The following is a 72089-nucleotide window of genomic DNA, read 5'->3' as shown; positions in this document are numbered from 1 at the left end:
TTTTTCTATTGTGAACTTTCCACTGATGTGGTTAAACTGTTGACTTACAGGAGTTGCAGAAACCATGCATAAGATGTGTGGCAAATGCATGAATGATGATTTATAAATAAGTAGAATGGGTCTGCAGCAAGAAAGAATGCATGCAAGGCCTACATAGGGGATTCCTAAACTCTGTTTGCACAGTGGTAGTAGTGTTGTCCCAAAAAGCAGGGTTCTTTTACCCGGTGTGCAAAAAAAGTCAAATAGCACACAGAGTCGAGATATTTGTTTATTTCATGTCTGCGCAGGTGCTAGGTGGTAACTCCACAAAGCTAGCACACCCTGGTTAACATGCAGTGACATTTTATACATTCTGAGTAGCTGTTATCAGTATTTTCACAATTCCACTTTTTCATCCTTGCTTCTATTGGTTCTCACAAGCCTTGTCTCCACTTGAAGGTACAGTGTGTTTTAAATTTACAGAGCATGCTCAGTGGGTAGGGGTCTTTGCTTGGGCCGGGGGCTTCATTGCTGGAGGTGTGGTTTTTACTATGTTAATTAGGATAGTTCACTCATGGTTCAAGTGATTCTTACTTCGGCTTTATCAGCGGCCTTGTTTTCTCATGCTTATCTTGGTATTTCCTTGCTAGACTGTTTTGTGGTGTCCTCCTGTTTCTTCTCTCAGGCCAGGTCTTGTTAACTGTTTACAGAGGTTAATTAATGTCCTCTGCCTTAACATCCTTTGTCTTATTTCTGTCATATCTCATCTCTCATATCATAACAGTAGCTGGGCATGAAGTGTGTTCCTGTCTTCCTTCCCCCACTCTTCTACATACATCTTCTCTTCCACAACCCAGACTCTTATTCTACATCCTCATCCTCTTACCTGATACTGATGTCGGTAAAGATTAACCTTGCTCATTTTACCCTAACAATACTATGGCATCATGAAACAGGATATCTGTCTCAGAACAAAGAACCCCAAAGTGAATGATAGTTTGCTTCGCTAACGGTCCGTAAAGGACTGCTTAGTGTTGCCAAAGTTAAGTGAACTTAGGGGAAAGGTAATTCCGGCAGGGGGAGATCACGACCACCGACTCAAGGACCACCCACTCAAGAAACCCACCGACCCAAAAGATTAAGGAAGTAAAGGTCTCGAGAATCATAGTGAGCATGCGTAGTAATTTACATGGCAGGCGAAGAATTTTAACCAATCATTTAACAGAGTAACAATGAATATGTATTAGATGGTTGTATAAATAACTGTTAGTTTACATCAACGGTGTGCTGGTTTGTACCATGCACCCATATTTGCGCATTTACGTAATAAAGGAAAATACCTCGACTTTGTGTGTGAATTGGGTGACGCACACTGGGTAACAGACCCAAGTTTTTGGGACAATAATACTACACACAAACTGGGATCCCAGTCTGTTCTGTACCTTCTTACAACATATCTTTAGCTCTACAAAAAAAGAACCCTAACTGCATCCTGTCAGAGTTCTGTTTCATTCTGCTTTGGCCTTGATCCTGCACTCTCAGCCAGCACTCAGAGTCTCTGCACTGACTGAACTCATGGAACAGACCAGGAATTGGGGAGCTGGTGGTCCAGATGCAGAGTCCTGAAAGCTATAGCTGATCATCTGACATGTGGTAGCTGCCTGTGTGAAGGCTCTCTTCAGCCATGTGATAAGCAAACTAATTACTTGCATGGAGGCACTTTATCCTGCAGTTCAGGTGGGGAGGAGGGAGCATTTGAACAGAACCAACTGCAAGCAAAACTGAGAGTCACTGCTATGACAGAATCATAGAACAGCCCAGGTTGGAAGGGACCTCAAAAGATCATCTGGACCAACCCTTAATGCTATGTCTCATTTTGAAGTAGTTCAATGTTGGGAAATTTTTGGTACCCCTTGAGGCAAATGAAACACATGTTTGTGCTTAAATATAAAAGAAAAAATTAATGAACAATGCATTGGGCAGAGTCCTACCACAATAAGCGGTTCTACAAGGAGTCTGCAAAGACAGTCACAAGCAGATTCCTTATATACACTTGCACCAGCACCAATCCTGTGAGTGGTTGCATGGGGCACCTCAGCCCAGCCCTGGGTCCATCCCCCAGCCATCTCTGCGGTCCAAAGGTGGCCCCTGAGCCCTTGCATTTCAGGATGGTCTACAAGACAGTGCTGAGGCTGTTTCTTATCATCAAGGGAAACTTCATTCCCTTGCAGGGAGTCTGTCTCTGGCATTCCTGCTTCCAGCCAGTTTAACCCCTTCTTGCATTTGGGCCTTCTTGCCCTCCGTGCCAGATCATTCTTTGGTCACAAATTACCACTGCTGAGCAGTTACAATTTGAATTTCCCCTTTATCACATAGTGCTAATAGTACACATCACTTTTTTACCAGCCGCTCTGTATGAGTTTGCACTGCTTATGAACTTTGAGAGCAGAGAATCTATAAAGAAATCATTAAATACTACTGAAGGACAAAATCCGTGACAGTGCTTAGCACCTTTCCATTTCTGGCCTTCTCAAATAAGCTGGATCTACTGGAATCAGCAATATTTTTCAAGAAACTTCTCAATGTAAAGGACAAGAAACTGAAAAAATGTCATAAGAAATAGACAAAAATATCTGATTCTGGATTAACTGTACTTGAAATTGTGAAGCCCTGCTAAAATTAGTTCCTGTTGTGTGCATTTTTCATCTGTTGAGAAGTTTGTCATTAAAAGATCAAGGATGTCATAGAAATTTTTGTAAATACTCCCTAGTGCAAAGTACTACATTAGTTGCAAAAAAGAAACATTACAGAATGATATCAGAGATTAGTGTTACGTGGTGTCTCACCCAGGTGAACATGGTGTTTGGTGAGCTCTGCAGTGTAGCTCCTTGTTGGACCCTTCTTGTGTTATTCCTGGCACATGAGCAGAAGAAAAGGAGCTCCGGCCTGGAAAGAATAGAATTTTCCTTCCTTATCCAGCTCTTCAGTGAATAAACGGGATTTGCATGAGAAAGTAACCATCTATTTTCTGAAACCCATTAATGATACACAGACAAAAATACACACTCTTTAGCTGTGTGACTGCCTGGGAAAACTGACTTGACAAAATAAGCCAAGAAGGTTTCATTGCAACATACATAAAATTTCTACTATATAAATTGGGTTAAACTGTAAAGCACTGAGGGTTTTTTTAACTTGACCTTTCCCCCTTCATGTTTCAGAATATAAAAATACTTGTAATACAGCATATATGGTAACTAAAAAGTTAAAATCCAAGACTATGAGAAGAGACTCTAAAATTATTAATAGCTGCAGTTATACTAAATAATGCTAATTATCAGAGAAACACCATGAAAGGATGCAGAGGCAGAATGGTGATAGATTCACAGCAACTGAGAATTTAACTTGAGCCTTCATTTTCTCTGTTCCAGATGTTTTCAAATTTGGCCCTACTTGTGACAGGTACTTTCCTGAGAGCACATAAAGTACAGAAAGATGTCAATTGCATTTCATTAAAACACATTTTTGTCTTAACTTTGTCAGGGAGTGCTTGACATCAAAACTGACCATGAAAATCTGTTTTTTAGATTTTTATTTATTTATTTATTTTTAAGCAAACATCTTTTCAAAGCAAAAGCAGCCTGACCACCTCTGGTATGACTTGGGCAATAGCTACCAAATGTAGGTCTGATCTTTCACTTTTTAATTCAATGCTAAGGAAGAGACTGAAGAGCTGTTGATAAGAAATCACACAACATTAACAGACACGAAATTGCTCTGATCTGAAACCTTTTCTTCAGAGGCTTAAGGAGGAGATTTTGAAGGGTAAAGGCCCTTTGCTACCCACTTCCCAGAGAAATCTCATGGTAACTGAGCTAGGTGATACCTGAAGAGGCACAGACATCAGCTGTGAGTCCTCTGTGCCCCTGTGAGCTAGAGCAAAAGGGCAAACAGTGAGAGCAGGACCTTGCCTGGAGCTGGGATGCTTTTTAGGAAACATGGGTTTCTATTTTGCTTCTTTATATCAATGACATTTATCATGCTTCTTTATCAATGACTATTTTGCTTCTTTATCAATGACATAGACAGTGGGATAGAGTGCACCCTCAGCAAGTTTGTGGATGACACCAAGCTGAGTGGTGCAGTTGACATACCTGAAGGATGGGATGCCATCCAGGGGGACCTGGACAAGCTTGAGAAGTGGGCCCATATGAACCTCATGAGGTTCAACAAGTCCAAGTGTAAGGTCCTGCACCTGGGTCGAGGCAATCCCAGACATGAGTACAGACTGGGAGAAGAACTCATTGAGAGCAGCCAATGGGAGTCCTGGTGGACAAAAAGCTGGACATGAGCCAGCAATGTGCTCTCGCAGCCCAGAAAGCCAACCGTATCCTGGGCTGCATCAGAAGAGGTGTGGCCAGCAGGTCGAGGGAGGTGATTCTGCCCATCTACTCTGCCCTCCATGGTGGTGACTATCCTTTGCTTATCTTTCTGAATGCTTGCTTAGTTTCTTCCTAATATTTCCTGCCTTTCCTATCGCTCCATTCTTCTGCTTTTATCCAATAAAAACGGCCTGATAGGCGGCATTTGACCTCGTTTGTGTCTTAATCTCACTCTTGGGATCATTACAAACCTTCCCCGAGCCCAAAATCGGACCGGGACTTTACATTTTTTGGCGTCATGGACAGGATCCCTTGAAGTGAGAGTGCTGCACTTTTTGTCCATTTTACCTCTGGTTTGTTTTATGTGTGTACCTCTCAGGGACGTTAGGGGTGGAACTTCGTGCAGAATTAATACTTACGTGTTGCCTCCCTGAGACGACCACCCTGCTTGTTGAGTAATTTGTGTGAAAGTTTACATTTACGTGTGTACCTCTCAGGGATGTTAGGGGTGGAACTTTGTGTAGAATACTTACGTGTTGCCTTCCTGAGTGAGACCCCACCTGGAGTACTGCATCCAGCTCTGGAGCCCTCAGCACAAAAAAGATGTGGACCTTTTAGAACGGATCCAGAGGAGGGCCACTAAGATGATCAGAGGGATGGAGCACCTCTGCTATGAAGACAGGCTGAGAGAGATGGGGTTGTTCAGCCTGGAGAAGAGAAGGCTCTGGGGAGACCTTATAGTGGCCTTCCAATACTTAAAGGGGGCTTATATAAAAGAGGGGGAGAGACTCTTTATAAGGGCAGATAGCGATAGGAAAAGGGGGAACGGTTTCAAACTGAAAGAGGGAAGAAGATATAGATTAGATGTTAGGAAAAAATTCTTTACTCAGAGGGTGGTGAGGCACTGGAACAGGTTGCCCAGAGAGGTTGTGGATGCCCCATCCCTGGCAGTGTTCAAGGTCAGGTTGGATGGGGCCCTGAGCAACCTGGTCTAGTGGGTGGCGTCCCTGCCCATGGCAGGGGGGTTGGAGTTAGATCATCTTTAAGGTCCCTTCCAGCCCAAGCCATTCTATGATTCTATGATTCTCTGCACTAAAAGCAGATGAAACTTGAAGAGCTGGTGGGGGTTTAACATGTGAGAGGGCAGGAAAGGAGGGTGTTAAGTTTGAGTGTGAAAGCATGGGGTGTCCAAAGAGAGAGACACACACCCCTCTCTCCCTCCCACGGGGTTTGCACAACTCCTGGTGAGGTATTTACCTGTTCTTGCACATTTGTTTGCTTCCCAGGTGGAGGCAGGGAAGGATGTGTTGAGGAGAAAGGGAAGTCAGGGGTGTTTTGCTAAAGCTCTCTGTTCCTCTTGCTTTTCCACTTTCTCCTCCTCCTCCTGGTATCAGCAGCTGGGGGGGGAGATGCTGAGGGGGAAGCTGGGCCAGTGGATAATCCCCTGCCCAACCATTTACACTAGGGTATATGGGGGAGGAAACTGAAGTGACTTCTTCCTTGAGGAAGTTGTTTCCTCCCTTGCTTCCTGCCCAATCTCCCCTTCCCCCAGTGCAGGCTCCCTCTGTTCTCCTCTCCCTGGGTGACAGGATGCTGCTGACACAGCAGCTATTAAGATGGCCACCTCCATACTCCCAGGCTTGTGCTGGCTCCAGCCAGCCCTGGTGCCCTCCCTGACAGGCTGAGGCTCAGCAGGGAGGCATGGGGGAAGGCAGGGCACACCCACTGCTGAGGGGCATGGGGGAGGGAGGCTGAGGGAGCACAACCTCGTGAGGGGAGGAAAAAGGCTGCCAGAGCTCCTCTCCCCATGCTCCCGTTAGCCCTGCCATGCTGCTCCATCCTCTCTCTCACCCCAGTCTCTACCAATTTCCCCTCATCCACAGCTTCTAGCAACTTTCCAACCTGCCTAATTTACCAAGATGGCCAGCTACTAGGTCATCTCCACATCCACCTTCCCTCAAGCCAGGAGTTGGTCACTGCAAACTCAGCCATCACAGCTACATGCACATCACCTGCAATTTAGCCCATTAAATAATCTAATCAAACTACCACTGGTAATCAGTTGTGGCCCTCAGTGAGGCAGGAGGTGGGGAGGGATTGTGCTGCAGCTCTGCGAGTCCTCCCAGCCTATACTTCATGGGGCTGTGTCTGTGTGTGTCAGGGCTGTTGACCACCATGGTGAACCCTGTGGTGTCTGTGGAGGGTTTAGTAAAGGCCCAGTGTTCCTGTCTGGCCTGTGTGGAGTGTTTTCTGCTGTTACACCACTTTTGATTCCCACTGTACTCCTGCTGCTGAACCCATGTGGGCAAAACCCAGGAGCACCAACATTGGCAAAAGCTGCACAGAGCAAAAAAAGCCTAATTCAAAAGCTACTTAGTCTGAGCCCCCCCCTGTGTGAGTGAGCTTTGCAGCAAAAGGGGAAGGGAAGAGCCTATGACATGGCAGGGACCACGAGGAGCAGCCTGGGGGCACTGCGTTTGGGACAGAGCATGGGGGGGGGGGGGAGTGCAGGGCAGTGAAGATGAGTAATTTGGTGGAATATGAAAGTTAATATCTAAATAAGAGCTTTGTGTTCAAAGAAGAATTGCTTAAGATTTGAGCCAACAGAGCACTATTACAGTCAAGTCACAAAAAATAAAGACTTTTGGCTTTTTTGCATGTAAGATTGTTTTGTACTGCAGGTGCTTTGCATCAGCTTTAGATGTTCACTGGAAAGACTGTGCTCTGGAAGGAGTGATTTATTATAGTGCATACACCCAAGCAGAAAACCAGGAGCTTAACATTTCATATGCAAGGCATGCACATGATCATGACATTCAGGAGTACACTGGGCTTTCCTTCATGACAGAAATACATCCTTCACAAAGCATAATCGAGGTAAGGAGACTCTGCCATCATCTTTTGACTTCTTTCTTGAATTTGCAAATTCTACCTTTCTCTAGTATAAAAAAATCTAAATACTGGAAACAGGTTTCTGCACTCCTTGTTCAGACAAATATAAATATAGTAATAATATTCAACACTTATAAGATTATAAGGATGGAATTATGACAATTTAAAAGAGCCACAGCACTGAGCTGGGGAGCTTTCAGGGAATCCTGTGTGTCAGCTCTCCACAAATAATATCTGGAAAGCCCAGTTGTTCCTGTATGCATGCCAGTGCACGTAGAGAGAGAATTCTGTTAATTTGCTCATGACCACATCAAACTTCTGTCAGAAATACTAAATCCACTTTCAAATGGCAACCTAATGGAAATGCAACAGCACATTTTTCAGGAAGTCTAACTAGCCCTGTCTGCAGACACAAAGATAACATAGACTACCCCTACAAGAAACATTAGTTCTCATAGCATGCTGTAGCAATTGCAGGCAGAAGTTCCTGCCAGTGTTCAGGAATATCAGGTTTTTACTGAAAATCAGGTACTTTCCAAAGTGATGCCATAACAGGATCGCAGCTGCCTGTCCTGGAAGGTGGCTGGGTGGCACTTTTCCCCAGAACTGATTCCAGGGCGTGGTGCAGCAGCACTAAGCAGGCTTGTTAACTCTTTGCCTTGCCCTCTGATGAGGTTCAAATACTTGAAATGTTATCCCCCAGGAGCGGCATGAAACCAGGTAGACTGTAACTCTCTGAGTACAAGTATGTACAAAGATATTATCAATAGAGAAATATTTGTCTTCTGCTGCTCCTAGTCTGCCACTGGGAGGCAAAAGGCCTATGAGAGTGAGAAGGAGGCAGGAAGAGAAGCTTCAGTGAAAAACTGTGCTAACATTGACTTTCTCTTGCTGAGCACTCCTCATATTTGCATGTATTGTATATTACAGATGGAGCAACACTATTCTGACTTAGGAAGGAGATTGTCAAACTTGCTTTAATGATATTAATGCACCTGTCCAAAGGTGATCTCCCATGTACTTTTTTTTTTTATACATGGTTTAAGGATTACCTGCCCCAGCCAATCATTTCTGTCTTTTTCTTCTCCCACCCTCATTCACCACTAGTTCTGTTATGCTCTCTCGCCTGTTTTGGGATCATGTAATAGACTAAGATCAGTGAAATGAAACGGGTTAAAAACAACATGGAAAGAAAAAAAATATTTTTTCTTTGTATCATTTCACTGCTTCAGTTTACACCACCTCCAACAATGGTACCAACACAGCTGTGGAGGTAACAAGACCCTGACTATGATATTCTTTGTGAGCATTGAATTGGAAAGCCAGAGGTGTTCAGATGGGAGTGCCCAACCTCTCAAACCATTTCAGAGCACAGAACAACATCAGTAGAAGTAGGCTACCTTAAAAAGATGGATTGGCACTTACAGCAGAGAAAGACAGTAAGGCCCTTTTTTTTCCCCCTTTTATCTTTCCTCTATTTTTGACAAATTTAATTCTTAAGCAGCCACTTTTCCCAAAGTTATGTGGAAACAGAAAGCTGAATAAATGCTCTGATACAAAAAAATACCTAAGGCTGCAGTCATAAATGCTGCACACGGCAATACTAGCAAACCATTGTTATGCTAGGATTTAGAAGCAGGTTTTGGTTTACTCAGAGTTTGAAATAGCATGCTTATATGTGAGAAGGCATTATCATTATCGATATACTTGTCTTGTTTGATTATAATTTTGTTGCTGCTGCTTCTGTTGTTTTTGTGAAAAATAAAAAAAGGCAAAATAGCTATAAGCTGTTTTCAGGCTTGCGGGTCCTGTTCCTTAAAATATTAATTCCTTCAGATTCTTTCTTTGGCTAAAAATAGCTAATTCCCCCAAATCACTCACAAACATCCTCCACAGGACTATGTGGAAAAAACAGAGAGGATCTGGGAAGCTTTTGCACCTGCAAGTGTAAAATGAAGCATATGGTAGACATTGCAGATGGGCAACTTTCACAGCAATTTCACAACATAAACTGTTATTTTCATTGTGTTTGTTGCAATGTATATTCTTAGCAGCATTCTATCTGTTAGGGATATATTTATTTCTGTGTATTGGATGAAAGAGAAGACAACAGGAACTGTCTAGCATTCAGAGTTGCAAAGAAGAGCTCATTCTTTGATCATTGCATGATTTGCCTAGTGCAAACCCTTGTGAGCGGTGTTTACCAGTGCAAAATGACTATATTGCTACAGTTAGCACCGCAAAACAGTTGTGGAGACCGCCAGCTAGAATAGCAACAGTCACAAAATCTAATCTGCCTTAATATTAATGATAAATGCTTCATCACTGGTGATGATTGTTTATTTTCACAAATAAATATGATTTTATAAATCAAATACAGTGTATAGCAGAATAGCATAAAGAATTCTGCTCAGAACTGAATTTCTCCCACTAAGAAAAAAACATTGTTATGTAACAAAAAATAGTTATCATTGGCAAGTGGCAAATATAAAGCATGTGGCAGTGTTTTTAACTCAAGCTCCATCCAACACGCTAATAAGCTTCTGGACTAGCTAATATAGAAGTTTTTTTAAAATTAAGCTGGAAATATCAAGCACCCCCAATACTTTGACATCCAAAAAAAGTTTCAAAAAATACTAAGTTGTGCAGAAGAAAAAGTGATAAACAATGAGGAAGACTCAAAGAATCTTTTATGAAGCTCAAAGACACACAATTTTTCTTCTGCAATCTCATCCCCTTGCAGAGCTCCAGCAACTTCACTGAGCTGTATTTAGTAGAGGGTTCCACCTTCGTGGTTTGGATTTACCTTTGATACAAAAATTCACGGATGCTTCTCCTCACAGTCCGAATCTCCCCAAGGGAGAAACGGAGTATTCAGAGAGTCCCTGAAATGAAACTCAATAGCAACGAAGTTACTATTAAGCAGGTATTCTTTATTGCAGCCCTGGGCAGCACTGGGGATTCTCCACCATAAGTGCGCCACCGATTTTGGTGGACTTTCAGAGATTATATACTATAAAATCCTACATATTCACAGGATTTCCGAGAAATCATTTACATAAACATGAGATTTCCTGGAACTCATTAACATCTGCAAATGTCCGATCCGCATGCGCAGTCGTCTCCCGTGGTGGTCTTCAGGTGGTCTTTGGGGGTCTTCAGATGAAGGCTCATAGTCTTCTTCACTGTGTTCGCTGACTGACCTTTGCTTCTGCGCAAACTCAGTCCTAGGATGACGTAAACGGTGTCCTTCAGGGCTGTTGTCGTCATTCTTTTGTGACTTCCTATCTTCCATGCATTTGTTCTCCCAAGGCCCAGTTGTCTGAGATGGGATTATCCCGGAGCCCCCTTATCTTACAACCATTCTTAACTACTCCCTAAATCACAAAGGCCTTTCTTTTGTTTAGTTAAGTGACTAAGATATCCTCCTTGCCCCTAGGCTTTAATTCTTTCAGGAGGCATTTTGATGCAGTGGCTTTGTCTATCTTGGCTTTAACCCTTTCAGTAAAGGTCTCGAGAATCATAGTGAGCATGCATAGTAATTTACATGGCAGGTGAAGAATTTCAACCAATCATTTAACAATGAATATGTATTAGATGATTGTATAAATAACTGTTAGTTTACATCAACAGTGTGCTGGTTTGTACCATGCACCCGTATTTGACATTTGCGTAATAAAGGAAAATACCTCGACTCTGTGTGTGAATTGGGTGATGCACACCAGGTAATGGTGTAAAGTTTTTTGGGACAACAAGGTTACTGTGCACCTTATGTGCTGCTTCCAGTTCAGATCAGAAGCTGAAAAGCCAAAATATTTTGCACTGAGTTTCTCAATAGAATGCAAACAGAAAGTTCAGAAAATAACTCAAGTACTTCTTGCATGAGACTACTCTGTCCAACAGGCACTTTGCACTTTAGGAGGGAAGGGTGGAGTGTACTTAATCTACCTTCAGAATCTTTTCAAGTTCCCATTTCATGAATTACAACCTATTGTACGTGCTAATGGAATAGGTAAATGCTGTTGCTTCTAGAAAGGGAAATGCAGAAACTGTGGGGATTACTCTATGAGCAGGGCCACAAATAAAAGATTCTCTCTTTTTCCCAGTTCCCCATCTGTCTATCTGGCCAGTCAGGTTGTGCATTAGAATCCACAATATGGCTTCTAGTACAACGTAAGCTCATTAAAGCAGGAATTGGGGATGTACATTAAAGAGAAGCAGAAAGATTTCTTACTCTCTTCTGATTCTTAGAGTTTTACCTTTATCACTTACTCACTGTAAGTAAATGAGAGGCTTGTCGTGGATGGAGTGAGAGTGCACTTGTAAGAGCAATATATTTATTGATAACAAAGTTTGATAATAAATGCGACAGTGGTTTAACAAGATTTGATGGCAAGATACCTGTGTCGCCTAGGTTTTGATGTAACCATTCTCCCAATCGATACCACTCAGGATTTAAGGTGATTTTCTTAATTTTAGTTAGCTCATCTACCTTTTGATTCCACTTTGTGGTTGGTTGATTATCCTTAGCATGAGCTTTTACCCATCCCATCTTGAAGGGTGTTTTCCTGGCTACAGCTAGTAATAATTGCCAATCTTTGTTTCTCCAAGCTGAGGATCTATTTACTTCCCAATTCAAGGTTTCCCATTGACAGAGCCACTGTGTGGCACCAGCCCACACAGCATAAGAATCTACATATATGATTTTTGCTCCATTCTGTGCTGCCAAAACAACCGCTCTTATTTCTTCTACTTGTGCACTGCCTTCACCTTCCTCTATTACTTGTTTGCCAGTGGTAATATCTAATGCAACAGTCTTATACTGCCATTTACCATTTACCCTTTTTGCCGAAGCATCCATAAACCAAATGTTTTCGGTTGGTGTACCCTCAGTGAGGGGCAGAGCATCCAGAATGAGTGAAGGTTTAAAAGGTTGTTGTAACACTAAAGGGTCTGTGTTTATGGGCATCTGCAATTTGGAAACCTTAGTGTGTCCCTCAGTTAATTGCATATTTTCTGCAACTCCTGCTGTTAGGTAAACATACCATTTTCTGATAGTGGGTTTTTGTGCAACTCCTTCTGGGGGAGCAGTCCCTTTTAGGATTGCTTCTAGTAAATTAAATGGTCCTCTAGTTTGCACAGGTTGTCCCTGATGTATTTTCTTAACTTGTTTAATTGCTCGGACTAAAGATAAGTCCCTTTTCCCATTCAGAGTATCGTTTTTCTGTTTCTTTAAATGGCGTTGAGCTAAATAATAGAGGTCTTACTGGCCCATCAGGGCCAGTTTGGAACAGGTTACAGTAAGTAGCATGTTCAGCGAAACCCCATTCGGCTATAATAGGGTCGCGGGGGTGTACTGGTCCCAGTGACTGATATGTTTTTAATTCTTCAGTTAGAGTTTTGACCGCCTCTTTATGTTCTAACTTCCACTCCCAGGATTTGCCTTTCCGTAAGAGTGAGTATAATGGACGGGAAATGATAGAAAATCCAGGTACGTGCTTCCTCCAATATCCTAAAGTTCCCAGTAGTTGTTGTAACTCCTTCCTTGATTGGGGCATTTGCAGCTCTTCGATTTTTCTTAAGGTATCTGGAGGAATCACTGCACTGCCTGCTATCCACCAAGTACCTAAAAATTTTACTTCTTTACTTGGCCCCTGACATTTTCTGGGTGGAATCTCAATTTCTGCTTTATTTAGTGCTTGCCATACTGCTGCTGCCGCTTCCCCCACCTTCTCAGGGGAAGTTCCTCCAATCAGGATATCACCTATATATTGGTACAGTTTCATTTCTTGGGGGAGTGAGATCGTCTGTAAAAGTTCAGCAAGTGCGGCATGAGCAATTGTGGGTGAATGTTTATACCCCGTGGGAGCCTGTTAAAGGTGTATTGTATTCCCTCCCAAGTGAAAGCAAACTTCTCTTTATCCTCCTCCTTCAAGGGAACCATAAAGAACATATCTTTTACATCTAATGCCGCCATCCATGGGTGTGCAGCTGCTTGCAAAGTAGCTGTTAAGTTTGCAATGTTTGGTACAGCAGCTGTTAGTGGGGCTGTATTGGCATTCAGGCGCCGATAATCGACTGTTAAACGCCACCTCCGGTCTGGTTTCCGAACCGGCCAGACAGGTGAGTTATATGGGGAGTGGGTTCTGGAGATAATTTGTCGTTTCTCCAAATCGGCTATGACTTCAGAAATTCCATTTCGTGCCGCAGCAGAAATCGGATACTGGGGCACGTTCGTGATTTTTGATTCAGGGAGTGCAGGGGCAGCGCGAAGTGCCCGCACTGGAGCCTCCCGAATTCTGCCGGGGTTGGGATTAATATTTGAGCCGAAAGACCACACGCTGCCACTCGGTAGACACCAGGTTCGTCCGTTTAAAACATCGAAACCTAAAATATTTTCATGATGATCTTTAACTGCAAAGCGAGTAGTCGCCATGCGTTTTTCGCCCGGGAGCCATAAATTGACCTTGGCAGTTTGACACTCAACACTCCCTCCGTTCATACCGGTAATCTGAACTCTTTGCCGTCCGGATCGCCCGCCCAGCTTCTCGGCAACTTCTTGTGTTAGTATTGAAATTTGTGCTCCCGTATCTATTATAAACTTCACCAATTGTCGTCGAGGACCAACTGGAATTAAAATGTATGGGCCATCATCACTTATCCACTGATAAGCCTCCACTTTCGGTACAGGCAGGCCCAATTGCCTTCCGGACACTACTCGTTTTTTGACTTCATGTCCTGCAATTCCTCCCTAAGGGAGAGGAAGGGGTTGTCTCCCTTCCCGGGGACTGGTGCCGGAGGAGTTGAAATACACTCCTTCCTTTCACCGTTATCTTGTTTCTGGAATGCTTCAATCAGACTCAAGATAATGCCAGTAGGCTGACCTTGAATCGCGGCTCTGGGAATGCCTAGGGCTAATGCATTCCTCCATAATTCATTCCTTCGTTCTCGAGATTCTGTTTATGAGTTTTTAAATTTGTTTCCCTTAAATCTGGTTTCTGTTCCCTGTTTAACGGGTCTTACTTTGTGGTCTCCTCCCCGGGGCTTCAGGTTTTGTTTTTCAGCTGGTGCATCGTCCCAGCCCATTTCACGGCTGTAGTTAACAATGCCGTGCATTAATTCCGCCCATGTAGGGAGCTGCTTAGGAGCATTATTGCCCTATTATATTCAGTATCTCTTTTAATCTCATCCCGTTTTGCAACTAGATAGGGTTTAAGAATTGCAGGGGCTCCTCTAATCAGTGGTTTTAACATTGCGAAATCTACTGTAGCAGATAGTGGGACATGATGGAGTCCTCGTTCGTGCATGGCTTGTATGCAAGTGGCTTTTGTGACGGCTGTAGAAAGCTCACTTAGAGATTTAATGGGGATTATGGAGGGTTCACCTCGCTCCATGGTGTCTATTCCTCCAGCCCAATAAGCTACTCGGCTGGTGATAGAATGGGGTGTATTTTTCGGGTCGGGTCCTAAATTTAAGAAAACTCCCGGACCCCAATAGCCCTTTGCTTCATCCTCGCTCAACATTATTCGGTCGCCGCCACTTAAGCATACTCGCCACAAGTATTCAGTCTCTGTTTCACCTGGTTTTCTGCTATATCTCTCTTGCAAATTTGTCAATTGCAATGGATCCCAGGGGATGGTTCGCGTAGTATGTTGCAGACGACCACCCCGAGGTCCCACAGTTGTTTCTGTTTTAACAATGGGTCTGGCTTCATATTCAGGAGGATCTGAGGGGAACAAAGGGTCTTCTGTTTTGCTGTCAGTGGGATTGCCCCAGATATCTCCGTCCCAATCTTCAGGAGATACTATTAGTTTCCTGATCTGTACGATGTCAGGGGAGCAGGAGGACTGTATAAGCATCATGTCGACTTTTTCTTCCAACTTATGTCCTTTCTCCTTTTCTTCCTGCAATTGTTTCTGCAGTTGTTCAATTTATAAGGACAGTAACAGCTCAGTTGCCTTTTTACCTTCTGTTTCTTTCTCTAGGTCCTGCACCTTTCTCTCTCCGTTCTCTCTCTCAATATGCAGCTTCTAAACAGGTACCTAGCATATTGCAGATAACTCCTTTCTTTTTCCCATCCTTTGCGTGGCCCCTAGTTACTTTTAGGTGCTCTTCAACGGCTTCCCAATTATGCCAATTGTCACGAGCCCATTCTTCTGAGAATCTGGGATTCGGATTCACTCCATGCCTCCGTAAATAATCAGTGAAACTGTCACCGAAATCGGGAATAAACCTCAACACCACTGTAGCATTAAGAAGCAGGCATTCTCTTTATTGCAGCGCTGGATGTACGGTGGTAGTTCCACCTAATGTGTGCATGCTGTATGTTGCATCAGTCAAACCTTATATCCCCCTGTTACATACATATGCATTGGATTTCCCAGAATTATTATACATATTCATTCTATTTCCTGGAACTAATTATCATATTTGCATAGTCTTTACACATGCGGCCTGAGTCTCCAAAGGCTTCCATGGGGGGTCTTCGATGGTCCCTGGTGGTTCCTAGTGGTTATTGAAGAGGTGTCTCTTAGTGTTCTTTTCATGAACTCTGAGTCTTTTCTTCCAGATGTGGTCTTGTCTTCTCAGGTTCTTTGTTTTGGTTTCAATGGGTTTATCTGCACTCCCCCAGGATATGACAGTCACAATTGGAAAGTCATGTCCTTGGGTGCATTCTTGTCTGAGGCCCCTGATAACAATACTATTTGCCATCCTGCCGACTATGCCAATTTGTCGTAGATGGAGTGAGAGTGCACTTGTAAGAGCAATATGTTTATTGATAACAAAGTTTGATAATAAATGTGACAGTGGTTTAACGAGATTCGATGGCAAGATACACTTGATTATTTACTGCATAGGGGACAGGGTCAGACAAGACAGTCAGGAAGACCATCCCGTTGAGTCATGAGGTTCAGAGAAGACCCCCTTGCTTTCTAAACTCCTTCTCAGAGAGGAGTCTAGGTGCGGCTGGATCCAATCCTAGTCCCAGACTTGGTCAACGGTTTATGTCTAAAGGACTATATATGCACAATCGATCCTTTATATCACTTAGTTAAGATTTCAAAGTTTAGCATGCTATTAGTTGCTTACCGAGGATCTGTTGCGGCAAGGAATCTCTCAACCTCGAGGAGTAACCTTGAGAGGCGTCCCTACTCAAGGGGAGATCCAGGCGTGCAGCCCGCTGCCGTGCAGGAGAGCTCAAAGGACTCTTGGGCTGCTCACTATTTATAGGGGCAAGATGATTAACTCATAGTCATATTTACATACCGACTGCGTAAGTTAGTTTCTTCCAAATCTAGCTTGAGTTGGACATTGACCAGCACTGTGGTTAGGTAGACACATTGCCATAAATTAGCCCTTGGCTGTTGTGTTGTTATCTATCATCTCCCCTGAATCCACTCCGAGCTGAATGCATCCATCACAACTGCCACTGGTGATTATTGCTTGAGCAGGGTTATGGGAAAAGGTCAAGGGGGGGGGGGGGGCAGGAGGGTACAGGGGGAGCACACCGCCACAGGCTACATTGCTGATTGTAAACCCTTCCACATCCCCAGGAGCTATGCTTTTTACTCTTGAAGAGCTTATAAACCTGCATGACTAGGGCAAGGTTTGTTCACAGTGTTGTCCCAAAAACTTGGGTCCGTTACCCAGTGTGCGTCACCCAATTCACACACAGAGTCGAGGTATTTTCCTTTTTACGTAAATGCGCAAATACGGGTGCATGGTACAAACCAGCACACCGTTGATGTAAACTAACAGTTATTTATACAACCATCTAATACATATTTATTGTCCTTTATTAAATGATTGGTTAAAATTCTTCGCCTGCCATGTAAATTACTACGCATGCTCACTATGATTCTCGAGACCTTTACTTCCTTAATCTTTTGGGTCGGTGGGTTTCTTGAGTGGGTGGTCCTTGAGTCGGTGGTCGTGATCTCCCCCTGCCGGAATTACCTTTCCCCTAAGTTCACTTAACTTTGGCAACACTAAGCAGTCCTTTACGGACCGTTAGCGAAGCAAACTATCATTCACTTTGGGGTTCTTTGTTCTGAGACAGATATCCTGTTTCATGATGCCATAGTATTGTTAGGGTAAAATGAGCAAGGTTAATCTTTACCGACATTTACAGTACTGGGAAAAAATTTATTGAAAGAAATCCATTGACAGTCCTAACGTGGCAGTAGTGAATGGTTCAGTGCGTTTGAAAGCATGTATGAATGTAATTGATCTTGCTATTGCAAAGATGTAGAAAACTTCTCAGAAACCATATATCATAACAAGAAAAGTTTCTTCAAAGCCATATTTCGAACTTCCAAAAGGTCTACATGCTGAATGTTTCTTGTCCAGAACGTTCACATTACTGTAGTTTGACACAGTATGTTTTCTTAACTCTCAAATTGAAGAGGTAGCAGAAGAATCAATTTATTACTATAACTTTCAAAAGCAACGAGCTGCTGAGTTGACCAAGCAGCTGATCAGATTGTCATTTACAAGTTCTGAAGACTTCAGACACTGAGGGAGTTATAGTATCTCTGATGGTTTAGATTTTGTTACAGAAGTTAAAAAAAAAAAAAGCATGCATTAGTACAGAGTCAAAAGAGATCAGAGACAGAAGTCTTTGTTATTCTCTCTGGCACTGCAATTAGCTTAACTTTCTGTTTAAGTGGGTAAAAATCAGTGCTTTGTGAGATATGAGAGAAATCTGGAATGATTAGTGATACATATACATATCTCTGCAGTTTAATTGTGTGTGTGTGTGAGTGTATGTGCGTCAACCAGCAGTAGATAGCTCAAACCTGATAATCTCCATAGGAAATGTGTACTTCCTCCCTTCCCTACATGAGCAAGAGAGATAACTTGGTGCTCTGGGGATAAGTTTCATATATGTCTATCTTGTTTTGGCTGCATTTATTGTAAGTAACTTTGTAGTATAATACAAAAACTTTGGAAAGATTGAATTTCTTGGTGATACTGAAAGACTGGGAAAGTTAACTTTAAGTTGCAGAAGTCACAGGTAAAACTATTTCAACATAACAGGCAATTCATGTAATGTGATACAATCAAACAGAAAGCAATAGGAGCAGAACCCCAGTTCAGAAGGTCTTGTTAATGAAGTAAAAAAAAAAAAAAAAAGAACACCCGCTGAACTGTACCAAGTGAAGACACAGTTAATTCTTCTACCTCCTTCTAAAATTTTTTCAGACCCTTATTTATTGTTGTCGTGGTTTAACCCCAGCCAGCAACTAAGCACCACGCAGCCGCTCACTCACACACACACACCCCCCCCGGTGGGATGGGGGAGAGAATCGGAAGAGTAAAAGTGAGAAAACTCATGGGTTGAGATAAAGACAGTTTAATGGGTAAAGCAAAAGCCGCGCGCACAAGCAAAGCAAAGCAAGGAATTCATTCACTACTTCCCATCGGCAGGCAGGTGTTCAGCCATCCTCAGGAAAGCAGGGCTCCATCACGCGTAATGGTTACTTGGGAAGACAAACGCCATCACGCCCAATGTCCCCCCCTTCCTTCTTCTTCCCCCAGCTTATATACTGAGCATGACGTCATATGGTATGGAATAGCCCTTTGGCCAGTCTGGGTCAGCTGTCCTAGCTATGCTCCCTCCCAGCTTCTTATGCACCTGGCAGAGCACGAGAAGCTGAAAAGTCCTTGACTAGTGTAAACTCTGCTCAGCAAGAACCAAAACATCAGTGCGTTATCAACATTATTCTCATCCTAAATCCAAAACACAGCGCTCTACCAGCTACTAAGAAGAAAATTAACTCTATCCCAGCTGAAACCAGGACAATTGTGCTTTGTAGTGATACTCCTTTGTTTCCAAACAAATGATTCAGAGCCCTTCCTAGTTAGAACATCCCTGTTTTATACCATTAATCGTACATTTTAACTTCCGCACTGTACTGGGTCTGGCTGAGATGGAGTTAATTTTCCCCGTAGCAGCCCTCACAGTGCTGTTCTTTGTAGTGTTGATAACACATCCATGTTTTGGCTACTGCTGAGTAGTGCTCCCACAGCATCAAGGCTGTCTCTCTAACGTTCCCCCCCTCACCAGTAGGCTGGGGGTGGGCAAGATCTTGGGAGGGGACATAGCCAGGACAGCTGACCCAAACTGACCAAAGGGATATTCCATACCATATGAGGTCTGCTCAGCAATAAAAGCTAAGAGAAAGGAGGAGAAAGTGGGAGCACTCGTTATTTACGACATTTGTCTTCTGGAGCAACCACTATGAAAAGGGGCTTTTAGAGCGTAACTACGCTTATCTAACTATTGTGCAAGATGATTAAAGTGAGGAGCCTTGTAATCTCACAACAAAGGACAGTCCCTGATAAGAACAGAAACTTATCTCAAGAACCAACTGAAACCGACCCTGCGATTTGGACAAGAGCCAAGGAGCAACTGAGTCTGCACAAGAACAAGAGGTTACTAGCGGTGACAAAGAAGAGTCATCAGCCTTCATCCCCAAGACCCCCGCGGCCACTACCAGGAGGCACTGCGCAAGCGCAGTTGGGAGGAGTTTATGGAAACGACCTCTTGGTGCTAATTTTAATACGAAGCGCGGACAGGTCATGAATATGTATAGGCGTATTGGGAAACCTTATGTATATGTAACACTTTGTCGTATAAATCCAGGACAAGCTACCACGTGGGCGCGCACGACTTTGGCGGGATGACCCCCCCCGTGCTGCCCAGCGCTGAATAAACATACCTACTTTACAACCTTACGGGTTGTGGAGTCTGTTTCCGCACGTCAGCTATGGGTACTGAAGCCCTGCTTCCCGGGAAGTGGCTGGACATCACCTGCTGATGGAAAATAGAGAATAAAATATTTCTTTTCCTTTTGCTTCCGTGCATGGCCTTTGCTTTTGCTTTTGCTTTTATTAAACTGCCTTTATCTTGACCGACAAAATTTTTTTTCTCATCTCATTTCGACCCCCCCCCCCCATCCTGCTGAGGAGGGGAATGATGGAGTGACTTGGTGTCATCTGGCATCCAGCCAAGATCAACCCACCACACCCACACAAAACAGATCCCACTTAAAACAAGTTGTGAATCAAATATGCCAGTGATACCTGCAAATATAGATAGAAGCTCCTAAATACTCCCCTTTACCAAACAAAAAGCAAATCTTTGAGAATAGTTAAGACACTTGTAAGATAAGAAGCTCCTGAATACTCCCCTTTAGACTGCTAGGCCTTGGGAGAGCAGATATGCAGAACCATGAGGATAAGAAAGTTGCAAGATGACCATTAGACCAGAACAAACCGACCTTGAAGGACATAGTATGCGTGATCCCAGAACTGAGTTTGTGCAGAAGTAAAGGTCAGTCAGCAAACACAGTGAAGAAGACTACGAGCCTTCATCTGAAGACCCCCAAAGACCACTTGAAGACCACCATGGAAGATGATTGTGCATGCGGATCGGACATTTACATATGTTAATAAGTTCCAGGAAATCTCATGTTTATGTGGACGAATTCTCGGTAATCCTATGAATATGTATATTTTCATAGTATATAATTACTGAAAGTCTATCAAGCCTTCGGAGCACTTATGGTGGAATTATCCCCAGTGCTGCCCGGCGCCGCAATAAAGAATGCCTGCTTTCTAAAACTCCAAAATTAAGTTTGAGAGAGTGAATTATTTTGCCGCTTTCCGGTAACAGATTTTGGCGACCCAGATGGGACACTGCTCTCGAACATCGACGGATCCGAGGGATCGTAGGATCTCAGGCCGGCACCGAGGGATTCTCGGGGAGAACCTCCGATCCCCGGACCGAAGAGTTCTGAGCAAGGACCATCAATAAGGTAAAAGCATTCTTTCAGTATTATTTTCTGTTGCCTGCGCTTCAGTCATGGCGAAAGCTGCGCAGGGTTGGGCTGTATCCCTGGGGCAAAGGGAAAGTACCCTTTGATCAAAATTGAAGGATAGGTCTCCTTCCTGAAACCGAGGCTCGGGAGTTTGTCTGATCTGCGAATCTGAATGCTGAATAGGTCGCGACTGTAATTGGGTGCTTTTGTGTGTTTGTTGCCCTAAGCGTTCGTAATTGTGTGGACTGTAATTGGGTGCTTTTGTGTGTTTGTTGCCCTAAGTGTTCGTAATTGTGTGGTGGTGTTGCTGTTGTTGTAAAAGCTTGGTTTAAATTGTTTTGTGCCTTGTTTTTAAAATGGGAACTGGAACTTCTAAGGGGGAAGACGATCTTAAAGAAATCTCCTCTGGGGTGCATTTTACACAATTGGAAGCAAATAGCAGGACCCCCGGGAGGAGTTGCAAAGAAAGCTGATCTAATCAAATATTGTAATCAGTGGTGGCCATTGTATAAGCTGGAGGATGGAGAAAAGTGGCCGGTTAATGGAACTTTCGATACAAAAATTCACGGATGCTTCTCCTCACAGTCCGAATCCCCCCAAGGGAGAAACGGAGTATTCAGAGAGTCCCTGAAATGAAACTCAATAGCAACGAAGTTACTATTAAGCAGGTATCCTTTATTGCAGCCCTGGGCAGCACTGGGGATTCTCCACCATAAGTGCTCCAACGAGTTAATGAACTTTTAGAGAATATATACTATACAATCATACATATTCATAGGATTTCCGGGAATTTGTTTACATAAACATGAGATTTCCAGGGCCTTATTAACATATGTAAATATCCGATCCGCATGTGCAGTCATCTCTCGTGGTGGTCTTCAAGTGGTCTTTGGGGGTCTTCAGATGAAGGCTCGTAGTCGTCTTCACTGTGTTCGCTGACTGACCTTTGCTTCTGCGCAAACTCAGTGCTAGGATGACGTAAACGGTGTCCTTCAAGGCTGTTGCTGTCATTCTTTTGTGACTTCCTGTCTTCATGGTTCCGTGCATCTGTTCTCCCAAGGCCGAGTTGTCTGTAATGAGTTTATCCCGGAGCCCCCCTTATCTTATAGCTGTTCTTCTAGCTACTCCCTAAATCACATCAGACCGTCCTCTTGTCTAATAAGGTATTCACAACATCCTTAAATCACAACAGGATGCCTTCTTATCTAATTGAGTAACTAAGGTATTTACAACATCTTTCTTACTCTTGTGGGTTTTAACCCTTTCACTTTGAATTATGATACTTTGTTGCAATTGATGTTATTTTTAAGACGGGAAGGAAATTGGGATGAAGTATTGTATGCGGATATGTTTTTCACTTTACGTTCACACCCTGAATGGCAGAAGAAGTGCGGGATAAATTTGGCTCCCTCAGATCCTTTGGTGCTAGCATTGGAAAAAGATAGTAAGAGCAATGGAAAAAGGAAAGGTTTGAAAAGATGTTGTTCTGCTTGTAGTATTGGACAGAGGTGTTTAAAATTAGTTCAGGATGAGCCAGAGGATGACTCAGAAATGTTGGTTGCTCCCGGGTTGAGACAGAGATTGCAGAATGATAAACCTGAGCCCCTTGAAGCAGGCAACTCCGAGAACAGAAAGACAGAAGCGACTCCGGTAGCTGAGAGAACTTGTAGTCGGCAGGGAGCAGTGCTGCAAGCTCCATTGAGACAGGCTGTTGGAAATGAAGGACCGGTGATTGTGAGGGTGCTGTTTTCAATTGCTGATTTAAATAATTGGAAGCAGGTGGCAGGCAATTATAGAGATAATCCTGATAAGGTGGCTAAAGCCTTTGATACAATGATCAGAACTACAGACCCTGATTGGAAGGATATTGATGCTATTATGTCAGTATTGTTTGACAGCACAGAAAGAGAAATGATCTTTAGAACAGCAAGAACTCAAATAGAGGGACAAATTGCTACAGGACAATTGCAGGGTCGGTGGGATCAACATTTACCTCCTACAGATCCAGATTGGGATCCTAATGACAGAACGGAAAGGGAATTAATAAAACGATACCAGAAACTGATTTTGTTTGGAGTTAGGAATGCTATTCCCAAAGCGGTAAATTGGTCGAAGTTGTATCAGATTAAGCAGAATAAGGAGGAGTCGCTGACTGAATTTTTAGATAGACTAAAAGAAACTGCACAAAAATACACCACTATGGACCTGGAATCAGAAGAAGGGAAAAATCAGTTAGTGTCCCTCTTTAAAGGACAGTCAATAGACAATATTCGGAGGAAATTGCAGAAGTTGCAGGGCACAGATGCCAGAGACTTAGGGAAATTGTTGGAAGTTGCATGGATAGCTTTCTTTAGAAGGATTGCAAGTAAGTAGAGGAGCATTTTGAGGAGGTAGAAATGGAGTCCGAGGAAGAGGATGAGTTAGAGGACTTCCTAATCCTACAGTGGGGAGAAATCAATGTGCTTATTGTAGACAGGAGGGACACTGGAAAGCAAACTGCCCTTCCCGACAGGGAATAGAAGGAGCCGGTTCCATTTTGAGAACAATAAATGCAGTTAACAATGAGGAATGAAGGGGACCGGAGGTATCTTCCCCAGCAGAACCTCTGGTTAAAATACAGCTGGGGGAAGATCAAACTGAAATAGAATTCCTGGTAGACACTGGAGCAGCTTATGCGGTTTTGAATGAAAAAAGGTTTTTAATTTAGTAATTAGAGAATCAAAGTTGTTGGTGCGACTGGTAATGCTGAAACTAGGCCATTCTTCAAGCCTTTAACATTTAAAATTGGAAAACAATGGGTAACATGTCAATTCCTGTATTTACCGGGGACTCTGAAACCTTTACTAGGGTGAGATTTGTTAGAAAAATTGGAAGCGGAAATACGATTTAAAGATGGGGAAGTCGATGTGTTAATTCCTGAATCTAAACTTGTACAAGCGACTGTGTTCCTATTGCAGGAAGATAAAACTTTAGGAACCGGCATCCCAGCAGAAGTGGAAAATGCAGTGATACCCCTCGTATGGGCCGGAGATGTCCCTGGTAAAGCTAAGAACGCTGAACTGGTAAAAACTGAACTCAAAGCAGGAGCAAAGCCGGTAGGGCAAAAACAATACCCTTTGAAACTAGAAGCTAGAATCGGGTTAAAGCCCATTATTGAGAAATTTATAAAATATGGTCTGCTGAGGGAATGTGAATCAGAATACAACACCCCCATCTTGCCAGTAAAAAAGGCAGATGGGAAAAGTTATCGATTGGTCCAAGATTTAAGAGCTATTAACCAAATTGCTCAGGATATTCATCCAGTAGTTGCAAACCCATACACTTTACTGACAACGATAAATGAAAACCAAGAATGGTTCACAGTTATAGATTTGAAAGATGCCTTTTTCTGCATACCTCTCGATCAAGAAAGTCAAAATATATTTGCCTTTGAGTGGGAAAATCCGGAAACTGGTCGCAAATCACAGTACACTTGGACAGTGTTGCCACAGGGATTAAAAAATAGTCCTACAATATTTGAAAATCAATTAGCCAAAGAATTGGAAACCTGGAAAAGAGGATACAAGACAGGGACTGTGTTGCAGTATGTCGATGATATTCTAATTGCAGCTGTAACCCGAGAAGAATGCTTACAATTAACAATTGATCTTTTGAATTTTCTGGGAATGAATGGTTACCGAGTTTCAAAAGAAAAGGCTCAAGTCGTTCGAGAATCTGTCAGGTATCTGGGATTTGAACTTTTGAAAGGACAAAGAAGACTGAGCACAGAAAGAAAGGAAGCTATCTGTCAACTTGCGGAGCCCCAGAATGCACGTGAGCTGCGGACCTTCCTGGGAATGGTGGGGTGGTGCAGGCTGTGGATTGCAGGCTATGGACTCATTGTGAAACCTTTATATGAGCTACTGAAAACTTCACCGCCTGGATGTTTGGAATGGGACGACAGCACCAGAAATGCTTTCAAACGAATAAAAAGAACTCTGATGAAAGCACCAGCTTTAGGACTTACTGATCCAACTAAAACTTTTGAATTGTTCGTTCACGAGCGACAAGCTATGGCTCTGGGAGTGCTCTCTCAGATGCTAGGAGGCAACAGATGCGCTGTGGCCTATTTCTCCAAGCAATTGGACCATACCAGCAAAGGATGGCCAGGTTGTCTGAGAGCTGTAGCCGCTGCTGTGCTGTTAATTCAAGAAGCCCGGAAACTGACACTGGGACAGAAAATGACTATTTTTGTACCACACATGGTACTCACTGTCCTGGACCAAAAAGGTGGGCACTGGTTGTCTCCGAGCCGGATGTTGAAGTACCAGATAGCACTTCTTGAACAAGATGATGCTGTTTTAAAATCAACTGCAGTAGTAAACCCAGCAGTTTTCCTGTCATCTCGACAACTGGAAGAAGAACCCACACATGATTGTTTACAGACCATCGAGGAAGTGTATTCCAGCCGACCTGACCTGAAAGACACCCCTCTGGAAAACCCAGACTGGGAGCTATATTCGGATGGGAGCAGCTTTGTGAAAGAAGGGATCCAGATGTCGGGATATGCTGTGACCAGAGTGGATACTGTTGTAGAAGAAGCAGCTCTCCAATCAAAAACATCAGCCCAGAAAGCAGAACGGATTGCACTAACCAGAGCTTTAGAATTAAGTGAAGGACAGTGAGTGAATGTATGGACCGATTCCAAATATGCATTTGGAGTATTACACGCACACGGAGCGATTTGGAAAAAAAGGGGACTATTGTCATCTCAAGGGACCGGAATTAAACATGGGGAACAGGTTCTAAAGTTACTCGAAAGTGTACAGAAACCAAAAGAAGTGGCTGTTATGCACTGCAAAGCTCACCAAACCAGCTGCACCCCACAAGAAAGAGGCAATCAATTGGCCGATTTGACCACTCGTAAGGCTGCAGAAAAGGGTAAAGGAATATTGGCAATAATACCTGAAAAGAAAATAGAATTAGGAGAATCTCCTAACTATGACAGTCCGGACAGAAACTTAATTGAAACATTAAGAGCTGAGATACAGAAAAATGCATGGGCTGTTACTCCTACGGGGCAGGTAATTCTAACCCCAATTTTGATGCATGAAATAATAAAGAAAGAACTTAATAGTGTTCATTGGGGAACCAAGAATTTACTGAAACATCTACAAAAGTCAGTGGTGAGTCATAATATGGTAGAAATTATAAGGTCCGTAGTTGAAAGGTGTGAAACACGTCTTAGAAATAATCCAAAGACACAGAATAAAATTCAGTTTGGATCCACAAAACCAGGAAACACTCCAGGAGAGCACTGGCAGATAGATTTCACTGAACTGCCAAGAAAAGGAGGGTTAAAATACCTTTTCGTATTGGTGGATACTTTTACAGGATGGCCTGAAGCCTTCCCATGTCGCACCAACAAGGCCAGGGAAGTTGTCAAAATCTTACTTAAAGAAATAGTACCACGATTTGGTGTTCCTTTAGGGATTTCCTCTGATAGGGGGCCACATTTTGTTGCAGACATTGTCCAACAAGTAAGTAGAGTATTACAAATAACATGGGAGCTGTGTGCCCCCTATTGCCCACAATCTAGTGGATGGGTAGAGCGCATGAATCAGACCTTAAAACTGCAATTGAGTAAAATTTGCCAAGAAACCTCAATGACTTGGATACAAGCACTTCCACTTGCTCTATTGAGAATTAGAGTTCAGCCTAAGGGAAAACATCGGTTAAGCCCTTATGAGCTGTTGTATGGGAGACTGTACCAAATTCCTAAATTACCGGAAGAATTAAACATCAGAGGTGAAACAGATTTACAAAAGTATCTAATATCCCTAGGGACAGTGATACAAGAAATGAAAAAGAATGTGATTGTAAACAAATCTCTGAATCTTGATTCCCCAGTACATCCATTCCAGCCCGGAGACTGGGTATACCTGAAGTCGTGGACCGGAGAACCCCTGCAAGAAAAGTGGAAAGGACCATTTCAGGTTTTACTGACAACATACACAGCCATAAAACTAGATAAGAAAGGGCCCTGGATTCATTACTCAAGAGTCAAAAAGGCTCCTAAACCATGGACTTCCGAGGAGACAGCTCCTCTCAAGCTCGTTTTCAAACAACAACTTTAGTTTCTGTGTTATTGATAAGTTCAGAAGTGTTTGGGCAGAAACTAGGAAGTCCATGGCATGAGAATGTTCATGTGCGATTAGTAGCGGAAGTGGCTTCAGCTCTTAATGCAAGCAAATGTTGGATTTGTGCTAGATTCCCAAAGCATAGTACTCAGTTCGATGTAACACTAACTGGCCTACCAATTCCTTTCAGTACCACTTGGAATAATCTTTGGGACAGTCCAAAAGTTTATTTTAAAGCTCGGAATAATAATCCACAAGTTTGGAAAATCCAAACTCCCCAATTGACAGACAAGGTTAAGTGCATTACTGACCGGAATTCAGAACAAAAAAGGAAACTACTCCGTAGGGAATAATTCGCAATGTGATTGGTACATGCAATTGCAATTGCGGAAAAAACAACAGAAATATCGAGGAAAATTTTGGGAAGTGCCCAAAGGAATGGGATGGTATTGGCTGTGCGGAGACCAAGCCTTTAAAGTACTACCCTCCCTGGTGGACAGGTTCTTGTATGTTAGGGGTAGTGTCCCCAGACATTAAAGTAATAACACATCTCCATGGAATGGGGGGGATTAAATCCCCAATTGGAAAACAAAAAAGAGCAATGGATAATCCAATGATTACTCGGTCTACTACCTTTCACTCATTTGTAAGATGGCTAATCCCAGCGTAAGTCAGTGAACTGGAAAAAGCAATAGTAAACATATCAGGAGTCATTGAGAAAATCGGGAATGCCACATCTGATGCTATAAAAGCTTTACAAGAAGAAACTACCAAGCTTTCGAAAGTTGCATTAAAAAACAGGATGGCTTTAGACATGATGTTGGCTTCCCATGGAGGAGTATGTGCGGTAGTAAATTCAAGCTGCTGTACATACATTGATGAAAGTGGAAGGATATCAGAAGATTTAAAAATCATACATGACCAAACAACAATCTTACATGAAGTAACTAAAGATAATACCTCTTTTGGGTTTGAAGATATTTGGAATACTCTCACTTCTTGGTTACCTAATTGGTTATGGTTGAAGGGATTATTTCTATTAATGATTTTTATTATTGTAGTTTGTATTCTTGCCTGCATAATGATCCAATGTTGTAACTGCTGTACAAGATATAATAAGTTTGTATAGTGAGGACTGTAGCATATAAGCTACAAGCCCTCAAAAGAAAAGGAGGGATTGATACCTGTGAATATAGATAGAAGCTCCTGAATACTCCCCTTTACCAAACAAAAAGCAAATCTTTGAGAATAGTTAAGACACTTGTAAGATAAGAAGCTCCTGAATACTCCCCTTTAGACAGCTAGGCCTTGGGAGAGCAGATATGCAGAACCATGAGGATAAGAAAGTTGCAAGATAACCATTAGACCAGAACAAACCGACCTTGAAGGATGTCATAGTATACTGTGGGAATAAATGAGATAGTGTTTTACTTTGACGAGATGCAGCTGTGCCCTTGAGGCTTGTTACAAACAGGTTCGCAGGAATGCAGCTGTGGCCTTGAGGCTTGTTACAAACAAGTTTGTGAAACTTAGAGGCAGCAAAATAAGGATGAGATTGGATACATCCCTGAAAGAGCAATTCGCATGCACCAACTTGAAGAACCAATAAGTAACGCTGAAGAGACGCGTGGACGCAAGACAGTAACCAATGAAATGGGTTTTGCTTGCTCGTGAACACTAGATCATATTATAAAAGGGATAGATTGTAAAAATAAAGTGTCGTCGTCGTCTTCGCTTGTCTTCGCCTAAACTCATATGCGGAGTCTGTGATTAATTGCCACAAATGGTGACCCCGACATGATTCGGTCCTACGACGTGATTCGGTCCGACGTGATTCGATCCTACGATGTGATTCGGTCCTAAGAACCGCGGACGAGAGAGCGGCCGGTGGCAAGCCCAGCTGAACTTTATTGCAGCGGACCATAGAGCTGAACTATATTGCAGTGGACCAGAGAGCTGAACTATACTGTAGCGGATGAGAGAGCTGCTTGTCCGGACAATTAATCGCCTTGGGAAAAAGAGGTGAGCAGCTGGGGATGGGAAAATGGGGGTGCAAATGTCCTCGGAAGAAAAATCTATTTTGTGTATATTTTTGCGAATCCTTGCAAAAAGGGGCATAAATTATGATGAAGGCAAGGTTCGGTTGTTGTTAACTTGGTTGCGAAAAAACGGGCAACAAGCGAACGCAGCGACCGTGTTCCAGGTGGAGACTTGGGAGGAGGCAGGAAAAGTGTTATGGGAAGCGGCCACCAGGGGGGACAGTAATGCCACAAGTGTTTTGACGACATGGCGTTTACTGAAAGACTCTTTAGAACAATTAGAGTCAGACCGAAAGGCTATGGTGGCTGCAGCCTCTGCTACCACTCCGGAGCTAACCCCGCAGGGCACGCCAGAAACACCGACATCGGGTTCGTCCTCCGACACGCCCTTGCTCGCGGGTGCTCAGGCTGCACAACCCTCCACACCCCCCCGCGCCGCCGCTGCCCTCTGCGCCGCTTTCTCCTTCACCTGCTCCTATGGCTTCAACACCTCTGCTAGACCTTCCGATCCCTGCAACCAGTGCTCCTTCACTTCCCTGCCCACCCCCGGCCCCTGTTGCATCGGCACTCTTACAGCCTTTCTCTGCTGCTTCTAATGCCGATACTCCACAAACCCATAATCAATTGCCGCCTGAGGAATGGGGGGCGTCAGCCGCTGCTACGAGGTGGCAAAAGATTAGACACCAAGCATTGCAAGCGGGGGATACAGCTTTTTGTTCAGCGATAGCGTGTCCCGTCATACGCAGCAATGGAAATGTCCCCGATGAGCATGAACCTTTTGGCTCTAATGTTTTAAAAGATCTACGACAAACAGTTGCCGCGCATGGACTGGGTTCTCCTTTTAAACAATCCCTGCTATGGGGAATATTTACAAATGAAATAGTACCATTTGATATATGCACGCTTACTAATCTTATATTGACCCCAATGCAAAAGGTGATCTTTGAAAGCACCTGGCGTACCGCCTGTCAAAACGCCACAATTGTTAATATGCAGCGACAACAAGGCGACCCTTTACAAGGGGCAGGACTCCCACAACTTATGGGGGATCCGCTGCTAAATCACCCAATGTTACAGGCACGATTACGACCAGAGATATTAGCACAAGGCAGAGACCTTGCTTTACAGGCATTACTAAGAGTGCCGGATGCCAGAAGAGCGACAACATCATTTACATTAATAAAGCAAGGGACAGGAGAGGGATATATCTCATTCTTAGATCGTCTTAAATAGGCTTTGGAAAAACAAGTCGAAAATGCAGAAGCAAGAGAGGTCCTACTCTTAAAATTAGCCTTTGAAAATGTGAATACGGACTGTAAAAAAGTGCTTTTGCCTCTAAAAAATCCCTCCTTAATGGACATGATAGAAGCTACCCAGAAGGTGGGGTCAATGTCCCATAATATGGAAACATTAGCTACAGCTTTTGCCACTGCAATGAAAGTACAGAAATCATGTTTCTTCTGTGGAAAAAATGGACATTTTAAAAGAGATTGCCCACAACTAAGAAAAAGAGATACGACAAGCTCTAAACAGATATGGACTTGAAATAGCCCCTGAAAAAGTGCAAAAAACTGAGCCTTGGAAATATCTGGGCTGGAAAATCTTGCAACAAACAATTGAACCTGCAAAAACAAAAAGGGGGAATGCCAGGAGCCACTCCAGCAGACAGACTAAGTAAAGCTGTTTATGTGTTAAACTACCTGAATATGTCTGAAAATAATATTCCTGTTATTATCTCTCATTTTCTGTCTCTTCAATCAAAAGATTTAACAGCCACACCACAGAAGGCCCGAGTTTTTACAAAATCGCTACAAACAGGTAATTGGGAAGGTCCTTTTGATCTACTAACCTGGGGCAGAGGGTATGCTTGTGTCTCAACGGATGTAGGACCTAAGTGGGTACCTGCGAGGTGCGTAAGACCGGCTCTTGCATCGGATAACAAGAACGAACAGCAGAAGACACTGAACTCTGAGAAGACTGATGGGGAATGACTTATCAGATAACCCCGAATTAATCCATAAAGCAATCAAAGATTTGAAGTTAGCAAATTACAAGTCAGTAATGGATTTGGTTGGCTGAATCACTTACTAACAAGTTGGGGAATTGGCGGGTGGATAATGTCTCTAATCAAAATGGGTCTTTTCTTGTTACTAATATTTTGCGCTATAATAATGATAGTTTCTTGTCTAGTGTCTTGGGTATAGAAAATGCTATAGAATATGATTAAACAAGCTTTTGTGGTAGAAAAACAAAAAGGGGGAATTGTGGGAATAAATGAGATAGTGTTTTACTTTGACGAGATGCAGCTGTGCCCTTGAGGCTTGTTACAAACAGGTTCGCAGGAATGCAGCTGTGGCCTTGAGGCTTGTTACAAACAAGTTTGTGAAACTTAGAGGCAGAAAAATAAGGATGAGATTGGATACATCCCTGAAAGAGCAATTCGCGTGCACCAACTTGAAGAACCAATAAGTAACGCTGAAGAGACGCGTGGACAAAAGACAGTAACCAATGAAATGGGTTTTGCTTGCTCGTGAACACTAGATCATATTATAAAAGGGATAGATTGTAAAAATAAAGTGTCGTCGTCATCGTCTTCTTCGCTTGTCTCCGCTTGTCTTCGCTTGTCTTTGCCTAAACTCATACGCGGAGTCCGTGATTAATTGCCACAGTATACGTGATCCTAGAACTGAGTTTGCGCAGAAGTAAAGGTCAGTCAGCGAACACAGTGAAGAAGACTACGAGCCTTCATCTGAAGACCCCCAAAGACCACTTGAAGACCACCACGGAAGATGATTGTGCATGCGGATCGGACAGTTACATATGTTAATAAGTTCCAGGAAATCTCATGTTTATGTGGACGAATTCTCGGAAATCCTATGAATATGTATATTTTCATAGTATATAATTACTGAAAGTCTATCAAGCCTTCGGAGCACTTATGGTGGAATTATCCCCAGTGCTGCCCGGCACCGCAATAAAGAATGCCTGCTTTCTAAAACTCCAAAATTAAGTTTGAGAGAGTGAATTATTTTGCCGCTTTCCGGTAACACCAGCATATCTGCTGTAGCTGCACCCCTGCTGCCATTGTCGGCTGGGAAGGTAGTCCGTGCTGTTGAGGGCTCCTGGGACCCAAAGGTGGCCCCAGCCCAGGGCAGTGGGACCAGCTTACTCCCCTTTGCCCCGATCCTTAACTGTGCTGTGTTGTAATTGTACTGAATTCAACTGTACTGAGCTTTTGCTCTCAGTTCATATTAAAGACTGGTCCTGAAAGGTATTGAATAGGGCTGACCAATTAAAACATTTTCAAATGAAGCTGGGTTTTATCCACTTGGAATTGTTCAAACCCCCCCCCCCTCCGCCCCCAAGAAGTTAAATATCTTTGACAGTATCTGGGTGTATTGATTGTCATTTCTTCTTTACTCCATGTATTGTCATTTTCTATCCACACATGCACAGTTTTTTTTCAGATAGAAAATGGAGAAGAGAAACAAGGACAAAGCAAGGGCGGGGAGAGCAGCAGGGAAGAAAATTGCTGAGAAGGGAAAGAAAAACTGACACACGCACCCCCCCCAAACCTGAAGAATTTCTGTTTTCACAAAGGAACTTGCACTTTGCCAAAGAGCTGGCAGGAATAACACTAGTCTGGTACATAATCCAGGTTCCAGTACAGTCTATGTTTCTCACCACAGGACACTCATATATTTTTAGGGATACCTTAATTTAAAGTAGTATGTATTTTCTTATATTTATCAGGTGTTCAGTTCCCAATTCCAGAAATAAACAGAAATTATAGTATGCACAAAAGGAGCTGCATGACCACTCTAAAGGCAGTACCTGCACTGAAAATTTTAAAAGATTGTATAACCACAGCAAGGATGTAACAAAATGCTCAGCTTCTCTAACCCTACAGGAAGATGTGCTACAATATCTCCACAGCCAATCAGCAGTACTACAAGCCTCAGACCAGGAAACTCTTTAAAGTACAGTATGTGTGAACATTGCAACTGCGACTTTCTCATTGCTGCTCTTTCTTTTTCTCTTCTTTATGCTCATAGGATGGCAAGGCATATGTGAAGTCACACATGGTGAAATTTAACACGGATAACAGCCCCACAGAGGATGTTTCTAGTAACAGTCGACCCTTCAAAGTCTTAGGACAACCTATCCATACGGGATTACAGATGAGGAAAGCAGCACTTGAGAAATTTGCCAGTCAAGGAAATGCAACTTCTCCTTCAGGACCCAGTACTTTTCACAAACCTGTTCATCCTAAGCCTCCTCTGGGGGTCAAGCCTTCAATTGATGATAAGACAGAGAAGGATCCAAAGCCCCCATATTTGAAACCAGTGGCACAAAGGTTTGGGGTTCAGCTTCAGGCAACTAACAGAGAAAATGATGGAAAAGCTGGATGCACTAACCCCCCCCCCCCAAACCAGTGACTTGGTAAAAGAAGAGCCAAAGCCTCTGTATCCAAAACCTGCAGGGAACAAGTTCCTTAACTCTGCTCCTCATGAGAAAGCCTCTGGGAACAAAACCAAATTCGAATTTTGCACCACAGGAGAGTGAGGCAAAACCAGCATTTGCAAAAGTAACTGGAGTTAAGGAAAACTTCATGTCTGCAACACAAGAAAACAAGCCCAAGCCTCCTTTCTCTAAACCACTTCTTGCACAGAAACCTTCTCTAAACCATGAGGTCTGCCACAATGAAGATACTTCTAAAAAAAAAATGTTTTTCTGGATGAAGGACTATCAGGCCCTAGACCAAATATACACTCATTTAAAGCAGCAAAGGAAATGGATGAAAACAGTAACTGTGCTGCAGAAGCTGCAGGCAGTCATTTTTCTAACATGGCTCTGAAGCCTACTGGCCACTGGTCCAGCTCATCTCAAGGCACCCCCAAAAACATAGAGGAAAAGACTGAAGAAAAGGGAGCGAGTACTGCCAAGAACATCTTTCTCAACAAAATCAGCCAGGAAGAATCAGGTTCTTCTTCTCCCAAGTTCTCTAAGACAAACACAGTGCTTGCTTCAGATAGGCCGTCAGATGGATCACAAGAGAAAGAGGGTGGGGACAGGAGCTCAGGAACCCCCAACCAGAAGGCCTTGCCCCCACTATTCAAGCTGGGCCAGCCCTCTCAGAAGCCCAGCAGACCCCCCCAACATGGACCTGGAAAGGTTCCAGAAGAGCAACCCAAGCGACAGTGAGTCCTCTCTGTTCTTGCTTTCTTGGGTATTTGCTTTTTTACCCATTTAGTACCCAATTCATTTCATGTGGAATCCCCTCTTCTGTTCAGAAATAACATGAGACCTGTGCATCAGACAACCCCTTAAAGCTTTAACCTATGCTTGTGTCTCTTTCGTACAAGACAGAAATTAAAATTATATTCTCCCTCCCTCAGTGACAGAGTGTAGGGTGAATGCTTTCTATATTGGGTTTATTTGTTTTTCAAAACTATTTAGATGTAGCTATAACTTGTATCAGAGAGTTTAAGTATTTTTCTCAACAGACATTTAAGTCCTGACTTCCTATAAATGAGGTGCTGATGTTCTGTGTCCTGTTCTCGAAAGTAACTTCCTGGGCACAGCTTGAGGGCCACCAAAATAATATACTACAACCTGTAGTAACCACACCTTTTTTTTTTTTCTTTTCTTTTTTGCCTTTCACAATGACTAACCACAACGTGACCCTATAAGTTGCTGTATTTTAATGTTTGTTTAGAAAGTTGAACACTATGCAAAGTTACAGAATCAATTATTCCCACATGGAGCTGCATCAATTTTATACTCAGATCTGAATACAGACTCCAAAAGCACCTCCTCGACTTAGTGTTTTCTGCTAAATTTGCATGATTTCAGTAGCGTGGCAGTTAGTAGCACCTGAGGCTCTGCCTCACTATTTTTGTGAAGAACCAAGCCTCTGAACTTTCTGATGGTTGTAATCCAGGCATGAATATTAAGGCTTGTCACTAGGTTTCTTTAAAATTTGAGATGGTTTTGTGTGTGATGAGAGCTTCTGTAAATACATTTGAAATATCTGGGAGAACAAAAATTCCTGTGAAAAAAACAGAAATTACTGTGACTCTAGTCCTGCAGAGAGTTCTGCTTCAGCAAGTTCCTTTCACCACATAAGACAAGTTGCAACAATGATATAAGCTGTTTCAGAGGCACTCAAAAAATGCCCTTGAAAATCTCATGTAAAAATATAGTTTCCTAAAGTTAGACCCAGAAATCCACTGTCACGTCCTTGAAGGAGAGATTTTTGGAGGTTCTGAATGTCCTTAATTCTCCCTTAAATCACCTGTATTTCAAACTTCTGGGTTAAGGTTTTCCTCCAAAGCATTTTAGGCACTCTGACAATTTTAAAAAGTTAAAATCAGCCACCCTTACCCCCAGTTGAAATGGGTGATGCCAATTGCCACATTTCTATTACAAATTTTATAGTAGCTGAAGGATACTTTCTCTTTTTTCTTATACCACCAGGTGCTGGGAACTATGATTGCATGAGAAACTCTGATCACATTTTAAAATCAGAGTTTTGAGCTGTATGGGCCCAGAGGAAAGCTGTTCTTGATCTCAGTGCATGAGAGAAACAAGGACAGAAATAAAAATTTATTATTGTGTTAAATTTTTATGGTTTTTTTTTCATTTATTTCTGTTTTTTTTTTTCTTAATGCACTGTTGTCTGTACTGAGCTCAGGAAGCAAAAAATATATTCAATCCTCACATCTAATTTTTTAGCTCAAGTCATTTTATCCAGTTATGTCCTGCAACAAATTGTGTCAGATGATACACACAGCTAAGTAATTTCTGATAAGGAGGGGCATTTCACCTATAGCATCTTTCTTAGATTTAATTAAACAGATCAAACTTAGACTCTTAAATTTTCAGTGCAGTCAGTGGGAAAGGGAGATGCCCAATTATGTGATTCAGAGCATTTAAGTTAGATGCCTAATGTAGCTGATGATAGATGCTCTGAATAACTACACACTATGCATGTGCAATACATCAGGTACATTAATTGATACAAAAATTGTCCTCGTGCCTTCCGTATGTCTTGTGTTTTAGCAGTTTTGAATGCATGTAAGACTTGTCTTCCTGAGACAGAAGACATTCAAAGGGATTATGACCGGATGAAAAAGCTCAGAGCTGAGTTTCTCTAAAGACAAAAAGCCACACTAAAAACACAGAGTGTGCATGCAACTATATCTACTGTTATTATTAACTCCACTAAAAAATTATGAATGTATTAGTAACATAAAATGTCTTGTCAACTGCTACATTCTGGTTTTCCTGTGTTACCTTACATTTATGGAAATGTTCTCACAAATCCATGATCAGGGCCAGATCCTCAAATGGTGTAAATTTGTGTAAATTGGTATATTTCTTTTAAAGAGTTGCAACAGTCTGATCAGCTGTTCCTTCAGCATGACTGGCTTCTCAAAATGGAAAGGCAGGAGTTTCAGGAAATGACACCAGCAAATGTTTTGATTAAACGAAAACAAGAACTTTGCTAGCTAGAACTTTGAGAAGTCCTAACGAAGGCTGAAAACACCCCAAACTAATTATTTTTTTAAAAATATGTTTTTTAGTTTATTTTTAGGTAATTAATGGAGGAATGATTTTATTTGTTTGTTTGTTGTTTATTCAATTATTTAATTATTTATTTTATTTTTCTGGTTCCCATGCAGTTATAGTCACAAAGCATTTTTTCATCCTCTTTTTAAAATTGAGGGTTAGAAATATTTATCCTATGCATTTAAAATGAATACTGTGAACAGGGCTATAAGGATAATACTAGAACTTTTGCTAGAAGGAGAATCTCCAGTTGTCACTAACCAGCACTAGCGCAGCCACCGGCCTGGATGAGTCGCACTGGGAACAGGGGCTAAGGATGGAGCCGCCCAGTGTGGTGGCACAGGTTGTTCTCCAAACATGTTGCAAAATACACACCCAACTAAGTAGAACTGAGGGGTCAGCCATGGTCTTCTCTACTTTACACTCTTTGGGTCAGGGCAAGACTGAAAGATTTAGAAACCACATCAATACTAAAGCTGTTCATACTGGCCCTGAACTTCAGCCTTCCCTTGTAGACTTGGCATGTAGACCTTGATGTTCTGTTTGGCTTTAATTAATGCAGCTCATTTCTTTGTGGCCAGAACTCTATGTAGAACAGTTTTGGTGGAGAGACCAGGTGTTCTAGAGTAAATCCTGAACAAACTCATTTTCAGCTCAACAAAGTTATTCATCGCTGCTGGGTTTCTTGGAACGTTAAACTTAAATGACAAAACCTACCTGCTTTGGAAAGGCAGTTAAACTGAACTGCTTTCTTTTTTTTTTTCTTTTTTTTTTTAAACTGTCATTTCAAGAATCAAAGTCATGTCAGGAAGATGCCACCCCACAGCACAAATTCTTCCTGCTCATTACTTTGTCCTGATAAACAGCAGCTTGCCATAGTTGCTTAATTTGCTGCTGTGATTCAGGTGCTGAGTACAAAGAAGAACGAACAAATGGAAATGGCTTTCTCATCCAACAAGGCTTTCTGAGATCTAACCTTTGGGGTTTTTGATCTGTACTAGGGCAAAAGTTAGGATTTGTGTTGTCCTTTGAGAAAACCTCCACACATGGCGGTTGTTATACTTGTGTTAAGGCATGTGCCTGGGGTGCAGAAAACATTGTATTGTCTGATTTGAACCAGGAGTTTGAACTTGGCTTTCTCAGAAGTATCAATTCACCCCTTTTTGTTTGATTTTTATCCTTTCCCATGAAAGCTGCTTTACTGTTTTTTCATAATCAAGTATTCACTAGGCATTAAATAACTTTAAACATTAGAGGCTGAAGTACTCACCTTAGATGCATCAGTCTTATCCATATGTAGGAGAAGGATTTAAACTGTCCACCATGACAGCATGAATACTAATGGATGCTGTTTTGGTGTTGGCCTTGCTTTGGTTTAGAAATTTTTGCCTGGTCCTGAAAAACTTTTCTTGATAAAATTTCTGTAGATACAAGTGTGTTGCTGAGGAAAGTTTGACTAGTGATGCATTACTATTTTCCAGTGAAGGCAGGCTTTAAGAAATTCCTATCAGCCTGTGAATACATGGCACTCTGATAAATTCTTGTGTTATGTCCCACTCCAGCGATTCTCCCTGAGAGTGGATCATATTTACATCAGTACAAAATCAGTGAGATGCATGTGCTTTCTAGATTCAGAAAAAAAATACTAATGATACAGTTTAATAATAAACACTCAAATTGCAAACAGGGCTTTGTTAGAAAAAAAGAAGTAATTTTGCTGACAGCTTTCCATATGAGGCCACAACCATACCATTGCTTTCAGAGGAGAACTGGACCTGGGCTGACTTCAGTGGGATCATGTGTGTACACATGGCCACCTACATAAAGTCGGTTGAAGGCTCAGAGTCCCTAGTGCTCTAAATACCTCTGAATACCTCGTGAATGATCAACACTGGGGCTTCAGCTAGGGAGAAGATTCTGAGTTGTACTGGGAGAGATGAAAGGAAACTGTACTGAATCAAGGACAAAAGAGTACATGTAAGAAAATTCTCATGATTTATAATTTGGGTTGTGGTCATGTCTGCAGTCCCTGTTGAGGTTCTGTTCTGCAATGGATTGTGTACCCACACAGTGACATGGCTGAGTTGGATAAGACAACCAAAGAGAAAGGAGGAATTAAAATTTGAGGTGCATTGGCAAAGTTATCATAACACACTGTTGGCAAAGTAATTAACAATCAAGCACCACTCCTGAGGACGGTAAATGTCTTAACTGTCTTTGCAAAGCCCCTTAGAACCAGCCGATTGTTGCTCTTACTTGGTGGCAAGATGAAACAGCAGCTTCCAAAGTTATAAAGAACAGGGGATTTTTTTTTTATCACAGGATGTCACTGCTGTTTACAGCAGAATCTGGACTAAAAAGGTCAATGTAGTTTTTCTTTTTTTTACCTCAGTGCTAGATTGGATAAAGTTACACAACAGCTCAGTATTAAGGTGTAAGAGGATAAAAAGAATTGTAACTTGAGGTAAATCATCTGTTTCTAAGACAGATGAAACTAAAAGTAGGTGATGATGTCAAACAACACAGTTCAGGGTGGGGTAGGGTAGCTGTGTGTAATGATGTGATGCCTCTGTTTGCACTGGTGAACTATAGCATGCCATAAAACCTTGTACAGCTCAAGGAAGTGTCAAAATTATAATTTCAGAATAGCATGATAAATATGTGCAACATAATGCCTGGATTTTGGTAGACATAGCTAAAATGTTGAATTCTAAGTGATACCAAAAATGTACTGAAGTGACGCTATTTGTGGGGATTTGAAGACCTTCAAGGCTTTTTATCTAGTCTTTTATTAGATTTCACGATGTTGATGTCTATTATTATTGGTCCCCCATACATTTACCTGAAAACTATGGAAGCAAAGTTGAAATTATGATCACACAGGTCTGCCAAGAACTTAACTTTGCTGGATCTGCTTGAAAGCAACTACAAATCTGGACAAGTAGTTGTATGTAGTTTTTAGTGGAAACTAATGTAAAAGCTCTTCAGCTTTCCTTTAATGACATTCTTCTCTCCTTCTCTGAAAGTAAGAGAACCAAAAGGATTCTTCTTTCATCAGTGTTATACTGAAATATTTTACACCTCTGAGAAACAGGAGAATAAATTTTTGAAGTTCCTAGAACTGAAGAAGGATGCTCAGCTGAAATATAGTCAAAAAGTTGTGCATTTATCATGAAAATCAGACCGCAGTGTATGAAATCCCAGACAATGTTTGGTACAAATGCAATGACATCACCTATGTGGGTCTGACCCCAAAGGAGTTGTCTCACTCATGGGATTGGTATAAGGTCAGTTTCAAAAAAGAGGTTTGAACTCTTTTGTAATTTCAATATTATTTCATTGGCCATCTTTCAATAGCTCAACCTGTCAGTTCCAAAAGACCAGTTCAATTAATTTTCCCTCAATCTTTTTGCTCACATCTTCATTCTTTGGCTATAATTAAATGCACCATAATTATAGAATATGCATTTAAGACTAAATTTTTCAATAAACAAAGAGTGGACACATGCTTTCAGTCTGCTTCAGTCAGAGAGAAAAATTTTCATATTTTTTAAGAGCCTCCACAGCAAAGAATATTAATACTATGGAGGAAATCCTGCCACACTGAAGTTTTTGAAGCATTGCCTTTAATTGATCGAGGATTCACCATATAATTCTGCTAAAATATGTGGACAAGACTACAAAGTAAACTGATAGTATGGCTTACAGCACTGAAAAAGATAAATTACTTCAATTTAAAAATTAATACAACCATCCTGATAGAAATATGAATGAGACAAGTTATTTATCTGCCTAAGGAAACAGATAAATCTAATCCAAGTTATAGATAAAATAAATCTTGAGGGAAACCAACATTTAGTATTTCCCTGCAGAGGATTGTTCTGGGTACAACTTGCTGTTGTTGTGTATTAGGAAGCAAAAGTACACAAAAAATTGCAAATCAGTATTTAAACTCATTGCCCTTGATTATTTCCTTAGCTACAATAGTCTGCAATATCTTTCAAATAACAATGTATATTTTTAGTTAAAAAGGAATGAAATGTATCCATCAAAAAAACCACCAGAAGACAGTTCTCAGTTGTGAATAGTCATAGCTTCTGCAATTGGCACATTCATAGATCTTTCCCTAAATATCTCCATTTTTGTTTGCTAGACCTTATGTGGCACACTTGTTCCCTTCCAGATTATCTGATTATAGTAAAATTAAAAGATATGGATTGTTTATATCACAGTATAGAGGCACAGAAATGTATTTTTCTCATGTATATACTTATTATACTCTACGTATGAATTATAGCCATTCCTGCAGTTGACTACACTAAATCCCATTGAGTCAGCTATAATTATTCCTGAGCTGAGACTTCAGAATCTAAGATACAGAATTTAAGATTCTGAAGATAAACCATGCAAATGCACCTATTAATTCTGTTGAGTAAACCTAAATGATCACTTACTAGCAATTCCAAATACATGTTGATGTGCAATTTGAATTGTTTTGAGGCCACTTCTGGTGTGATTCAAAGTATATGCCTAATATATTCTCTGAATAGGTCTGGACTTCTGCAAAGGACTGAATGAAATGCATGACGTTATGCTGTATTAGAATCCAGTGTACACCCTCCAGCAGGGTCAGTGCTGGATGGGCTTAACACAATGTCTTTGGGATTATACCACATAAAAAAGGAGTCTTTGTGAAGGAGTGTTGAGAACACTACTTAGAAAGGAGAATTTATAAGGAGAGAAAAAAAAAAGACAGCTATAACTTTATCATGGAAGGTGACAGAAAGGAAATTGCTAGCGAGAAAAACAGTAAAACTGATGGAACTGAGTAATTCTCTCTGGTTAATTATGTTTTCTTGTTTTAGTTTTTGAAATCTTGTTATTTTCTACATCTATTTTGAGTCACATGAAGAAACACTTTTGATGAACCTTCATCATTTGGTTGCATTACATGAGTCACAGTACACAAGTAGTTCTGTTGTACCAAAGCCGCAAGTATTTTGAAACCTGTCCATATCCCAGAAAATAATGTGAATACAAATTATATTAACAATTTTAACTTAGAGCTCAATAAGAATGATATGAACTGGCTGAAAGTTTCCCATTCTTTAAGTTGATACATATTTTGCTGAAAATCTACTTTGCAACTAATTGTAGCAATGAAGCATATCATCACATTACTTTATAGGCAACTTTATGGTAAAGCTGGGGGAAAAAAACCTTTTTTCTCAGATATGGAAAAATATTGTGGTTGTGAAGTTCTGGACATATTGCTGATACAATTATTGGAGAATGCATCTTGAACCTTAAAGGTCTTGTGTTTAGCTAGCTTCAAAAAAATGTTTTGTACTCTGTTTACTCATAATTACAAGAATGTTTGGCATATACTCATGTATTTGAAGCTTGATATGTACTGAAGTTTCTCTTTGAGCTGGGAGGTCTTAATTTCTCTGTATTGTTTAAATAATATTTCCTTAGTGGCTCACAGATGTAAAACCTATGCAGCATGCATAATGTTTGAATTTGAGACAATATATACAAAACTGGAGCAATTATTTCATGCCTGAGGGATGGGATGCCATCCAGAGGGACCTGGACAAGCTGGAGAAGTGGGCCTGTGTGAACCTCATGAGGTTCAACAAGGACAAGTGCAAGGTCCTGCACTTGGGTCAGGGTAATCCCCAGTATCAATACAGGCTGGGGGATGAAGGGATTGAGAGCAGCTCTGCTGAGAAGGACTTGGGGGTACTGGTGGAGGAAAAGCTGGACATGAGCCAGCAATGTGCTCTCGCAGCCCAGAAAGCCAACCGTATCCTGGGCTGCATCAAAAGAAGTGTGGCCAGCAGGTCGAGGGAGGTGATTCTGCCCCTCTCCTCTGCTCTGGTGAGACCCCACCTGGAGTACTGCATCCAGCTCTGGGGTCCTCAGCACAGGAAGGACATGGACCTGTTGGAGAGGGTCCAGAGGAGGGCCACAAAAATGATCAGAGGGCTAGAACACCTCTTCTATGAGGAAAGGCTGAAAGAGCTGGGGGTGTTCAGCCTGGAGAAGGGACGGCTGCAGGGAGACCTTATTGCAGCCTTTCAAAAAGGGGGCTTATAAGAAAGATGGGAACAGACTTTTTAGCAGGGCCTGTAGCAATAGGACAAGGGGTAATGGTTTTAAACTAAAAGAAGGTAGATTCAGACTAGACATAAGGAAGAAATTTTTTAAAGTGAGGGTGGTGAAACACTGGAACAGGTTGCCCAGAGAGGTGGTAGATGCCCCATCCTTGGAAACATTCAAGGCCCGGCTGGATGGGGCTCTGAGCAACCTGATCTAGTTGTAGATGTCCCTGCCAATTGCAGGGGGGTTGGACTAGATGACCTTTAAAGGTCCCTTCCATCCCAAAGCATTCTATGATTCCGATATGATTTCATCTTTTTATTTCCTAGACCTATTTTGGTTCACAGGAAGAAACACTTTTAATGAATCTTGATCATTTAGTTGCATTACATGGGTCACAATGCATAAGTTAATAAGTTGACTAATTAAGTTAATCATCTGAATAGTTCATTATAGGAAACAGCTAGTCATTCCTGAAAGCTTTAATCTTAATTATTAAATACTAAAGTAAATATTCAGTATTGATAGAGACAAACAAAATATTAAGCATTTCATAGTAAGGATTTTAGGAAGCTTTTCAAACAGTAAACAATTAATTTTATCCTCTTAAACCTTTTAAGGTTCATTTTATTAATGAACATTTCTGATGTTATTGATTTCCACCCAAAACTGAACCCTCCTAAAATGCGTGCCTTTGGAACAATGATGTTCCTTGTTTGCAGATCCTGAAGAGAAAAACGTGCAAACCCCCACTATTTGAATGCAAGGCTTTGTTGCGTGAGAATTTTTTTATGCAACTGATGTTTTATATATCAGTGTTTATGCTCCTATGATTAATTTTTTAACTAGAACTGCATGCTATGTATGATAGCATCAATTTGTTCATCAATTTGTTGATTTGGGAAATAAATAGTCACATTTTAAGTAAATTTCTTTCAGTACATTTTCTTTTGCTTGCCTTTGCATCCATGTATGCATTTTCTTTTGCCTTCTCTTTCAAATATAAATGATTTACCAAAGATTTATTTTAAACTACTGCTATCTTACATGTCCTCCATCTCTGAATGCTTCCAATTGCTGTTCTTTTTTCTTGCATATGAAATGATACCATGCAATATAAAATTAACTAGCTCAGGTTTATAAATATTTCTTATTAAAACCAGAAGTAATCATTAAGGCTTTTCATCAGACAATGAAAAGTTTCACCTATAGTCCAAAGGGGAATTAATTTTGTGTTCCCCTTTAGATAAGGATAGGCATCTGCATATGATTACACATCTGTAGTTTGAAATAATTTCCCTCATGCTAGTAAGCACTACCCAGATTAAGCATTCTGAATATCTAACCTCATATTTAGTCACCACAAGGCTCAGTCCTGCAAAGTTTTACATACCACAGTACTTTGGATGAAGCCTGTGGGTTTTCTTTTAGGAGTAAGATTATGTGTATGCTTAATATTTTTCAGCTGTCAGCCTTAAATGTAGATTTAGATGCTCACTTTCAGGTGGTGTTTATCCTTCATCTGTTTGTCTCTACATTCTCACATAGAATGGGGAAAAACCCTCTACCAGGTATGTGGTCTGGGACTTAATATGTCATTTCCATGTCATTTTGAGAATATAAGGCATTGAATAAGTGTTAAGTGTTATATGAAATACCACTGAGGTAGTCTGTGCATCTTCTCTGGAAACAAGATTTCACAGCTGAGATCAATGAGAAGTTCTGCTTAAAAAAGGGCAAATTCTCCATCTGCTCTGATCATGTTGTTCATGATGTATAGGCAAATATCAGCAAAGTAGTCTCAAAATGGATGGAGACCTGTGCTAGGTCTTTATTTTTCCCTCCTTCAAAATTCCTTCCCCCCCCCCCTTTTTTTTTTTTGGAGGTGATTTCCTGTGTACAAAGCTGAAAAAACAGCTTTACCATCCAACTGGAAGTAGTCAGGAGAGATGAGGAGAATAAAAGAGGAAAAAAAAATAATGAAGATTGTACCAAGGCATTCCTTAAAGTGGGATCTGGACTCAAGGAGGGCAATAATTTAAAAACAGTGCCAAGTAATCACATTCTATTGCAATACAGGTTGAATTGATCAGCAGGGTTTGTATCTTCAACCAATGGATGTTTAACTGCATGTGTGACTGTTTAAAAATGTTTTTTTCTTTGACTGCTTCTGTTCTGCTCAGGTTGATAATTAGATACTGTTCTTCATCTATGTGCCAATCTCTCATCCAAGCAGTGAGACACCATGGTATTTAGGGAGGGGATAAATAGAGACCTGTCATTTCGGTTTTGTCAGTACTGGAGCCCATATCACCCTTGCACATGAGTCCAATTTATCTTATGATTTTGAAAAGGACTGGGGAGAACTTGTCCTGGCCAAAGTACTGGTTCCTATCAGATTCCTATCCTGCCTCAGTGCTGCTTGTTGCATGTATTCCTCCAGTAAGGACTCCAGGCACTGCTGGGATTTCCCGTCAGAGTCTGTCACCCATTTCTGGTATTAGCATCTCAGGACAGCCACTGAAGATTTTAGCAAGGTAAGAATGGATATCTTTTTCTCATCCTGCCCTGAAACTTGCTTGTGACCACATAGAGTACATGGGTTCCAAATAGCTGGACTTATTTTGGGTTTTTTACTAGTTTCTCTTTGAGTTCCAGAGGAGAGGCATGGACATTACTGAGAACTGTTATACTCAGGTTGATTTCTCCTGAGGTTGTTGAACACAGAATATCTGGGCATGAAGGGAAGATGGGTTCTTTCTCTAGATGTTACATTAGTTACCAAAGAGGTATCAGTATTTCTCTTTCACAAGCCAGGAATGGCAAGAGTCAAAGTCACAAGTTTTACATCAAGACAACTTCAGTGTCCTGAACTTCCTGATAAACAAACATTCTCCAAGAACGCAAGTGACCTTTTGGTCGCTGCATATATGGAAGTTGTTTGAGAAGGTTCCCCAAGAACACAAGAGAAGTGTTTGCAGTGTTTTGTGCACAGTTCTGCTGTAAGTGCTAAAGCACTGAGGATGATTAAAGAAGTTTAATACCACAAGCAGCAGCGTAATATGATATTTGGTACTTTCTGTGGACAGTTTCTATGGCAAGTTTCTCTTAGACGCTATACAGTTGCACAGGTTTTGAGGAACTTATTCCTTTTCATCCATTCTTTCATTGAGCTTCAGTTTCTGCATGTTTCTTCAGTGCAGCACAGCATGTGAAAAAGCTGAGTCCCAAGAAGAGAGAAGAGGCTATTTGGAAACTGAGGTGTTAGTGGTCAAAGCTACCACACAGTGATGGTCCTTAACACTGTTTCCTGTGATGAGAGTGCTTTGGGTGCATGTGAAGCCAGGATGTAGTTTCAATTTGATTTCTTGTTCTGAGTGTCTGGAGCTGACTTCAGTTCTACTACCAGCACAGAGCCTTTCTGTGTCCTCAGAGTACCAAGTGTCTCAGAGACACAAAAAGATTAAAATAGAAAACAAAACACTGTTGAAACATTATGATAGCTTTGGCTCTGTGAGCCTGATTGTAACAGCTTTTTCATACTAAGTGTCACCTTCCTATCTAACTCATCCCATTATTTTCAGTATTAGAATTAAAGCATTTTACACCCACAGCAGTCTCAGTCAGTGTAAGTGTAGGTAATTACACCTCTAAAGGCAGGGAAGAGTCAGTTCTATAGTTAGAAAATAAGAAGGCAATGTTTCCATCAATATGGTGATTATTTAGTTACTGTTAGATTACAGCAATGTACATAGATTAAAAGGGACAGGTCATTCAGCCCTTATACTTAAAAATAAGCACTTAATCTAAAATGCATCTGGTGTCCTTTCCTGGCTCAGTTTCCTATTGCCTGGATTTGGCTTTCAAGAGACATCAGATGAAAGAAGTATTATGCACGGGAACTTGGGCAGAATTTTTACCTTAGTCCTACAAACTAATCACAATGAAGTAATGCTGTATGATGAGATAATGCATGTATGCAATTATGCATGCAATTTTTGTGCATATACATAATCTGTAAATATAACCATGGAAAAACTGATATAGGATTCACTGTTAAAACACAAAAATTGGAGAGTATAATTAATACCAATTAACATGGCTTTTATGAAAACAGTCTGTCTGGCTTCATTCTTTGGTTAGAATCTGCTTGAAATAATTCAACTGCAGATACATGCTTAGATTGTCAGTGCTATTCATCTTTATCAGGGATTTTGGAACAATAAGAGATTATAGTTGATAAAGTCTATGGATGAATAAAGACTGTGAAGAGTTGAATGCGAACACGTAGTCCTCAGAGACTCAGATACAAGGAGAGCACAATCATTTGTAATCTTGGCCCATTTAAACAAAGTTTGTCTTTACTCAAATGCAAATATACGTGTAGAATGAAGAAATGTAAACCATACCTGTGAAACAAGGTACTGTAATGCCCTGGGAAAAAAATCTAGACATCAGAGAGGATAAACAACTCTACAATTGAGTAAGGACAAGGATGTGACAGAAAAGTCTAATGCATAGTGGTTTTCAGCCTGTAACCCTAAATTCTTGGAGTTTTACCCTTAAGGAATCTTCATATAGTTACAAAGTTTTGGAAAAAAAGCTTTTTATTAATGGGCCTTAGTTTGATATTCAGGTGCCTGCACTTCCAAAACAGCAGGAGGGATAACAATTGGAGAATATACTGAATCCCCCTGGATGCAATCAGTAGAGATATGGCCAGATGAAGAACGACTTGTAATTTTCATCACTGCATGCGGCAGACAACTGCATGCTGTGTAGAATTCCAGTGCCAGATTTTATACAATGCTGGAAAAGTTGGAGAGGTTACAGAAATAGCTACAAATTAATTGAGATGGAAAAAAACAATGCCTCGAGATGAGACTAAAAAGATTGAGTCTTTAAACTTATCAAAAAGAAATCTGAGATATTGGCTAAGTTCAGTGGTATCAATACCTTATGGGTAGAAAACAGTGGATATAGAAAGGCTTTTGATCTAGTAAGCAAAGGTAGAAATAAAAGTAATAGAAGCTGAAGTCTGACAGGTACTAGAATAAGTTAGGAACAATATGTTGGGATCTTCATGGACCTATTGAGAGGTGATTCCATGTCAGTCTTCAAATAACATCAGAACTTGCCTCCGTGCAAGTAACAAGGATCGCCTTTTTTTCATGTCTTTGTATTAAATACAAAATAAAATAGGCGTGCCTATAATAGAAGCAGAGAATATAAGGTCTTGGTTTAAGTGTTTGTCTTGTTCCTATTCTTATGGAAAGTTTCTAACTGATTTCTAGATTTTATGTTGTCTGAAAACATAGAATCATTTAGGTTGGAAAAGACCCTTAAGATCATCGAGTACAACTGTTAACCTAACGCTGCCAAGTCCACCACTAACCATGTCCTTAAGTGCCATGTCTACATGTCTTAAATACCTCCAGGGACTCAACCACTTCCCTGGGTAGTCTGTTCCAATGCTTGACAACCCTTTCGGTGAAGAAATTTTTCCAATCCAATCTAAACCTCCCTTGGCGCAACTTGAGGCCATTTCCTCTTGTCCTATCGCTTGTTACTTGGGAGAAGAGAGCGACACCTACCTTGCTACAACCTCCTTTCAGGTAGTTATAGAGAGCAATAAGGTCTCCCCTCAGCCTCCTTTTCTCCAGGCTAAACAACCCCAGTTCCCTCAGCCACTCCTCATAAGACTTGTGCTCTAGACCCTTCACCAGCTTCGTTGCCCTTCTTTGGACACGCTCCAGCACCTCAATGTCCTTTTTGTAGTGAGGGGCCCAAAACTGAACACAGTACTCGAGGTGCGGCCTCACCAGTGCTGAGTACAAGGGGACGATCACTTCCCTAGTCCTGCTGGCCACGCTATTTCTGATGCAAGCCAGGATGCCATTGGCCCTCTTGGGCACCTGGGCACACTGCTGGCTCATGTTCAGCTGGCTGTCAACCAACACCCCCAGGTCCTTTTCTGCCAGGCAGCTCTCCAGCCACTCTTCCCCAAGCCTGTAGCGTTGCATGGGGTTGCTGTGACCCAAGTGCAGGACTCTGCACTTAGCCTTGTTGAATCTCATACAGTTGGTCCCGGCCCAACGATCCAGCCTGTCCAGGTCCCTCTGTAGGGCCTTCCTACCCTCCAGCAGATCAACACTTCTGGACACCTTGCTGTTGTCTGCAAACTTCCTGAGGGTGCACTCGATACGCTCATCCAGATCATTGATAAAGATATTAAACAGAACTGGCCCCAGTACTGAGCCCTGGGGAACACCACTTGTGACTGGCCGCCAACTGGATTTAATTCCATTCACCACAACTCTTTGGGCCTGGCCATCCAGCCAGTTTTTTACCCAACAAAGAGTACACCCATCCAAGCCATGAGCAGCCAGTTTCTCCAGGAGAATGCTGTGGGAAATGGTGTCAAAGGCTTTATTAAAGTCCAGGTAGACAACATCCACAGCCTTTCCCTCATCCACTCAGCGGGTCAAATCCAAGATGTTTCTCTAATTGTATAAATGACATCAGTGGATCTATGAGTACGATAAGGGGTTGATGATTAGGGTTATAGCAAAGACATTATAGGACTGATCCATAAAATTAATGACAATTATTAAGAGCGCTTGCTTGATTTTTGCGTCATTAAAATGACAATAAGTTCAGTAAGACAGTTAGTTCACACATATATTACAGGATGATACCAGCTGAGCACTTTGTAGTACTGGATATAAAAAGATATTATGGAACTGGAGCATGTCTCATATGAGGAGAGGTTGAGAGAGATTGAACTGTTCAGCCTGGTGAAGGGAAGGCTCAGGGGGGATCTTATAACTGTTTATATATATCTGATGGGAGGGTGTAAAGAAGACAGCTAGGCTCTTTCCAGTGATGCCCAGTTGTTAAAGGAGCAGCAGCTGCCCGAGCATTCATACACCAGGGAGTTGCACACACACCACCTGAGACTTTAACTGCTAGGATCAGAGTCCCTTCGCAGCAGGCAGCTCCATTGAGCTGATGGGTGCCCCTTTTCAACTCCTCGCTCCACACACAGTCACCCTCAGGCGCCTTCTCTCTCCTCAGGCTCGACCATAGGTTTCCCTGAAGCAGAGTCCCTGACACGACATACGCCAGGCGAATTTATTGAGTGGTACAGCGGTGAAGAGCAGCTCGAGCTGGGTGCCTCCAGGGAGGGACCCCGAACAAAGAAATCCCTGGGCAATTATACCCTTACAGTTCCCCTCCCCTCATGCGACGGTTCGGTCCAATAGCAATATTTGGGTCTGGGGTCTTCTTGTTCCTTATTGGATCCTTTCCCTGTCTTCAGGCAGGACATTCCTTTCCTTATCTTGAATAGTTGCAGCTTCTGCTGATGGTTGCGGATGCCTTATCTTTCTGGTTTGCACCAATTTCAGGGCCTTCCTTCATGTAGCTAGGTAGGAGTTCAGCATACGGTCAGCGTATCTAGGTGAAAGTTCACAGCTTGCAGTCTAAGGCTTCAACAGGCCTTGCTCCTAACACTGTGTATTGGATTCTATTTGAGCTAGAAAGTGACTTCTACAACACAGTGACAGTGCAAGAGGCAATGAGCACAGGCTGAAACACATGAAATTCTGTCTGAACATCAGGAGAGGGTGACCGAACAAGGAAACAGGTTGCCCAAAGAGGTGGTGGAGTCTCCATTCATGGAGAGCTTCAAAACTCGACTGGACATGGTCCTGGGCAACCTGCTCTAGCTGATCCTGCTTGGGCAGGGGGATTGGCCAAGATGATCTCAAGAGGTAACTTCCAATATCAGCTATCCTATGATTCTGTGATACTTTGAAGTTTTGTAAATAAGTCTTTTGCATGGATCATTTTGTACATAGGAAAACAAATCTTGGTGAAGGCTGGGAGAAGGGTATTTTCTTGAGCATGTCCAGTCAATTAATTAATTTACACTGGCTTTTCATAAACCAATTTTTGCCTCAGCAAAACTGCAAGCTGTACTAGGCTTCTCACTGACAAGTGTCAAAGGCACAGCCCAATTTGTTTCACCAATGCTTTAGCCTTCAATGTTCACAGACCAATAATGGTCTGTGAAGAAGACCAAACAATAGAGGAAAATAAGTTCTGATCATTTAAATAAAATAAGAAAAAAATCAATGTGTTACAGATTTGAGGGAAAGCACACAAAAAACTGGGTTCACTCAGAAGCAGCAGAGTGGGGGATTTTCCATTCTCAAGAAATGCATGAGCATTTTTCACCTTTGAGAAAATCCATTCATGCTCTCTTCTCATACAGGCAGTATGCCTGTCTAAAATTCCCCTCAGCAGAGACAGAGTTCCAACTGCTCTGCTGCAAGTTTCTCCTGAGCCAGTGCACCCAGAGGTATAACCAGATCTTTTTAGCGAAGATCCAGGGACAAGAGGATAGCAATGCAGCTGCAGTGTGTCTACCAACCTGAAGCAAAATCAATGCAAACAAAGCGTCTCTTCCTCCTAATGACCTGTCAGAATCTTTATGTCATGGACTGCCCTAAAATATGCCACCAGACTGCAGTGGTCCCAAGGTTAGATGAGAAAGGGAGCTTGCCCCCTGATCCCTAGAGTCTGCACAGATAATTCTTCTGCTGTAGCTGAGAAGCAAATAAAGGTGAAGTTAATTTGACACCAGCTGAGGAGGGTTTGGGGGGGAGATCTGAGATTTGTGTTTGTGTAGACAGATGGAGACTCAGGCTGAGGCTGCTTGGAATGAGACATTTCTTTGAAAGTTTTCAAAGATGATACAAAACAATTCACACTGATTCTGAACCTTCTGTTAAACTCATCCCTTTACCATGAGCTTTAAAACTCTTTCTGCCTAATTACATGGTTTCATTCATTTAGATGGATACATTAAAACAACCATGGTGGAGACTGATTATGATTCTTTAAGAAGAAAGCAACAACCAGCTATCAGAGCTGTTGTGAAACATCCAGAGGGTGACCAAGAAGTGTATGATGATGTTGGAGAGCAGGACAGTATTAGCAGGTATGTATAAGAAACACATTAAAAGGAACCGATGATTCACCCCAGTCAGCCTAGACAGGGGAAGTTTTACAACAACAAAGCAGACTCTTGTCACAAAAGAACAGCAATTTATATCAGAAACATATAACTGAGCTATTCAAACTGAAGTAGTCAGAGGAACAAGAATGGATTCTGGAATCCAGCATCTGTAAGCACTCATACTCAGGAGGAATCCATACTATTGGAAGGGGAACTACAGCATCACAACACAAAAGAGAACAAAATGCAAAACATGCAGGATTACAAATCACCTGCAGGAAGTGCAATTCTCTTCCCTCCCTCGCTTTTCTTGTTCTGTCTTTTGAAGTCACATACTGCCTTTTATAACATGCAAGAACAAAAGACACTAAAAGCAATGGAAACACTCACTGCACTGGGGAACTCCTTATCACCCTCATTGCTCTCAAACTATGAGCCTTACTACCTCTTTCCCTTTGAAGAGAAGGGACTTCTGGAAGCATGACTAGGATGGCCCTTCAGAAGAGAGCATGGCTAATGTGTTTAGTCCTGAAAATAAGGCCTATAAAATTCCATGAGATGGGTATGAGCTATACTTTTTTGACTTCATCAGAAGCTTCTCCTCTATGGCACAGTCTCACATGCATTTGCAATGCAGTGCTACATTGCAGACTCTCTACTTCAATGTGCCATATTTTTCATGTCAAATAGATCTGCAGCTACAGAAGTGCCATCTCCAGCAGGGTATCAAACTTGCTGGCAGGGAAATATCCTAGTGATCTTGTGACAAGAGTCAAGGCTATCACATGACCCAACATGACTGTGATACCTCTGTTACCCGACCTCACATAAAAGTCTGCTTCTGTCACGTGATGCAACAAACCAGTGCTCATTCTCCATTACATGTCCTGATGTGCATAAACACATACCCTGGGATTCAGATAAGAGATCTGCATATGAGCGTAGAGGATTTCAATGTGTAGGACAACCATCTTGCAACACTCAGCCATTACACCTGTTTTTTAGTGCTTCCCAGCACCTTAACTTAGAGGTCTGGCTGGAATAAAGGGACCACAGCTGGCTGGCTGCTGGGTGCAGCTGATCCTCAGCTGCTAGAACATCCCCATGAGCTCCAGAAACAGCGCTTGGAAAGATCTGCCTTCAGGCTGGCGTTCTTTAAGCGACCAATATAGTTTTGCATCTGATATTTTTGCAGGTTGCTCAATATCAGTTTCCCTCCCTGCACATTGGTCTCATATCACTGTAACCTAGCCAGAAGAGTTGCTTTAGTTGTTCTAGGTTTTAGGTAATCTGAGCATTAGGTGCTTCATTGCAGAAGTATCTTTGGCCAATCCTTTTCACTATGGCAAGCATTACAATTAAACACCTCAATGCAAGGAATTTAGAAAATTTCTTGAATTCAAAAGCAAACAAGAATACTTACACTGTTGCATACTAAAATAACAGTATAAGGAACTTGGAAGGATGAATGAATGGCTCAGATTTGTTTAATCCTTTAAGCTATATTTTGACATTTTTATCTTCTCTAGTGATTAATAGCATTCTGTTCAGTTCATGAGCATGAATGTTGGAAAGTCTGACATAGATCAACATGTTTTGAAACCACTATAAGAATGCCATACTAAAAAAAGCCTCTTGACCAAATAGTATTATCTCATTATTGGTAGTATTGTTAATATTCCAAAATTAATAAGTGACTAGGGCTATTGTATTTCAGGATTTGTTGGCACAAGAGTTTAACAAATATCTTGTTTTGATGCGTAAGTTTAAGTAAGGCTTTGACCTGGAAATAATCTCAGTTACTATGAACCTATCAGGTTTTTTTCAATTACTATTAGAACACTGGGCTATTATGGAATCCTTGAAATGTTAGAAACATGCAGTTAGAGGTTTAAAGCATCACTCAATAAAAGCTAGTTGAGCAATAAATTCATTTGTTTACCATTTCATCTCATGAAAATCCCCTCATAAGGGATGAATCTAAAGGGTGTAGATGCACTCTCTAGTGTTCAGTCAGATTATATTTTTATTCCCATCAAGTTCGACTACATGTCCTCCTGAGATACCTTCCAACCTGAATTATCTTATGATCCTAAGTCATATTTTGTACTTCAGTTTAAAGATATCAACAGGAATATAAACTATATTCTAAATATAGTAAATCATTATAGCTGTAGACATCAGTTTGCATTTCCTTGAAAATGACACTTTATTGGAAATTGCTAACAGTTGCTAATGGTTGCTAACAATCAGGACTGAATGTTCTGCTCCTTAATTACAAAATACTGTGTTCCTTTTTTTTTACATTAACTAAAGATGTTATTGATAACTCTCTTATTCCCCTTTGAATTATTGTGAATGATATTTTAAAATACTCTTTTCTGGTTTGTAATGAATTATTTCCAAGGAAAAAAAAAATGAGTATTCTTTCCTGCTTTACCTGAATCTACTAAAAGTTAATCTCTCCTCATCTAAGAGCTAATTCACTCATGAATTAGATAACACATTTTCTTTAGCATTAGTGAGAATGCAATTACTATTTGGCTGTAAAAAATCGGTGTGAGTGTGGTGAAGACAGAGAGAAAAAAAGAACTGGCACATTTAGTTGTTACCCATATAGAACACACAAGCATGTGCATGAGCTTTCAGTGCAGAATTTGTAGAGCTCAGCTGGCAATGTAGACAAGTGCCAAAGCCAAAGGGTTTAGAACTAATAACCACAAAAGTGATGGGTGACCATGGTGTTTTCTTTTTCCAAAGGATGACTTTTTTCTAATGTCTCTCATGTTTGCTTTTCCAGTCAGAGTGGTGGTCAAAGTGGAGCTGGAAGTAAGCTCTACATATACTTTGGGGGGGGGGGGTGTTGTTTCTGTGTACTGCTTACCAGACCTCTGCAGCTTCCAAATAATGCAGTAATTATCCATAAGCATGCTAAATGTTAGCTAACAGGCAACAAACAAGGAAGTATAGTGGCCAAATTAACTTTATTTCCACCTATGGGAACTTGGGCAAGAAAGAAGTTTTGTCTTCAGATACTGTGAATTTGAAGCATGCTAGAAGATTACAGATCCTTAATTTTTTTTTGTGTGAAGGTAAATCATTCCACAAAACAGCACAGATAAAATTGGCAAAATATTAACATGTCCAAGAGGTTTTGTGCAGGAGAAATCCAGTTCTGAAATAGCCAGTAATAGTACCAATTAAAGTTGCATTTTGCTGACAAAGTTAAGGGGAACTTCAGTTTCAGCGAAACTCAAGTCCTAATCAATATGACTGCAGTAGTTCCACACTGTCAAGAACACACATTGAAAAGCAGTTTCCCCTTTGGTAGCAGATATATTTATGTAGCATTCTCCGTTGATTACAAGAGCACAGCTCATCTTCTCAGCTTAGAGTTTAGATACTAGTCATGGCAGAAGCATCCCCTTGCAATGCTGAATGAAGCTGCTGCTAGCTAAGTACAGATTTGTGATCACTCTGACCAATGGCTAGAACTGGACGTGGAAACTGAGCTAACCCTGCACTGAAGGAGGTGGGGCTCAAAGGTCAGAACTGATACCAAAATGGGGAGCTTACATTGCACTTGCTGGGAGTGTTGATCTAACATCTTCGATCATCACTAGTCACACACAAAAATTTAAAAGTCATCGGTCATCATAATGAATGGGCCAAACCCAGCCATTTAGAATTTCATCAAATACAGTGTAAATGCATTTGTTTTCAGTATTCATGCTCTTGTTATTGGCAGTGTCATGTTTAAATGTTGTGGATGGCATTCCCAACTGGGATAAGTCTAAATCACTGTTTTAATAAATAGGCTGTGCTGGTTTAAAGAAAGATTCCATTTGCAAGGATATTGCACAAACTGCACACACATCTGACATACTTAAGAGGCCAGTAATGAATACCCTATTCAGTAGCATTAAATATAAATGCATTTAATTAATGCATTAAATATAAATGCAATATAAACATAAATAACAGCACTCAGTCAGCGAGGCACGCGGCGGCAGCAACGGCAAGTCCTGCGACTGGGTGCTAGATTGGGGTGGAAAAGGGGGTTTCCTGTGCCGGGGAACCCGATAAAGAGCCTGGTGAGGCCCTCGCGCCAAAGAAAAACCAGCTGCTCTGGCGAGCAAGGCAGACGGGGCTTGGGCATTGCTGGGGCAACTGTGGGAGATTTAAACGGGCCCCTGGGGAGTGCGAGTTACCAGGACGGGCAAACAGGGCGTGGCGTGTCAGAAAGGACGTGGCGCGGCAGTTCGGGCAAGCAGGCAGCTGGTGAGCTCTCCTTGTGGTCTATGCCATCCCGGAAGAGACTTAGCCATGGTTTCCACTCAGGCAAGAGCCATCGCCAGAAGGGATGTTGCGACACAGACGGAGCTCCCACTAAAACATGCAGCCACCCAGGTCTCTGGCTGCAGGGAGTGCCAGAGCCTTGCTCTGGTGATGGAGGGCTGCCGAGACAACACCTGCGTGAGGTGCGAGCAGGTGGAGGATCTGCTCAGCATGGTGGCAGAGCTGAAAGAAGAAGTAGCAAGACTGAGGAGTATCAGGGAGTGCGAGAGGGAGATAGACTGGTGGAGCCACTCCCTACCATCCCTGAGACGAGCAAGCCAGATGGAAGCATCAAGAGAAGGAGAGGCTCCCCTGCCCTCGTGCCACCAGGTGGAGGGAGGGGACCCAAGAGACGGAGGAGGATGGATGCAGATCCCTGCTCGGCGTAGCAGGCAAATCCTCTCCTGGCCGACCTCGCCCCCCCAGGTGCCCTTACACAATAGGTATGAGGCTCTGGAACTCGAGGGCCAGGAGGATGAAGATACGGACAGTGATCCATCCAAGGGGTTGACTAGGGGGAACCAGTCAGCCCCACGCATTACAACGGCCACTGGTAAGAAAAAAAAGAAGGGTAATTGTCATAGGCGACTCCCTTCTGAGGGGAACAGAGGGCCTGATATGCCGACCGGACCCATCCCATAGGGAAGTCTGCTGCCTCCCTGGGGCAAGGATAAGAAATGTTACGAGGAAGCTCCCCAGGCTGGTGAAAGCTTCCGATTATTATCCGCTATTGGTTGTTCAGGTTGGCAGTGATGAGGTAGCTGATAGAGGCACAAAGACGATCAAAAGGGCTTTTAGAGAACTGGGGCGATTGCTTGAAGGATCAGGAGCGCAGGTAGTGTTTTCCTCCATCCCTTCAGTAGGCAGGAGGCATACGGAAAGGAACAGGAAGACCCATCTCATTAACACGTGGCTCAGAGGCTGGTGCCAGCAGTGGAATTTTGGGTTTTTTGACCATGGGGTGGTTTACATGGCACCAGGCCTGCTGGAGACAGATGGGGTTCACCTGTCGCAAAGGGGAAAAAGGATTCTGGCTCAGGAGTTAGCTGGCCTCATTGAGAGAGCTTTAAATTAGATGCGAAGGGGGAAGGGGATAAAACCAGGCTTGCTAGGGATGAGCCTAGGGGTGGCATGCCTGTGTTGGAGAAGAGATCTATAGCCCAACTGAAGTGCATTTACACCAATGCACACAGCATGGGCAATAAACAGGAGGAGCTGGAAGCCATTGCGTGGCAGGAAAACTATGATGTGGTCGCCATCAAGGAAACATGGTGGGATGACTCACACAACTGGAGAGCTGCAATGGATGGCTACAAGCTCTTTAGAAGGGATGGGCAAGGAAGGAGAGGTGGTGGGGTAGCCTTGTACGTTAGAGAGTTTTGACTGTCTAGAACTCAACGACGGTAATGATAAGGTTGAGTGCTTATGGGTAAAGATCGGGGGAAGGCTAACAAGGCAGATATCCTGGTGGGAGTCTGTTATAGACCACCCAACCCAGATGAGGAAACAGACGAAGTATTCCACAAGCGGTTGGCTGAAGTCTCACAATCCCTAGCCCTTGTTCTCATGGGAGACTTCAACTTACCAGATATCTGCTGGAAATACAACACAGCAGAGAGAAAGCAGTCTCGGAGGTTCCTGGAGTGTGTGGAAGATGATAACTTCCTGATGCAGCTGGTAAGTGAGCCAACCAGGGGAGGTGCCCTGCTGGACCTGCTGTTGACAAACAGAGAAGGCCTGGTGGGTGATGTGGTGGTCGGAGGCTGTCTTGGGCTCAGTGACCATGAAATGATAGAGTTTTCAATTCTTGGAGGAGTAAGGAGGGGGGGGTCAGCAAAACTGCTACCCTGGACTTTAGAAGGGCAGACTTTGGCTTGTTTAGGAGTCTGGTTAACAGAGTCCCTTGGGAGGCAGTCCTGAAGGGCAAAGGAGTCCAGGAAGGCTGGATGTTATTCAAGGAGGAAATCTCAAAGGAGCAGGAGCAGGCCATCCCCATGTGCTAAAAGTCGAGCAGGTGGGGGAGAAGACCGGCCTGGCTGAACAGAGAGCTGTGGCTGGAACTCGGGAAAAAAAGGAGAGTTTACCACCTTTGGAAGAAGGGGCAGGTGACTCAGGAGGACTACAAGGATGTTGTGAGGTTATGCAGGGAGATTAGAAAGGCAAAGGCCCAGCTAGAACTTAAACTGGCCACTGCAGTGAAGGATAACAAAAAATGTTTTTGCAAATATATCAGTGACAAAAGGAGGGCCAAGGAGAATCTCCATCCTTTGTTGGATGCGGAAGGTAACTTTGCCATGAAGGATGAGGAGAAGGCAGAGGTACTTAATGCCTTCTTTGCCTCAGTCTTTAATAGTCAGACTGGTCATCCTCAGGGTATTCAGATCCCTGAGCTGGGAGATGGAGATAGGATGCAGAATGAAGCCCCGGTTGTCGAAGAGGTGGCAGTCACCGACCTGCTCCTCCACCTGGATGTTCACAAGTCCATGGGGCCGGACAGGATCCACGCGAGGATACTGAGGGAGCTGGCACAGGAGCTTGCCAAGCCACTCTCCATCATTATCAGCAGTCCTGGTCAACCGGGGAGGTCCCAGATGACTGGAAGCTAGCGAACGTGACGCCCCTCTACAAGAAGGGTCGGAAGGAGGATCCGGGGAACTACAGGCCTGTCAGCCTGACCTCGGTGCTGGGACAGGTCATGGAGCAGATCATCCTGTGTGCCATCGCACAGCATGTACAGGACAACCGAGGGATCAGGCCCAGCCAGCATGGGTTTATGAAAGGCAGGTTCTGCTTGACTAACCTGGTCTCCTTCTATGACAAGGTGACCCGCTTGGTGGATGAGGGGAAGGCTGTGGATGTTGTCTACTTGGACTTTAGTAAGGCCTTTGACACTGTCTCCCACAGCATTCTCCTGGAGAAGCTGGCTGCTCACGGCTTGGATAAGTGCACTCTGCGCTGTGTTAAAAACTGGCTGGACGGCCAAGCCCAGAGAGTGGTGGTGAATGGAGTCAAATCCAGTTGGCAGCCGGTCACGAGTGGTGTTCCCCAGGGCTCAGTACTGGGGCCGGTCCTGTTCAATATCTTCACTGATGATCTAGATGAGGGAATTGAGTGCACCCTCAGTAATTTTGCAGATGACACCAAGTTGGGTGGAAGTATCGATCTGCTGGAGGGCAGGAAGGCCCTACAGAGGGACCTGGACAGGCTGGATCGTTGGGCCGGGGCCAACTGTATGAGGTTCAACAAGGCTAAGTGCCGGGTCCTGTGCTTGGGTCACAACCACCCCATGCAACGCTACAGGCTAGGGGAAGAGTGGCTGGAGAGCTGCCTGGTGGAAAAGGACCTGGGGGTGTTGGTTGACAGCCGCCTGAACATGAGCCAGCAGTGTGCCCAGGTGCCCAAGAGGGCCAATGGCATCCTGGCGTGTATCAGGAACAGTGTGGTCAGCAGGACCAGGGAGGTGATAGTGCCCCTGTATTCGTCCCTGGTGAGGCCGCACCTCGAGTACTGTGTTCACTTTTGGGCCCCCCACTACAAGAAGGCCATTGAGATGCTGGAGCGTGTCCAAAGAAGGGCAACGAAGCTGGTGAAGGGTCTAGAGAACAAGTCTTATGAGGAGCGGCTGAGGGAGCTGGGGTTGTTTAGTCTGGAGAAGAGGAGGCTGAGGGGAGACCTTATTGCTCTCTACAACTACCTGAAAAGAGGCTGTAGTGAGGTGGGGGTCGGTCTCTTCTCCCTAGTAACAAGTGATAGGACAAGAGGAAACAACCTCAAGCTGCGCCAGGGGAGGTTTAGGTTAGACATTAGGATAAATGTCTTTACCGAAAGGGTAGTCAGGCATTGGAACAGGCTGCCCAGGGAAGTGGTTGAGTCTCCATCCCTGGAGGTATTTAAAAGACGGGTAGACATGGTGCTTGAGGACATGGTTTAGTTGTGGACTTGTCAGTGATAGGTTAATGGTTGGACTCGATGATCTTATGGGTCTTTTACAACCTTAATGATTCTATGATTAATTTACTGTTTGATCTGTTAAAGAGATGTTCCCACTTCCTGCTTCTGATCAAGAAATTTATGATGGGATTGATGATGAAAATGCTGTTACTAGGTGTGTTTATATAATTTAAATAATTTACTGCTTTATCAGAGTGTTTTCATTTTGGTTTTTAGTATTTTTGAATTAGGCATAATAATCAGCAAGTGAGTATACATCAGGATGGATTCATGAAGCTAAAAAAAGGGTTCTTTGGTCTTCTGGAGAAGTTTTGTTTTGTAATTAATTTTGGTATGTGAGCAAAAGAAGCTGCAATCATGAAAATCCCCAAATCCCCAACTAGACAGAATAGCTCTGAAATGAAAATAACAAACTAACTAAAATGCTAGCTTGCTGAGTAACAACATGAAAGCAGAAAGCCCGCAGATGAATATCTATATCTACAAATATATCTAATATCTATAAATGACCTAAAATACATATTTCTAGTTTAGCATTTTAGACATTAAATGTCCTCACCTTGTGGTATATACATTGTTGGCATTAATGAGAATTATGTGCATCAATGGAGAATTTAAACTGGACCTTTTAAAAAGAATGTTACATTTTACATTGTGATAATTGCATGCATATTCCCAAGGTCTGTATCGCAGAATGAAGATAAGAATGATATCTGGTCCTGGAGAATCTTGAAGAGGCTAAAGGCCAAAGATGACAAAAAGAGAAGTGTACGAGAAAAAACAACCAAAGTCAATGGGGCAGAAGATAATGGAGATTTGTTGTAAGAGTCTGCCAGGAAATCACACTGGACATTAACTAATTCTAATAAAGCATTGATCACATGCTACTAACATATTCTCACAGCAGCCTAATGAATCACGAATCAAATTGTAACTCAGGATGATACTTTTCTGCAAAAACACTGACCTCCTTTCTTTTCACCTGCATAATATAATTACTTTGTTAACAAGCTGTATTTGTTGCATAAATCTAGTAATTAAAATATATAAAAAAAAAATTTTTTTTTAAGAGCACCAAAATAATCCATTATCTTTGTGCTACTCTGGTGATATACGTTTGCTGTATCCTCAGTTAAAATATACTTTGCTCACCAGTACAATGTTGCTGAGATAAACTGGTAAATCTAGTCCCATTAATCCAAATTTTAGGAATTATATGCCAAACAGAAAAATGCAAAGATTGTCTTCTCCCCATCTTGCCTAGAGGTTAGATCAGCAACTGGTGTTTTTACAACCATCTTCTCTCATTCAGTTCTGAACCAGTTTACTTTGATTCAGTGGTAAAAATACATTTAGTCCATGAGTATTGTTGGTGTCAGCAGAGCTTCAAAATGTCTGGAGATTACTTGGAGCCCTTGTGTTGCAAGTTTTTAAAATTATTTAAATGATGCAAAAGCCTATTAATGTGATATAAATACTTAATGAGCATCTTTTTTTTTTCCCCCAGCATATCTCCTTCAACAAAGCAGTTTGGAAAAGGTAATTAATAGCCTGTTGTTTAGTCTTCATATTGATTCCTGATCCTTTTTTCTGTATACATTACTCTGTCATGGTAGTCATAAAAACACATCCAAGGAAGGAAACAGAATTTCCCATTGCTTACCCAGTTCCAGCAAACAAATTTCAAATATTGTGACTGATTTGGCTACGGACAAGGAGATATAAATACATTGCAAGCTCTCTAGAAAACAATTTAATGTATTTTTTAAGAAGTCATGATTTTTCTATATGAGATTTCCACTAGTTCATTTTATTTGACATTAAGTATGAACAGATACACTTGGAAAGAAACACTTAATGCAAGACTTCAAAAACAGAGAGATGCTTGTTATTTTTATCACTTGCAGTATCTTTGTAAGATAACATATATTCATAAATATCAGCTCAGCCATGGTATAAAAAGCAAGTTCTTACAATTTTTGAGGCTGTTGCCTGAAGTGAGTTCTAAACCTTTTATCTCCTACTGTGATTTTTCTAGCCATGGATTTGATGAGCTGAACAATTGCTTCCTTTCTACAAATATGCTGGATGTGATTCAATGTATATTCTTGGGGTAAGAATTCTTTTCACTGCTTTGGCATTGCAATATGGCCTAAAAACTAACATACATGTTATTCATATGTACTTCTAGGCAACGTTTCATTGACCAGAGTGCTATAGAAGTGCCTGAGTGTACATTAAAATTAAACCCTAAAAATATACTTTGATGCAACCCAGTGGGAAATGGACTAATTAAAACAAAGATTAAAGGCTATTGCATTAGCCAACATGTGCTAAAACTTGCTTCAGCTTAAGAAGATTAAAATATCAGTGAATACCTATTATTATTAATAGTCTTATTCTGAAAAGGTTGGCTGGTGTATGTTTTGCATAGTAGATTGTGCAAAACAGAGAATCCACAGTTACTATAGATGATAAATGGCTACAGTACTTGCCGCAATTTCTTGTCAACTTAGCTACACTACCGTAGATTGTAACACAATGTATTCACTACTCAAGGATCACATAATTTTCCATTCTTTTAAACGCTATTGATTCAGATTGTGGAGACAACGATGTTTATGATGACGTAGATTCCTCAGACTTCCCTCCTCCACCAGCTGAACTCAAGCAAGTGAAAATGGGAATTACTCACCTGATTAGAAATCTTTAGTACACTGTGACACATTTTCAAAGTATTTACTAGAGGCAGATTGCTGCTGATGTATGCTTTATTTGGTATTATCAGGTTTTGTAGTTCTCATAACCCTACTGTTGACAATGGCAGTTGAATGCTCCCTGCCTCCATTTCAGATTGAAATAATAATTAGACTATAGAATAAATAAGCATGCTTTGAATTTCAACAAATTCAGCCCCTGATGGACAAGAGGTAGAAATGAATGCATGGCCTAAAGATTCTTCATTGTAGATTCTCTGCATGCAGTCCTCTTTCTATCAAAATTTGGGGACTGTTAGGATAAGTACTATACTTGATCTCAGCTGCTGCAGTATTTTATGATAAAAGGAGATAGTGCCCTGTGTTATAAGTATGAAACACATGTGGAGGTGTAAAGTTCAACTTGTAAAACTTTTATCCCTGGACCAGGAAGTCATCACCATCTCTGGAGCACAGATGTGTTATGAGCACAGATGCATCTGTGGAGATGACTGCAATATGTCACATTCTGTTGTCACTGACTTCACTCAGGTGGAGCTACAAAGTGCACTACAATAATCTAGTCTGGTGGCATTAAAACAGAGAGAGCTCTTTGAACTGTATATCCAAAAGAAAAGACGTGGCCCACCTTAAATCTAGGTTATATTTCACATACACACATACATTCATCATCAGTGAAATTGCCATCCACAACTCCTACAGAGATCAGGAAGGATCAGAAAGTAGAGTCAGACTTTAAATTCCCCAGGTACAGCATCAGGAAGGGCAGTTTGGACATTAAACCCTTCTGTGCTCATTGGCACAAGTCAACAGAATCAGGGATGTAGAAAAAACAACAGAACTTGAAATAGGTCATGTAATGCAGATTCCCTGGAGTAGCAAGGTCTTCTATGGGCACATAGGACTAACACAGCTGCTGTACAAAAGGCTAAGACGTTCCAGCTGCCTCCACAGTGGGACATGTTATTCAGCTTATTGCCCAAAGATACATAGACTTCACAAAAATTGTCCCTTGCCTAGAGATTCTAAAGTGATGGGTATCATTTACCTAAACTATTTTTGGTAGATGTAAAGTTCTTATTGCTGTAGTAGCTAGATACTTTGAATAATTTTCCATATTCACTTATGTAATAGATATATTAATATCAGAACTCATTAAAAGAGAAAAGTAGGAAAGACAACCCCAACTTTTTATTTCTTTTGAAATCAAATCTGTATTGTATTATCCATATTAGTTTTGTAGAGCAAAGAAAATATACTAAAGACATGTGAAGGTAAATGCATTTTCACTAAAATTATCAGAAAGGTTGTCAGTACCTCAGATAGATATGTTGCTAATTTTCTTTTTATCTGTAACCTCTTGTTTTAGTTCATCAAAACCAGCAAGCCCTGGAAAATGTAAATCAGATGAAAAAGATGCACAAAAGCTTAAAAAGATGGAAAGAGAAGAGAAAGAGTTCAGAAAAAAGTTCAAAGTAAGTTTTGTTCACATAAAATATAAAAACTAAAATATTTGTATGGTGTCCTCTAATTTGTACCCCTAATGTGTAAATAATCCATTATTTTGCCTTTGAAAGGTAAGGTATTACTACTTGTAAAAGTAGTGATCTAAGCATTTGTAAGTGCAAACAGTAAGCATAGGCACATACTACATACCATAAACAATTATTTGCCTAATTTTCAAAAATTTAGTAATAAATGGGGATATATTGTTATAAAAAATGCCTGATCATAAGCTTTACATTGATGTTTTTTATCCAGCATCTCTATTTTATTTTTGCAGTTTGAAGGTGAAATTAAAGTTCTTTACCACCACAGTTCAGGATTTGCCCCAGAGAAGATGGGGATCTAAAGACTTACAAGTTAAACCATGGGAGTCTTTTGAAATTATAGAAAGTACAGATGATACCAAGGTCCTGTGCAGGAATGAAGAAGGAAAATGTAATTTTTATTAAAAAGCTGTAGTACAAATCAAACTGTCAGAGAATGATTGTTTAGTACATAACTTGAGTCAGGATGTATAAAAAACCCTCTTCCCTGTTATATTAGAGCAGAGCCTAATACTTGTCATTTTCCTTGCCTGGTGGTTGACAAGATGTAAATTGTTGCTATTTTATTATTGTTTTAAGAGCGGCTTGCCTTAAAAAACTTAAAACTCCAATAGGCAAGAGATACCAAATGTGAGGGAAAGGACAACTTATTTATGTAAATCTTGCTTTGCATCAACTAAGATTAGCAGATGTTTTTGTTGCTTCTGTCTCCCTCCATTTGCCAAAAAGATTATAGCTATGAGACCGCACAGAATCTAGTAAAACAGTAAAATCCTTACTGCAGCTCTGGGAAGCACTTGTCCATTGATTGCAGCCAAGGGAAAATCAATGACAATATTCTTTCTTTGGACTGCCAGAGCTTGAGTTTAATCTTTTCAACAGGCTAGGGGGAAAACTACCTAGGAGTCATGACCCCAGCCCCCAGCTGATCCAAGGAATATGTCCTCGTTGGCATGCCTGCCTGTTTTGAGAGCTGCATGAGGCTTATCAGTGTTTCTTTGAAACCCTTGGCCAGGGTGTGCATTGGCAGAAGTGTTTGCATTTTTTGAGAAGTCTGGACCATCTACTGTTGGTTTCAATTTCTTAATGTGCTTCTTTTACAATACTTTTCAAATCTCCTAATGAAAATTCACTTTGTGTAGAAATAAATTATGCTCAAAGTAGCAGCATCCTTCTGCTCACCTTTACCTTTTACCACTGACCTATGTAGAAGACAGTCCAATGCCATAAACCTCTGAAGGGGATACAGTCACTTTCCTTCTATTTTTTTTCCCCTCTGTACTCATCTGTTACAGTCTGGAGTATAGCCTTCTTCCTGGCAGACCTGCAGGGCGAGAAAGAATTTCTTGCATAACAACACATATGTTTTTCAAAATATGGATTGCTCTAGTGTAGCCACTTCCCAAAGAGCAGTTTTCAATGCTGCATTTTTTGAATCAAGCTAATAACAAAATAGATAGTAGTTCATATTGACTGTTTTCCTCACAGTCTTCAAAGCCTTTCAAATAGTGACAGGAGCTACTGCTTTGCTACGCATAAAAGAGCAAAACGAATAAAAACATCCTCCCTGAAAACCTCTGAATAGATCTCTGTCAATTTTCACATTAATTAATAAAGTTTGAATCCTACTTTAGTTAAGTACATGACAGTTTTGGTTATTTGCTCTAGTTGCTCCAGTTCCTCATAACTTAAAGTTATAATTTTACCTTTTGAAGGCCAGATAGACTGAAAATCAACAATTAAAGATGTTTTTGTTACTTTTTTGCACATTAATTCTTCCATTTGATTGCTAACTTACAAAGCACTTCCATAGCTTCATGCCTCTACCAACAGTCAAACAAAATTAAAAATTATATTATAATGTCTTCCCACCTTGTTAAGCAAGGGATGATAACCTTAGGAACATATTCTGCTATCACTTATTTTTATTGTTACAAAATGATTTGAAATTTCAGAAGTGACACAAGGAACTGATTCTCATTTACCTTCTCAAATTCCTTTTTACTGTTGCCTTGGTCTGACCCACATACCTTTTGAAATACACAAAAACCTTCAATTCACTTTCATACATTTTGCTTAAACATTAGCATTTAGATGGACTTCAGTGCCTGAAAATGTAAGCTCTGTCCTCTCCAAGCCTCCTTTAAACTCTCAGAGAGCAGTTGACCTGATGTGTCATAGCTTTCAGTGGGGCTAAGTAATCAAGATGGAGTACGCTAACCTGCTGCCTTGTACCCTATTATGGAAGCCACACAAATATGAATAAATTAGTTAGAAACTGAAACTTTGAATGTGTAATTTTGGAGCCTCTTCCCTGGATTAGTAAGTTTGAAAGAGTGTGGGGTTGGCAGGTGCTGTATCTCCAACATATTTAGGGGCTAGGGATCATGAGAAGAACCTAGATTACCCTTTGCAGTGGTAGAAGGACTGTCACGCACATTTGGCTTGCAAGCACACTGTGTTTGTACACCATGACTGTAAGTGAAGAAATTTTGCTTTCATAGAATCATAGAATCGTTTCGATTGGAAAAGACCCTTAAGATCATCGAGTCCAACCTTTAACCTAACGCTTCCAAGTCCACCACTAAACCATGTCCCTAAGCACCACATCTACACGTCTTTTAAATACCTCCAGGGATGGGGACTCAACCACTTCCCTGGGCAGTCTGTTCCAAAGCTTGACAACCCTTTTGGTGAAGACATTTTTCCTAATATCCAATCTAAACCTCCCCTGGCTCAACTTGAGGCCATTTCCTCTTGTCCTTGTTACTTGGGACAAGAAAGGGACACCCACCTCGCTACAACCTCCTTTCAAGTAGTTGTAGAGAGCAATAAGATCTCCCCTCAGCCTCCTTTTCTCCAGACAAAACAACCCCAGCTCCCTCAGCCACTCCTCATAAGACTTGTTCTCCAGACCCTTCACCAGCTTTGTTGCCCTCCTTTGGATGTGCTCCAGCACCTCAATGTCTTTCTTGAAGTGAGGGGCCCAAAAATGAACAGTTGTAGTAAAGATAAGGGTTGGCGACCGGAAGATCACGCGATGTACGGAAAGAGTTAAGGGTCGACCCTCCCTTGCCTCCGCCCCTTATAACATGACACGCCTACTGCTGGGAGTATAAAGGTAAACTACTGCGCAATAAACGAGGAAGCTGAACACCCACACTGTGTGTGCTGACTGTTCCTTCCCCAGCCCGGGTCGGCTGGAGATCCGCCGGTATAACCTTGATATGTAACGAACGCTACATAGTGGTGACCCCGACGTGATCGGCTGCAGGCAGCAGCGATGGAGCTCGCGGAACTCGTAAAGGTACTAAAGTCGGTAGCGACGGAGGTGGGCGAGGATGGGGCGATAAGGAAAAGGCCCATGGGCGACCGCATCCAATGGATGCTACGCCGGGGAGTGCTCGGCGCTCCCACAGAAGTTTTGGACACCCCAAATTGGAGGAAAATACACAACGAGCTGACAGAAGCGATCATAAGCAATGTTGGAGGAGCCAGTGACTGGCTTCGCACCTGGAGAACAGTAGAAAGGGTGCTCAAGAAGGGGTTTGCGGCAAAGCGGCGCTGGCTTGCCGCACGTAGCGCGCTGATGGGGCATGAAGTTCCTGGGAATGAAAAGCCAACGGGTTTAGTCTCGGAGGGGACACAGGCTGGCTGGGAGGGAGCACAGCCGGGGGGGCTGACCCAGACTGGCCAAAGGGCTATTCCATACCATATGACATCATGCTCAGCATATAAAGCTGGGGGAAGAAGAAGGAAGGGGGGGACGTTCGGAGTGATGGCGTTTGTCTTCCCAAGTAACCGTTACGCGTGATGGAGCCCTTCTTTCCTGAGGATGGCTGAACACCTGCTTGCCTATGGGAAGTAGTGAATGAATTCCTTGCTTTGCTTTGCTTGCATGCGCGGCTTCTGCTTTACCCATTAAACTGTCTTTATCTCAACCCATGAGTTTTCTCACTTTTACCCTTCCGATTCTCTCCCCCGTCCCACCAAGGGGGAGTGAGCGAGCGGCTGTGTGGTGCTTAGTTGCTGGCTGGGGTTAAACCACAACAGTTTTTTTTGGCACCCAACATAGGGTACAAAGGGTTCGAGATAATGACAGATTTGATTAGAATGTGCTAGATCGAATTTATAGCTGTTAGTGCTGTTTAGCTATTAATCGGCAGGCTTCTGTGCTTGCCACGGGGCTTGCTTGCCTTACTGTATATTAGAGTCTAATGCTCGTTAGTGGCTGCTTTTTGCTTTCGCTGCTTGCTGTACTGCTGAACTGCTTATCATCTTACTCCGCTGTGCCTGGGAACATTTTGATAACAGCAATGGCTATGTGCCTGGGCTGGCAGATGGCCAGGGCATCTCTGCTGTTTTTCTGTACTGCTGTGCTGGACAGGCTGGAACTCCAGTGTGAACTCGAGTTGAAGGGGTGGCCTGTGGGGCACAGACGGGGCCGTCGTTACTGGGGACTGAGCCAACGGAGGAAGGGGAGGCGCAGGGAGGCTATGGCACAGCGGGAACAAAGGAGTCGGGAAAGGTGTTCCCGTTACAAGTGGGGAGTCTAGAGCAGCCGCCCATGGAACCTTCGGCACCTTCTGCACCGGCGGATCCGCCACTTCCTCAATACCCCTGGGGCGAGTTGCAACAATGTGTGGAAAGGGAGCTGACTGATAGGTTGCTGGATTGGGTCCCGGGGGCTGATGTGGGATCCCAGCGGTATCGTGAACTACGTGAAGGAAGATGGCGGGAAGGAGAAAAGGAGGGCAAGACACCATCACCTTCTGAGGACGCCCCGTTGCATCCCAGTGATCGACGGGTGCTGGACACACAGAGAGCGGAGCGCAGGAAAGGATCTGAGGAACAAGGAGAACCGGTGTCACGGCTGACGACATCTAGGGGGGGTGGTAGGGCTCCCCCGGCACTGCCAGTGATACCTGAGCTACCAGAGGGACCCCTTACGCCTGGGGCAGTGGGAAAGCGAACTGGTATTCCCTCACAGTGGAGGGAGCCTGTACACGATTACCCCATGAGCTCTGATAGCAGTGAGGGCGAAGGGGGCAACGAGGGATCCTCGATTGCTGCTTGTCCTGTGTGTTCCAAAGGTCCCCTCTGGGAGGCAGGGGTAAACCCTCGAGGGTTGCAGCCCAACCAAATATGGCAGTCTGATGTTACGATTTATAAACCTTTTAATCCACGTAAGTATCTGCATGTTACAGTTGATACCTGCAGTGGAATTATTTTAGCCACTATGCATGCTAAACAAAATGCTCTCGCAGTTATTTTACATTGGCAGGACTGTATGGCGCAACTTGGCATTCCACAAAAAAATTAAAACAGATAATGGAGCGGCATATGTCAGCAAGAAGACAAAGGACTTTTGCGCGCGCTGGGATATTCAGTTGAGTCATGGCATTCCCTACAACAGTACGGGCCAAAGCATTGTAGAACGTGCACACCGCACATTAAAAGAATTACTCGACCGACTTAGGGAGGGGGAAAAGATAAGCCCAGGAACAGGGGTTCCCCCTCCCCTTGACCCTCCCTTATTTCGGGCACAGCGTCTGTTGACGACGGCACTAATTACCTTAAATCATACCATTTGAGGGAACACCTATAAAACCCAGACTGCAACCCAGGCACATTTCCAGCTCGATGAGAACGAAGGGCCTTACCCTTTGGTTCAAGTACAGGACCTGCAAACCCGTGAATGGAGGGGCCCGTATTCCCTCCGTTGCCTGGGACGTGGGTATGCGTGTGTGCAAACCGAGAAAGGGACGCTAGAATGGGTACCAAGTCAAAATATTCGACCGTATAAACATTAATCAACCTATTGAGTCTTATTTTGACAGGTTACCATTTCCCTATGCATCCTGATGGTGTGGGGGAGCAATGAGGGAGCCGCGACGAACTACTGGCTGGATTGGGCAAAATCCATGAACGTAATGGATGCGTGTCTGTATATGCCGGCTATTGGACAAGCCTCTACCTGTCTATTGTTCACCCCCTACTTCACTAGCGATAAGGAGGACAGTTGCTGCCACAAGTCAAACCAGAGCTCCACTATCCCAGGCTTACAAAACTGGAATGTTAATAACGTCATAATAGGCAACGATACATTGAATATTTCTAAGAGCCACACCAACGCGCTTGACCAACTATCTGATGCAATACAAGTAAACTCCCTTAATTTAGGAGCTATAGCTAACATAGGCAACTGGTTTACCAATATTCCCAAACTTTTAATAACCGGGCTCATAATCTTATTACTTATTCTTGTCCTTGCTATGCTATTACCCTATTACGCTTAATTATGCATTCTATGAGTCGTATATTAAGAAGTCTTACCACGTATCGATTATTTTACGCGCAGCTTCCCCAGCGAGATCCAGAGCTACTGGAGCTAAGGGAGGGGGAAATGTAGTAAAGATAAGGGTTGGCGACCGGAAGATCACGCGATGTACGGAAAGAGTTAAGGGTCGACCCTCCCTTGTCTCCGCCCCTTATAACATAACACACCTACTGCTGAGAGCATAAAGGTAAACTACTGCGCAATAAACGAGGAAGCTGAACACCCACACTGTGTGTGCTGACTGTTCCTTCCCCAGCCCGGGTCGGCTGGAGATCCGCCGGTATAACCTTGATATGTAACGAACGCTACACACAGTATTCAAGGTGCAGCCTCACCAGTGCTGAGTACAAGGGGACAATTGCTTCCCTAGTCCTGCTGGCCACACTATTCCTGATGCAAGCCAGGATGCTATTAGCCTTCTTGGCCACCTGGGCATATTGCTGGCTCATATTCAGCTGGCTGTCAACCAACACCCCCAGGTCCTTTTCCTCCCGGCAGCTTTCCAGCCACTGTGCCCCAACCTGTAGCGTTGCATGGGGTTGTTGTGACCCAAGTGCAGGACCCGGCACTTAGCCTTGTTGAATCTCATACAATTGGCCTTGGCCCATCGATCCAGCCTGTCCAGATCCCTCTGTAGGGCCTTCCTACCCTCCAGCAGATCGACACTTCCACCCAACTTGGTGTCATCTGTGAACTTCCTGAGGGTGCACTCGATCCCCTCGTCCAGATCATTGACAAAGATATTAAACAGAACTGGCCCCAATACTGAGCCCTGGGGAACACCACTTGTGACCGGCCGCCAACTGGATTTAACTCCATTCACAACTCTTTGGGCCTGGCCATCCAGCCAGTTTTTACCCAACAAAGAGTACACCCATCCAAGCCATGAGCAGCCAGTTTCTCCAGGAGAATGCTGTGGGAGACAGTGTCAAAGGCTTTACTAAAGTGTAGGTAGACAACGTGAGGATCCACTAAGCGGATCACCTTGTCATAGAAGGAGATCAGGTTATTCAAGCAGAACCTGCCTTTCACAAACCCATGCTGACTGGACCTGATCACCTGGTTGTCCCGTACATACCGCGTAATGGCACTCAGGATGATCTGCTCCATAACCTTCCCTGTCACTGAGGTCAGGCTGACAGGCCTGTAGTTCCCCGGATCCTCTGTCTGGCCCTTGTTGTAGTTGTCATGTTTGCTAGCCTCCAGTCAACTGGGACCTCCCTGGTTAGCCAGGACTGCTGATAAATGATG

At 42.4% G+C, this 72089-nt stretch overlaps 2 pseudogenes across 1 annotated transcript; one reads left to right on the top strand and one right to left on the bottom strand.

The window, feature by feature from the left end:
* Nucleotides 1–13967: 13967 nt before the first annotated feature.
* Nucleotides 13968–15729, bottom strand: LOC148054077 (uncharacterized; annotated as a pseudogene).
* Nucleotides 15730–28909: 13180 nt separating this feature from the next.
* Nucleotides 28910–71064, top strand: LOC148054076 (FYN-binding protein 1-like; annotated as a pseudogene). The gene is made up of 7 exons (XR_015707657.1): nt 28910–29220; nt 31002–31055; nt 33293–34438; nt 60912–61052; nt 61739–61770; nt 64318–64423; nt 64732–71064. The product of XR_015707657.1 is annotated as an FYN-binding protein 1-like (transcript).
* Nucleotides 71065–72089: the final 1025 nt, after the last annotated feature.

Source organism: Nipponia nippon, unplaced genomic scaffold (assembly GCF_047370975.1).
Source record: "Nipponia nippon isolate SJK-2023a ecotype South Korea unplaced genomic scaffold, ASM4737097v1 scaffold_34, whole genome shotgun sequence".
In the NCBI taxonomy this organism is placed as follows: Eukaryota; Metazoa; Chordata; class Aves; order Pelecaniformes; family Threskiornithidae; genus Nipponia; species Nipponia nippon.
This window is presented reverse-complemented; position numbering and strand designations above follow the sequence as displayed.